The sequence below is a fragment of the Lactuca serriola genome, chromosome 1 (genome assembly GCF_051521515.1).
Source record: "Lactuca serriola cultivar US96UC23 chromosome 1, Lser_US96UC23_V15, whole genome shotgun sequence".
Taxonomy (NCBI): domain Eukaryota; kingdom Viridiplantae; phylum Streptophyta; class Magnoliopsida; order Asterales; family Asteraceae; genus Lactuca; species Lactuca serriola.
Genome location: NC_136408.1, coordinates 59836440 through 59908528, shown reverse-complemented (window position 1 = coordinate 59908528; position 72089 = coordinate 59836440). Strand labels below are relative to the sequence as shown.

The 72089-nt window shown below is 35.8% G+C and overlaps 4 protein-coding genes and 1 long non-coding RNA gene across 5 annotated transcripts; 3 read left to right on the top strand and 2 right to left on the bottom strand.

Moving 5' to 3' along the window:
• The first annotated feature begins 37118 nt into the window (after positions 1 to 37118).
• Positions 37119 to 39122, top strand: LOC145089457 (glucan endo-1,3-beta-glucosidase-like). The gene is made up of 2 exons (XM_079027897.1): positions 37119 to 37258; positions 37945 to 39122. Exons 1-2 carry the CDS (start codon positions 37204 to 37206, stop codon positions 38895 to 38897), a joined length of 1008 nt encoding a protein of 335 aa, XP_078884023.1. The 5' UTR covers positions 37119 to 37203; the 3' UTR covers positions 38898 to 39122.
• Positions 39123 to 42114: 2992 nt separating this feature from the next.
• On the top strand, positions 42115 to 43534 carry LOC145068778 (uncharacterized). The gene is made up of 3 exons (XR_013689123.1): positions 42115 to 42481; positions 42802 to 43235; positions 43314 to 43534. It is a non-coding gene; the product is annotated as an uncharacterized LOC145068778 (long non-coding RNA).
• A 491-nt stretch (positions 43535 to 44025) lies between these two features.
• On the bottom strand, positions 44026 to 44995 carry LOC145089451 (uncharacterized). The gene is made up of 2 exons (XM_079027890.1): positions 44772 to 44995; positions 44026 to 44704 (listed from the first exon to the last, which is right to left on the bottom strand). The coding sequence occupies exons 1-2, from the start codon at positions 44944 to 44946 to the stop codon at positions 44082 to 44084; spliced, it is 798 nt and encodes a 265-aa protein (XP_078884016.1). The 5' UTR covers positions 44947 to 44995; the 3' UTR covers positions 44026 to 44081.
• Positions 44996 to 45026: 31 nt separating this feature from the next.
• On the bottom strand, positions 45027 to 46639 carry LOC145089442 (uncharacterized). Its single transcript, XM_079027882.1, has 2 exons — positions 45340 to 46639; positions 45027 to 45251 (listed from the first exon to the last, which is right to left on the bottom strand). Exons 1-2 carry the CDS (start codon positions 46555 to 46557, stop codon positions 45048 to 45050), a joined length of 1422 nt encoding a protein of 473 aa, XP_078884008.1. The 5' UTR covers positions 46558 to 46639; the 3' UTR covers positions 45027 to 45047.
• A 22033-nt stretch (positions 46640 to 68672) lies between these two features.
• LOC145089437 (glucan endo-1,3-beta-glucosidase-like) lies at positions 68673 to 70594 on the top strand. The gene is made up of 2 exons (XM_079027876.1): positions 68673 to 68773; positions 69490 to 70594. Exons 1-2 carry the CDS (start codon positions 68716 to 68718, stop codon positions 70440 to 70442), a joined length of 1011 nt encoding a protein of 336 aa, XP_078884002.1. The 5' UTR covers positions 68673 to 68715; the 3' UTR covers positions 70443 to 70594.
• The last annotated feature ends 1495 nt before the right edge of the window (positions 70595 to 72089 follow it).

The following is a 72089-nucleotide window of genomic DNA, read 5'->3' as shown; positions in this document are numbered from 1 at the left end:
TCCTTCTAGCCTCCTCTTGATCCTTCAAGCTTTTCCTTCCTTCCTTGGATCACAAAGGCACCAAAATCACTCCAAAAGCCTTAGATGGCTTCAATATCGGCTAGGGTTTGCTATGGGGGGTCTTCTGGGAGAAAATGGGACTAAGGAGGCCGAGTTAAGGTGTTTAAATAGGGTGCAAACCCTCGGATTAGGGTTTTTGCCCAAACAGGGCCTACTCGCCGAGTCCGGGACTCGACTCGTCGAGTCCACAACTTAAACTTCGCACCTCATCCCGCTTCTACTCGGCGAGTTGGTCCTTCAATTCGCCGAGTCCAAGGCCAATATGCAAAAATATAAAAGATTTAATAAAAAGAACACACACCAAGAACCATGTGCTACAGAAAGAGAGAGAGAGAGAGAGAGAGAGAGAGAGAGAGAGAGAAAGAGAAAGAGAAAGAAAAAAAGAGAGAGAGAGAGAGAGAGAGAGAGAGAGACTTGTTTATTAATTTATTATATGATTAATAAATTAGTTAGTAATCAAAATAAAATATTTGTTAATATATTATGATAATAATATATTACCTAGAAATATTGCTATTTAATTAAGAATTAATCAAAAATTAATTGGAATTAATTTTGGGATTAATTAGCTGAATTAAAAGTAGGACTAATATTCAAAAGTTGAACATTGACCAGTTCTAGAACCTCCCATATAAGGGGGTGGATTTTAGAATGTCTTCTAGGTTTCCTTGGGCATTAAGGGTGCCTTGGATGCCTTACGGAGAAAGTTAAGGGATTAGGGTTATCTTGGAGATACCTACCTTTGTAAGTCCCAAAACTATGGATCTTATACGATATCAATCTTAATTGCTTAAAGAATGCGGAATGTTAATCAAGCAACGATTCAAGAACACACAAAACAACTTCAAATGCACACGGTATATTGATTAATCTTCTGGTACATATGAATGCTCTCATGAAATTCGAATATAATATGATTAACAACAGGAAAATGTAGATGGCTATCACCTGTATATATGACCTAAATACAAAGTTAGCCCAGCCCACGAAACCTACTCAGACCGAAATCAAGAAGGATTTTGGTCCACTTAACCGAAAACCCTACAAACCCATTTAAATAATATAAAACTAGCATAAACCACATAAATAAGTCCCAAAACTATGGATCTTATACAATATCAATCTTAATTGCTTAAAGAATGCGGAATGTTAATCAAGCAACGATTCAAGAACACATAAAATAAATTCAAATGCACACTATATATGATTAATCATCTGGTACATATGAATGCTCTCTTGACAGTCGAATACAATATGATCAACAATAGGAAAATGTAAATGGCTATCATCTATATATATGAACTAAATATAAAGCTTAATAAAAGCCCAAGCCCAGCCCACGAAACCTACTCAGACCAAAATCAAGAAGGATTTCGCTCCACTTAATCGAAAACACTACAAACCCATTTAGATAATAAAAAACTAGCATAAACCACATAAATATGTCCCAAAAATCTCCCCCTTGGTTTATTGCTAGTTTTCATCAATGTTTGCAATATGAACATCTGATCGTACCATTGTAGCAACCCATAGCTTCGTCTCAAAATTTTGGGCTATAAACATATTCTGTAACTTGGGTTGGTCTAGCGGTTGTAGATGGCGTTTGTATAAGCTCATAAATCAACACTCCCATTTAATATCTGCGTTTGTGCTTCCTTGACAATTTGGTGGAATCTGATTCTTATTTCTCACTCTCAAATGGTGGTTTTGTGGTTACAGGAACTGTTTGGGGAGGAATCTTCGCAGCTCGATGTAGTTCTTCTAGGTAAGCATCCATCTGGTTAGGTGTTGGTATGTTTGACTTCTTCAATAAATCACTTTCTCTTTCAGTCTTGGTCGGTGTAATCATCGCTTCATTGAATGGCTCCGTCATTTAATGAAATGAAGGAGTGTCTTCATCAAGGTCATCTGAAATATCTTCAGTCTTTGTAAACATTCCAAATTTTGACCGCTCCTTTGTTCCTTCAAATGAATTTCTTCATCCAACACGGGTACACCTTGAAAGGTAATCATGACTAAAAATGTCATTGTGGATCACATAATCATAAAGACCCTTCTCACCATAGTTGTTCAAGGATCCATCCTTAGCTCAGATGGAGACTATTGGGTTTTGTGTACTATAACACTCCTATGGTGCACATACAACCCTAATAGCTTTGGATCTAAGTTTTCTCTAGTTATACATGCAATAAAACTTCCAAATCATGAAGCCTACAAATCGCATACAATTTTGACTTATAAATCATAAAATCAAGTTAGAAGAATACCTCTTTATTGTAGCTTGTAGTTTTGGCCTTTCAAGAGCTTAGCACCTCAAGTGTGATGCCTCAAATGGTTCACAAACACCATGAACAAAGTAAGACTTTGAGAGAGAGTTTAGACACTCCAAAATTGGCTATATCTCTTTCTAGAAGACTTAAGGGGGCAATTTTAGGCTAAGGGATAACACATATATAGTGTAGGATTCCAAGGGTTATGTGTAAACCCTAATCCATACACATAGGCTTACGATCCATAACTTATGTGGACTAACTCTTCATGGACTCTTGCATAAACTTAGTCCATCATGGATCAAAAGCGCAAACCATATATATCACTAATTTACATAATTAGTCCCCATTAATTTAATTAGTCTCTTTTGATCACTAAATTAATTCCAAATTAATTTGTGATCACTACTAAACAAATATTATGATTTCTCAATTAATATATTATACTTATAATATATTAGTAAATCATAAATAGCATCTTTCTCAAATATCCATCCTATCAAATTGCTCTGGTGAAGGCAACCCAAATGGACCATGCTACTCGCGGGTCAAGAACATACCAATTATAGTTATGGGCTTAGACACCTAATCCAATAGTCTCCCACTTGGATAAGTCTAATAACTATAACTTCAAGTACGAATTCAAAAGCCAACTAGAATCGTAGCTCTCAAAAGCCGTTGTCAAACTATGACCTGGTCAATGATGCATCCATTACATAACGGATCATATATTCCTCTATTATAGATATCGTATGAACCGAGACATGGATTATAATCATTCTCTCTGTTCATATGTTGTTTCCTGATTTCTGATTTATGACGATCGACTAATTGAACAAATTAAATCAATCCAGGCTTGGCCAAGCGCTTAGGTTGTCATCACTAAATCATCGAGGGGCCCACATATATCGCTTTTATCCCTCTTAGGGTAAAAGGAACGAATAAACTTCGACTCATACGCTTTCTCTATTTACTCATCATATCACACACAACAATACATTTTATAACACCAAGTTATTGGTGTGTTTACATATCATCAATGTGCTACCGACTTATAACCTGCAACTTATATCTCTCTGTTTCAATAATATAAGATATTATTGTCTCACAATCACTCATGATAAAATCCATGAAGTGATTTAGATGAGCGTGGGTTTCGTCTAATACTCAAATCTTATTACAGGAGTACTCATGAATATTGCAGCAAACTTGTGATGTGTCTAACACTTTAGACAATCTATAGACGGATTCATGAAAGTCTTGCCTCAACACCTACTTCCAAAGTATGAATGACTGTGGATATTTGAATAATCTTATTATTCGGGAAGTCAAAACATGCGAAGTGAAACACAAGAGTAATCGAATCCAATATTGTCTCAAACTTTTAAATATAAGTAAAACACCATTTATTTAATCACCATATTGATTACACGTTATTCATTGTATAATGTTTCGATTAATCAACTTAATACTTGAATTATAACAATAGTCATCCCATGCTCCAAGCATGCATACTATGTTTACCTATGGTCCTTACTTTGTGAAATAGATTAATTGCACACATTTCCAATGACACTCATTTCACAACTCTAAATCTATATCATAAGTTTGAGAATACCAAGTCCTTGCCACTTACTGTAATCGGTTAGATTCTAAGCTTATATGCAGTGATCCTTTTGTAAGGACTATGTACACAAGTCACAGAGGCTTTGCCAATTACAAAACTTCCCATTGGAGATTGTTATAAGACAATTCCATAGATACGAAGTCTCATATTCAAAGCACATTCCTTTGAACATCCTTCTTGCATAAAAGTTACTAACTTACTCATAGATTCTTGATATCCAACTCCCATTATGGAAACTTTTCCATAATTGCCATATGACTATCCATTCTTAATAGAATCTTATCTATTCAGAATTATATCAATACGGTCCATTCATTATTATACTTCCAAGTATCCACAAGCAACCAATCCTTAGTAAACCTCATATTGTCCTTAACGGATGTTTAATAACTTTAGTTATATGCGGTTCTTGTCCTTTTTCCTTCTTAATGCCCTAGGCAATTGGAAAATTCAGAGCACGTAAATATTAGAGCATATGCAATCGATCCTATATCTGAAGCATATGGGACACGATTCATAATGTCTTACATAAATACATGATACTTGACCAATCTCTTGCTATAATATTTCCATATATGGAATTTCCTTATGTTGAATCATTTCAACATAGCATTCACATATGTTTGTGATTGAATTAAAATTTCAATCTAAGCTTTTAGATTCGAAATGAAGTATAAGTATCCTCTCCCTCACTATAGCGAAACAACTTTTCAAACTTTGCAAATTTGTAATCTTTGTTTCCTATAACTAGTATTTCTAACTTGCAACACTTCACATAATAATCATGCTCCCACTATTGTGATAATTATATTCTTACTAGCATAACACTTATGCTCCCACTAGCCTTAACATCTATCCAAAAATCAGTTGGAATTCTAGAAATCAATACTTATTGACTTTCTTACTAAATTTCAGATTTCTGATACGAGATGCTTCGATAAGCCTTTATCTAAGCTCATACACATTTTATTAGAAAGCTCATATGTGTGTTTAAACTATTCAAAACTTACAAAAGTAAGTTCTGAATGTTCAAACTTTTTTCCATTTCTCACAATTCAAACTATGAAGAGGGATGTCATAATCATAATCAAATTTGAGAATGAAAATATCACAATTGCTAATTCTTTAAAATCTACTTAGTGAAGGCGTTTCCTCACAACCATTTTCATGAATTAGAGAGAAACCTTATGAAACTTAGATTTTATGGTGTATGTGTTCCTATCCATGTGAATTTGTCATAACCATAATCATAAGACAATGTTAGTGACAAATCCAAACTCATATGGACTGAACTTGTTCAATCTTAATTTCTTGCCACATAGCAGCACAAGGACCTACCATTGCTTCCAAGTTGTTATGCAAACAATTGAATACTCATAGAACTCACATGCATAGTCAACTAACTAGAATGGGCAAAAAAATAAGAATATGTCAACACGATAGGTTACAAACCTCAAGTCATGTGCTAGTGATTAACAATAGGTTTACTCTTGATTAGTTCTCGAAACTTTCAAGATCCTTAAGACCCCCACTGGCCTATTGACATATAAGATTCTCTTTGTCAAGAAACATTACTTGACAAACAAATATTCAAGAGTTAGTGCGGTTTCTTATCAAGACAAACACTTCTGACAATCAGTCTTAGTTGATCTTTGTTTTATCCAAAACATCACAACTTACCAATTTTAAATGTACAAGAGTAGAAAACATTTTACTCTACATTTGATAAGTGTTATAAACTTCTCTTAAGATTATGTCACTCAAGGCACAATCTTGGAGTATGACTCTAAGATTTGATTTTGGAACGAAGTATGACTCTCCTTAATTGATTTAACCATTTCAACAATTCCCGATACCTCTTCTTAGCCATGCTAAAGTACTAAGGTGTCCTTAGAGTATCAATTATGATATGTTTTTCATAATCATCAAGATGATCATAAAACGCAATACTAAAGTACTCTCCTTTCCTTTCATATTGGAGAAACTTTTATCTTTCTTCCTAATTAATTATTATTATTCGATCTACTATACATTGAAACTTTTCCAATGATTCAGAATTATACTTAATCTTGTAAGCATAACCATATCTACTAAAATTTAGTAAATCATGACGAATAGTCTTATTGTTCTTAGTGGTGGACCTGACCAGTGCACAACTATGTGTACTAGATCCCCTAATCCTTCACTTGACTCACATATACATGTGTACAAGGAATTAATCTTAATTTCCCAAAGATGAAGGTTCTTATTCATCATACAAGACAAGTTGCATGATTCCAAGTTTCTATCCAATTAAAACTTGAGTGATCAGAATCTTTCCTTATTTGGTAATTATGACACTACCACAAACGAAAGAATCAAATCCTTTTTCAATATTGCTAACAATATATAAACACCAATTTTCACAAATGCCATTGCAAGGAAATATAAAACAATATAAAATTCAAAATTTTATTTATTTATAAAAATGCGGAAAAACTTTTCCTGACAATGCAATTACAAATGAAAATTATGTTTCCTAAGCAATCTATCACAACTCCTAACATCAGCTCAAAAATCCGATCATCGAACCACGCGATTGAAATCCATCTCTTCATGATCAAACTCAACATGCTTTTCCTTTAAGCTTCCTTTGATCCTACAAAACATCAACATGTATTAAGAATCTTCAAATAGGAACTTAATAGAGTTAGATAGTTGACTTACCTGAAGCAGAGTCATACATTTTGATTTTACCATCCTTGTGGTCCTTTAGGTAGATACGACAGCTTCGCAACCAATACCCCCCATCTTGGCAATAGAATCAAACAGATTCTTTTGAAATGGTACACAGGACAATCTCAGACTTAGCCTTTCCTTTCCCTTCCCCTTGGAAAGAGAAATCTTTTCTGGACTTCCAATGTTTCCAATGTCAATGTCCATGGAAGTTTGGGAAGTAGATCTTCCAATCAAATTTGCATTACCAGTGAGCCAAATCATTTCTGATTTAGCAGCAATTAGCAAATATGTAAGATCGATAAGGGACATGTCGCGGACTTTCTTATAGTAATCTTTAATAAACTCACCATATGACTTAGGAAGTGATTGAAGAACCCTGTCAACAGCCAACTTCCTCGAGACAACGACTCCTAACAATCCTAGTTTGTCAATATGCTGCTTCACGTCCAAGACAAGAGCACATATGGACTTTCCATCTTGGCTTTTGCTAGCCATTAGGGCTTAAGTGACCTTGAACTTTTCAAGTCTATGAACATGTAGCTTAGGGAGAATAGTTGGAGGTGGTGGAGGAAGTGAAGTATGATTTCCATTTCCACGATCCAACTGTAGGACATCATCTTCATAAGGAAAGCTTTTTTGAAAAGATTCGGGAAGACCATAGTTGTTAGAACTAGACATCTACAAGGGAGAAATTTAATTTAGTTGATTTAAGTCCTTAATATAACACCCAACATGAAATATTAAGGCTAGGACCCAACACGATATTCTACCATTCGGAAGAGGGATGTCGTAACCCAATTGTAAAATATTTGAAGGTAGGTAAATGACGATTTACCAATTTCCACCATGAAAAATGAAAATGACCTTTAGTTTTTAAATGAATTGAAATTCCTAGATCATTTGAGATTCATTGAACTTTTCAATGGCATGTTTAATCTCGATTATGCCCTTCAAGTTTGTGACTGGGATGCCGAGGATCACAAAAAGAGTGTGCATAATCATGCAAACTAGCTTGGTACTCTCGAAGTCATTTATCAGCTAATCATTGTGCCGGTTAACCACACACACTCCATTGATCTATGATAATCTCCAAGCTACCCATTTCCATCCTACATTAGTCCGAGATTCGTGTGTCGGTTAACCACACACGCTCCATTAACGACTAATAAGGTGCAATGTGCAATTTCATGGGCTACCATCAAATTCACATTTTTCCTAAGTAACTAAGATTGGAAATTCATAAAATGTTTAGTTACTTTAGGTTTCATTATACTTTTAATGAGGATTTAAATGTCCTGTCAAACTCGTTCGACTAACGACCCTCCACCAGTCAAGGAAGCGGTGGGTGAGAGTGAATACCCATTAAATCACCATTTTATAGGAAGTATCCTTATATCCTCGTTATAGATTGGCTTCGTGAATGAGGCCTACTAACGGTAAGACTGACTTGTCTTATACATATATAATTATTAAACTTTTAATATTATAATAGTATAAGGGTGTATTTTACACATTTAAAATACTTGATGGTTTAATTCTATTAATAAATTATACTTTTAATTTAATTTACTTTAAAACATGTGATTATGGATTTATTAATTCTTTTTTTATTAAACCATTTAATCAATTTAATAAAGTCCATAAGGTGTAATTGAACTATTCAAGGCGTCAAGGTTATAAAAATTCGAAATTAAAAACTATTTAATTAGTTTTTAAGTTATGAACCCAAGAGTTACACCTTTTAAAACTTTGCAAATTACTTAAGTTTTAGAATTCAATGTTTAATAATTGTGACTTTTCAACTTTCAAAACTTGAGGGCAAGTTTTGTAACTCTTGAAAACCTTTTGAGTTCCAAACTTGATGGCAAGTTTGTAACTCTTAAATAACTTTTATAATTCCAAATTTTAAAACCAAGTTTTGTAACTCTCCAAAAACATTCAGATCAAATTTTAAACTTAATAAAATAACCATTTTTATCATTTACCAATTTGATCATGATACAACTTTTGCATTCCATAACTTATGAGTTAATGCAATTTTATGAATGAGACTTTTCATGTTTCATAACTTGAGGACAAGTTATGAAACTCTTCAAGAAACATTTAGATCAAACTTTAAACTAATAAAAAAATCATATCATTTTATCTATTACTTAATTGATCTAATTAAACTCTTGTAGCAAAATGATTCAAATTTTACAAATAATTAGTTTTCACAAAATCAAGTAATTATCTTAAAATTTGGAAATCGTCGTCTAGTTGGATGGGGATAATCATTACCAAACCAACAAAATTAAATTTTATAAACCAAACATTTTGTGGTAATGATCATAATCCAAAACAGGCCAAAAACTCGAAAACTCTACCAATAGTTGATCCAACTCGTCGAGTCTGATAATGGATTCGTCGAGTTCACCACTGATGAACATGGACTCGTCGAGTCCAGCAGTAAGAAGGCAATTTTTCAGGTTTTTCAACTTTCAACAATTTGACAATGCATCTATATAACAAAAAACTACCCGTGGCTCTGATAGCACTGTTGGGTTTTGTATACTATAACACTCCTATGGTGCACATACAACCCTAATAGCTTTGGATTTAAGTTTCTATAGTTATACATGCAATAAAACTTTCAAAGCATGAAGCCTACAACTAGCATACAATTTTGACATATAAATCATAAAATCAAGTTAGAAGAATACATCTTTATTGTAGCTAGTAGTTTTGGCCTTTTAAGAACTTAACACCTCAAGTGTGATGCCTCAAATGGTTCACAAACACCATGAACAAAGGAAGACTTTGAGGGAGAGAGGCTAGACACTCCAAAATCGGCTATATCTCTTCTTAGAAGACTTGGGGGTTGATTTTAGGCTAAGGGATAACACATATATAGTGTAGGATTCCAAGGGTCATGTGTAAACCTTAATCCATACACATATGCTTATGATCCATAACTCATGTGGACTAACTCTTCATGAACTCTTGCATAAACTTAGTCCATCATGGATCAAAAGCGGAAACCATATATATCACAAATTTACATAATTAGTCCCCGTTAATTTAATTAGTCTCTTTTTATCACTAAATTAATTCCAAATTAATTATTAATCAACACTAATTAAATATTATGATTTCTCAATTAATATATTATACTTATAATATATTAGAAAATCATAAATATCCTCTTTCTCAAATATCCATCCTATCAGATTATTCTGGTGAAGGCAACCCAAATGGACCATGCAACTCTTGGGTCAAGTACATACCAATTATAGTTATGGGCTTAGATACCTAATCCAACAGAGACTACTTGTAGTATATGTGTGAACACGGAGGAACACACTGTAATTTGTTGAGTATCGAAGAACTACTCGTGGCTAGTTTTGATGTTAGCCCCTGCATATCCTAGATCAAAAATCTCAATACAAAATTTCAAGTTAACAAGTTAACTTGGCCTTGGCGAGACGTTCAACGATAATCATGCCTTGCGAGGTGCATCGCCCTAGTGCCAATACCGTTAATTCCTTACATGTGAACAATGTATCCGAGAATACATTTGAGTCTCCGCAGTTTTGCATGACAAAGATATTGTCAAGAACCTGTGTGGGATATTCAACGATATTCATTTCCCAGTTGGGTGAATCGCCCTGGTTTCGTAACAATTCTTAGGTAAAGATAACTGACAAGACCAATTTGACAATCTCTAAAGTTTAAGACTTTCAATTCCTTAAATACGACAGTTCTTAGAAAGATACTGCCTAACTAACATTTTGTATAGTTGCATGCCTACAATTTCTCCAATACGACGGTTCATGAAAAGATACTGCCTAACTGACTATCTATACGGTTTCATGCCTTAAATTCCTTGTGAAAGTAGAGTAAAGTGTAATGACCGTCAATTCCTTTCAACTCCTTGCTCATAAAATTCCGATACAATCTCCTTGAGTCTCTTCTTCGTATTTCAACAATTGAAGATGCATTCAGATGACTTGATAACAGCAAGCAGATGCAGCAATGAATTCATCCATAGCAATGTTTCAATTTTGGAACGAAGTTAACAAACTCAAAATTCAACACGCCGTTAAGTACAATCCCCTTTTGTGATCCTTTCTTTCTTCTTTTCCCAAAAAGGACACATTCCCTCACTTAAAGTTTTGAATGTTGTGCAGTTGAGAGATGTCTCCTATCGTGTGCATGGAACATCCACTATCAACCTACCAAAGTCTGATGATATTCCTCCATAACTACTCCAGCACAGTGTGCGGGATTAGTTGGTCTTTGGAACCTAGTCCATTTTGAAACTAGGTTGACCTTAATCATCTACACAAGGTACTATTTCCCATGATATATCCTATTTATCAGACACAAAAGATGTCACACCCCCAAACCAGAACGGCGGAAACGTTCGGGGGCGGAGGACGTCATATTCAGTATCATAACAGTTCATAGAAAGGAAAGTACACACCACCATAATATAAATATATTTGAAAAGTTTACATGATTGTATATGTTACATGTTTGCAAAAGAAATCAAATACAATATGGTGATCCAAAATATGTTACTAACGCCAGCGCGTTAGTCTTCAAAAGTAGTTGCTACCTGGTCTAGCGGTTCCCTAAGAATACAAGTTATTTCAAAGGAAAAGTGTCAACAATTAAGTTGGTGAGTTCATAAGTAGTGTTTTAAGAAAATGTACGCCATTTGAAAGTTCGTGTATGTTTTCCAGAAAACGCAGCATTTCAATTGTAAAGAGTTATGATTCGTTGTGTTGAAAATGAATGTATTAGATCCAGAAAATCCCATATTTTCCCTAATAGTTGAGATATGATTTGTTGTGTTTTCCAAGAAAAACCCTTATTTTCCTATAACAGTATGAAATGCATATGAATGTTCGTGATATAAGTTGCAACTAATTGTACCGAGAAAATCCCTTATTTTCCTATTAGTCGTTTGGTTTGTATACGGGAAAAACCCTTATTTTCCTGACATAACTGGCAGTCTCTAAGACCGAAAATCGCAAGCAACCGACGTGCTTGTAAGTTGTGTCATAGTTTTACATAGTAAAGCTATACGAAGATCGCACTTGTTAGATGAAGAATAGTTTTAATAGCTACTCATTCATAAAAGCATAATACCATAATAATTGTATATCCGATGAGTTTTATAACCATACTAAACATAATATGCCTGTAGCGACGTTCTTCAGGCGTCGTAGCGTTATGACAACTGTCACCCCAAAAGACGGACTATAGCTAACAGTCAGGGTGCGGGATCATGACTTCCCGTATAGATCTATACACATTTGACACGTTCTCCGAATGGGAGACTCTGGTTATAGACAGGACTTGTAGCGATACCTTTTATCAAAAAGGCAGTGTTTGAAGATGTACACGTCTCATGGATTATCAACTAAGTCTGTATTAAAGTAGTAGTTTTGTATGCAAAGTTTATCCTTTTTCACAATATTTGACAAAGCATAAGTCATAAGTTCTTTGGATGTATAAAACGGTTTAGTAAAGAATGTTACCCTTGATATGATGTATTTGTATGTAAACGTATAAATAAAACATATTTCTATTTATAAACATATTGTATCCCAAGAGGGTAAAGTTGTGTTGTGAGGTGTTTTGCATGATAATGACCTCATAAGACGGTTAAGACAACAATATGAAAAGTATATAAAAAGATCGATGTTTCACACGATTTTAGTCGTGTGTTTACTTGTATTCCCCCCCCCCCCTAAAAGAGTATAAAAAGCATTTAAAAACGCATTTAAAGTGTGCTTGCAGGGGTATGAACTCACCTGATAGTTTGAAGATAGCGAGATGGAAAACTGGACAGAGTTTCGTCTCGGGAAACGGATTTTCCTCGGGACTCTCGGGAATCTCGGGAGTAAAATCGACCCTCGGGACTTGAGCAAAAAGACCAGAGCTTCGGGTTTGAACGGGCACGGAAAACGAGGCAAATGTAACAGCCCGGAATTTCAAGTATTGTAATAATTATGATTTTTGGGGTGTTTTAAGAGGGGACTCGGCGAGTCGGAGCCTAGACTCGCCGAGTAGGATCGCAGACCGGGTTACGGGTTTGCGACTGGACTCGACGAGTCCAGATATGGACTCGGCGAGTCTGCGCTGTTTGGCGAAAACCCTAACCGTTCAGGTTTGGGACGTATAAGAGGCACTTGTAGGCCGTCATTGTCCGTCTTTAGTCGACTGAGAAGAACCCTAAATCGATTGGGTGCATCTGGAGCAAAGTTAAGAGCCATTGTTGATCTTGGAAGAGTTGTTGTGCAAGGAAGAGAAGGGCTTGGCTAAAGGAACAGCAAGGGAGTCACGTTCTGAGGATTTGGGGACACAGAGGGCACATTATTCAGGTAAGAATTCGAGTTATGCTCTGCTATGTTGATGTGTTTATGGAATTAGGGTTTGTGGAACCCTTTTGTGATTAGATTGAATGCTACCCTAGTCCCCCAAACGACTATAACCCTGTATTAGGACCTTAGAGGTCCAGAAGGTCCCATGCTTGTGTATTTCGGGACAATACTTATCTCAGGAAGCAGTTTGATCGACTGCATGGCATGGACTCGACGAGTCTGATGAACAAACTCGGCGAGTAGCTTGAAGAATAACTGGGACTCGTCGAGTTGTTCTTCAGACTCGGCGAGTTGAGTCGGGGTGGCCCCGCGATTCTTCCAGGAGGAACTCGTCGAGTAAAAAGGGGATACTCGACGTGTAGAAAGGGTGTCTTAAGGAATCGGTGAGTTAAGGGCGAGTGGACTCAGAGTCGTTGAACTCGGCGAGTCTTGGGGTGACTCGGCGAGTTAGATCGCGGGTTGAGTGAAGTTCTGAGTATGGGGACTCGGCGAGTCATAGGGTTGACTCGGCGAGTAGGGTCAGTCAGGGGTTGACTTTGACCTTGTCTTTGACCAAAGATTTACCAGTGGTTCCAGGAGTATTTTGGTAATTGTTGTTATTGTTTGAGTTCAGTGCATTGGTGACTGTCCAGAGGTGGAGATCGTATCAGTGATCGGAGCAGCTTGAGCTATCTGTTCAGTCGGCAGTTTCGAGGTGAGTTATCCTCACTATATCGCTAGGGTGTATGGCACCAAGGCCGACCCTTTTTACCAGATGGAAATCCGGGTAGTTGTCATTATATGTTACAGGCCGGAAGGCATTATTATGTGGACCGGAAGGTCATGGCCTGGAAAGGCGTATGTATGCATTTAGTATGTTGACTGATTCATAGGGTAATGTTATGATAGTGACCGGCTAGACCGGTATATTGTTAGAGTAATGCTATGATATGTGATCTGTTGACCAATTGTTGTCTATGAACAGCTATATGATTGTTTGTCATTTTATATATGCATTTTATGCTCATGGGCCGGAAGGCGATATGTTATGGGCCGGAAGGCAATATGTTATGGGCCGGAAGGCGATTATGTTGTGTGATGGACCGGAAGGTCGGCGTGGGTAGGACCGGAAGGTTTACCCAGCAGGGACGGAAGTCCCCTAAGACACATGGACCGGAAGGTCAGGGCCTGGAAAGGCGTATATGTGGTTGGTATTCTGGGGGTATCTCACTAAGCTTTCGGGCTTACAGTTGTGGTTTTATGTTTCAGGTTCTCAAGAGGCTGTGGCAAGGCAAAGGCGTGATCGTACCGTTCCTCGCGTTGGTGTTTTATGATATGAACCTGGGAAAAATACTCTGTTAAATAATGTATTGAAAACCTTTTTGTAACAACGTTATTAAAATGAGTGGTTTTGAAAAGTTTTAATTGTTTTGAAATTGTGGATGTTACAGCAAGATTGTGAGAGAGAGGAGAGAAATGAGCATTTTTCTCGGAAGCCCTCGCATCCTATTTATAGGAAGGCTGAACCGCCTCGGTACGCGGGGCGTACGCCCGTACGCAGCGCGTACGCGTACGTCATGCATGACCGAAGCCTCGACTGCCTCGGCTTCGGATGGGACGGGTTGCTGGGTACGCGGGTCGGATGGGACGGGTTGCTGGGGAGACGGGTCGGATGGGACGGCGGGTCGGACGGGACAGCGGGTCGGACGGGTCGGGTACTTCGGACGGGTCGGACGGGTCGGATGGCTCGGATAGGGCGACGTGGACGATCAGAGGCCAAGTCTCTCGGGTACGCGGGGCGTACAGGGGTACGCAGCGCGTACCCGGATGAGGACGCTGACTCCTCTTCAGATAAGGTCCGAAATTTTGATTTAAATAAATATATAATTTATTTAATAAACTTCAAAAATTCATATCTTCTTCATACGAACTCCGTTTTCGATGGTCTTTATATCCACGCGTAGGTGAGACTACGCTCTACAACTTTCGTTTAGACTCCGTCAGCAGATTCCGAAATTATTTATTTATTATTTATATTAAACTCATCGTGTTTAAGGAATTTCTTTGAAAATTCATAACTTCTTTATCTGATGTCGGTTTTTGCCAGACTTTTTACCGCTGAAATACCATTGTCGAGACCTTCGATTCTCGTTTAGGTCATTCCGGCCAAAAGTCGCTCGATCTCCGATTCGAGTTTTTAGCTGTCTACTGCTATATTCGGATCTTGGAAAAATCATAACTTCCTCATACGAAGTCAGATTTGGACGTTCTTTTTGTGTACGCTCACGGTTTAATGTTATCTATAACTTTCATTTAGATACCTAAGGCTAAATGCTATCATATTGAAACTTTGCGTTTTCCGTTTAATCGGTGTTGTCGGTTTTGTCGGAAATCTTAGAATGGTCATAACTTCTTCGTCATAACTCGGATTTTAGTGTTCTTTATATATTTGGAAACCATAAGACGATATCTACTACATAGTGTACTCCAATCAGAGCTTTTGAATAATTCATTTATCGATGATATTCCTATTACATTCCAAAGAGGTTACAAGACTCGATTTATAATGCCCGGAAATAACGGGTTGTTACAAAAGATGACAAAACATTAGACTCATTACATGATTTGGGAGTGTGAACCTTCGGTACCCATATGTAGTCGGGTTTAACCCATTTCTGTTTGATCGGATGGATGCGTTATCATTTGCTTTAGAACTTGAAACCGATCACCGAGATGGCTTCGAACTAAATGATCTTCATTTAACTGAACCATCTCTTGAATTTGGCTTCTTGTCCGACATTCCCTTCTTATCCTTGGGAGTTTGATTCTTGACCTTTTTTGTATTCCAGTCACCATTGCTCGATTGTGACCTCGAAGGATTTCTTTTGGAGGATCTCCCTCTTAGCACATTCTGCCAACCTTGTTTATTGTAAGGAACATATGCATGATGTGGGCAATTTCTGGAAATGTGACCTGGAGTCCCACAGTTAAAGCAAGTCTGTCTTTTCATATAAATCAAATTGTGACTTGGTCCTTGTCCAAATAAAGTTCATTTCGAAGAACTTCCACAAGCACAAGAACAAGAACATTTGTTAGATTGCTTGATAGGCTTTTGTGGCTTTGATTTTTCGATAGGGGGAGTGTCATCATCATAAGCTTTTGAAACTTTGTCAGCAGAACTAGAATTCGTTTCATTCTGCTCACTCCGATCTTGCATTGCTTCTTTCTCTGCATGTGAAGTAGAAGCATTAGAATCGTTCGCCTCATCACATGTTTTTGAATCCTTTTCAGCAGAACAATAATTATTTGTGTTCTGCTCATGCCCATCTTGCACTATAACCTGCTTTGCACTTGAGGTAAAAGTATCAGAATTGTTCACCTCAACACTTCTAGTGGGACCAGATTGTTCACCCTCAACTAAAATTGAAACAGAGGGCTGGACATATTGAGCAGGTGTCTCTATCTCATTAGTTTCAAGGGGCGGGTATAGTTATCATTGAAGGGAGGTGGAACACTGTGATACCCTATACCCTTATTCTGATTATCTTTGAATTTTAACTGTTTCTCTATCATTGTCTCAACCTTTTTACTTGACACATCAATCTTTTTAAAATTAAAGTCTGCATTTTCAAACTTATTTTTTAATGTGTTAAGCTCGGCAGTTAGACTGGAAATCTTTTGTTGAGCATAATCATAATGTTCACACTTTGTGTTGTATTCTTCTTGAAGTTTTCAAAAGTCCTTATTTTTGTCATTTAATTGTTCTTTTAAGGGTTTTTGGGTCTTTCTGATAGTATATCGTTCATATTTGAGGTCCTCTATTTCCCTAATTAATAACTCATGTTGATCACGATAATGTTTAATTTTAGCTTCACAGAACTGAGAGCGTGAAGTTTTACTTACCTTTTTTGTGGTAGACTCCATTTGAATAATACCGAATAAAAAAATTGGCCAAGAACACAAAATGTCAACTAAATTTGTTGCATGAGAACTCCAAGAATCAACAAAAACACGCTAACCGAAAGCTCAAAAGTTTGATCAAAAAGTTGACCGAGATTGGAATTGAAATCAATAAAAATTGGCCGAAAACAACAAAATCAAATTCTAAGCCGAAATCAAAATTTTAAATGGGTTAAAATCTCAATTGTTGACCCAAGTGTTGATTGTTTACAATTAAAACCGAAATCACAAAACTAAATTTGGATAAACTAAAATTGATAAATCAAAAAAAATAAAGAAAATAAATAAATCACAAATGAACAAAAATTTAGACGAAAACAAATCAATAAACTATTACTTATATATCGATTTTCAAAAAGTGAGGACCGACATTAATCAACTTTTTTTTATTGTAACCAAATTTGGCCGAAATCAAATTTTAAAAAATTTAACGAAAAATTTGTGATTTAAGAAATCAAATCTAAGTTATAGGACCAAAATCAGAAAATTTTGATTTTAAGGAAAATTTGTGATTTAAGAAATCAAATTTAATTCCTACAAATTCCTTAAAATCAATTTTTAAGGTTAACCGAAAAAAAAAAAAAAAAAAAAAAAAAAAAAAAAAAAAAAAATGTGATTTCGTTTATAGGATAGAAATCAATTAAAAATTATAATCAAATTCAAAGATGGAGGAATCAAAATTTGAATTAGGTAATTGACCGAAAACGCAAAACAAATCAAGTGGACTGAAAACAAAGGAGTTATTTGAAACTGAAACAAATCAAATTATTTAAAATATGTGATTCACTTGATAAGGTTTCAAATTTAATCCCCACGAATCAGAAGAATATGCCAAAGATTCACGATGAACACGAAGAACACCAAAGAACAGTTTCACAAGAACAAAAATTTTTATCAATTTAGCCAAAATTTTCGATTAAATCAATAATCCAAAATAAAAAAATAACGAGCCCAAGGTCCTTGAATCGATTGATACCCTTTAAAGCTCTGATACCAATTGTAAGTCCCAAAACTATGGATTTTATACGATATCAATCTTAATTGCTTAAAGAATGCGGAATGTTAATCAGGCAACGATTCAAGAATATACAAAACAACTTCAAATGCACACGATATATTGATTAATCATCTGGTACATATGAATGCTCTCTTGACAAGCGAATACAATATGATCAACAACAAGAAAATGTAAACGGTTATCACATATATATGACCTAAATACAAAGCTTAATAAAAGCCCAAGCCCAGCCCATGAAACCTAGTAAGACTGAAATCAAGAAGGATTTCAGTCCACTTAACCGAAAACACTACAAACCCATTTAAATAATATAAAACTAGCATAAACCACATAAATATGTCCCAACAACCTTATCTAATACTTTCCTATCACCTATATAAACCCTTCTTGGGTTTGGTTTTCGTCCATGCCTTCTAGAGAAGGGTTAGACCAAAATTTCCACCTCTCTCCTCTCTCTTTTCAAGTTCCTTGGTTACTAGGGTTTCAGTGTGAATCATTGGAGGCACGACAATTGTGGTGCTTACTTTCAAGAGTTTTTCAAGAAGGTTTTTGATTAGTTATTTACTACAATAACTAAAAGGTATGCAAACCCTAACTTATTTGTGTTTTTTTGAAATTACCTTGGGGATCATAGGTTTCTTGTTGCTCAATAGTATGTTACTTCAATAGTGTTATAACTTTGATCTTTAGGTTGCATGCACCCTTAAGTGTTAATGATTTATCCGCGTTAATACATGTAAAACCGATCATTCTTGATATCTGTACTAGATGCAATAATATGATATGTTTTTTCGTGATTAAATATTATATGTATTTTATCATACTTTTAATACAGTTGTAACATCCCGAATATTAAATAAATAAATAAGGGTTAATATGAGTAGAAACCTTAGATAATAATAATATGGCAAGGTGTTGGCCTCGAGGAGTTAATTGTCACGATTTAAGCAGTAGGGGTTAAAAGTGTAAAATTCCGGAGTGGTTTGTAAATATTTTCAAAGGCAGGGGCTGATTGGTAAGTTATTAGGACTTAATTGAATAGATTTTTGGGAAGGAAGGACTAGAGTGTAAATTTTGGATTCAATTTGTAATGATTTCTGAAGGCGGGGGTTATTATGTAAATTTTGTACTTAGTTTGAAGGAAATCGGGTAAGGAGGGGCTGAAAGTGATAAAATGAATGGAAGTTTGGAGGGATGCGACATCAGCTGATGATCAATATTCCCTCCTGTGCTCATGACTCAAACCCTAATCACTATTCTATTGAGCCGCCACCAATCAGGAGTCATCCTTCTACCGCCACTCTTCTTCTTTCCGGCGAAATCGTGATCGGCGAGACCTTCGCTAGCCGTCGGAGAAGCTGCTGCCAATAGCGTCGAGCAGCACAGTGAAGTCAACCACGAGTCGTCGCTGCCCTCCTCCGGTGAAGAGTGGATTGCTAAGCCCCGGCTGCACCTCTTTCTCTTTCGTTCCGTCTTCACGTCATCCCTCCGTCGGAGGCACCAGGTAACCTTCTCGACTCCTCCTTGGGTGCGCGATGTAGTCGTTGCCATTTCTGTCGGCTTCTGCCAGCGTTTCTGTTGACTTGAGCGACGTCAGCCACCAAGTAGGTGGCTAAAAGCTACCATTTCGGGTTGTGTAGCATGGCTGGAGTTCATGAGCATTTTGATCCAAGGTTTGGTGCACCACCATGGCAGCCAACCATGGTGGCTGCCGTTTCTATCATCTATCGCCGCCACCAGCCACCGTGGATGGTGGGTGAGGGTGTGTTAATGGGTTGATTTTGAGTGTAAGTGTTGGTTTCAGAAATTACGAGGATTGGATGAGTGATTGTACGGCTGGAAAACCCCCACCACCACTATGAGGTGGTGGCTGCCGCCCAGAGCCACCACCGACCACCACCGCTCGAGGTGGCAGTGTGCGGTGCCCGTTCTAATGAAACACTAATGGGCCTAAACACTTAATCTTGGACTGGGCTGCTTAGTATTGGGCTAAGAACCCTAATTAGTGTTTAAAAAATCCTAATTTTTGGGTTTGTTGGTTTGGGCCTATTGGGACTCGCGCTTGGACCAATGGACTGAAGTTATAACTCATGACGATTATGATGGCTTAGTGGAATCATGGACTTAATGGGTTAAGTCCTTAATGGGTTAAGTGAGAAACACTTAACCCTAATCATCATTTTATAAGGAAACCCTAATTTTTACTTGGGCCGTGTGTTGAGCCTTTCATTAGGCTTTGGTGATTAGGCCATTGATGAGCCATCCAAGAGCAGTCATGTGGACTAGAATATTTAGATGGGCTCTAGGGTAAGGCCCGTGTGAGGGTTTGGGCCGAATTTTGAAAATTGGACCATAGTTGGACCATTAGAGAACTTTTTGTGAACCCATTTGGTATTGGGCCTTGGTGGGCCTAATTGGCTTGAGTTAGTTATGGACCGGGTTGGTGGACCATATTTAGACCTAATATGTGAAGGTTGGTCTTAAATCCTAATGGGGTTAATTATGGGTTTTGACTCAGAGTTAGAGGCCGGAGTACAACAGCAATATTTATAGGATCTGTTCGACAACCGAGGTGAGTCTTCTCACTATAGTTTACCTTGAGTGGCAGTTATGTGTGACCGGAAGGTCTTATGTGCTTACATTGAGTATTATGTTATCCTGTTGTATGTGACATGCTATGCATTATGTCTTTGTGATTTATGCTATGCGGAGTTTGTAGACCGGACCGGAGGGTCCAATGATTCATGAGGCCGGAAGGCTCAAGCAGACTGGACCGGAAGGTCCAACGAGCTTAGGACCAGAGGGTCAGAGTTATGGGACTGGAGGGTCCCACTAAGACACATTGACCAGAGGTTAAACAGAGTTATACCCTCAAGTGGCTAATATGTGTTGTATGTGGTATTTTGGGGAACTCACTAAGCTTCGTGCTTGTTGTGTTATATGTTATGTGTTTCAGGTACTTCTCAGGATCACGGGAAGGCGACAGCTTGATTGTGCACACGAGATGGAGTTGTTTTCAAGGATCCTGGATTTTATTTAAATAATTATGAACACGTGTTTTTGATAATTGAAATATTGAGATTTTGTGATACGTGTTGCTGATATTTATGTGATTTTAAAAATAAAAAATTTGTATGAAAATTTACGGTGTTACAAGTTAGTATCAGAGCCTTGGTTTGAGGGATTTTGATGCACCTTCGGCTAGATCTGGACTCAAACTGAGGATTTGAGAAATTTTTTTAAGGAAATAATTTTTCTAAAACGAGTAAGAATTTTTAAAATAATACGAGTTGGAGCAGTGTGTACAATCAGCCAGAGCTCGAACGGTGATTTCCCAAAATACCATTACGTTTGTATTATAAGATATGCTATGAGATATTATGCATGCTAGAGGTAGGCTAGGTGTTTCATATGTTAGGACTAGAGTGGCCTAATTTGTGATGCCTTAGCCTAGGAGTTATTGTTATCTGTGATGTGCTTCGAGCATGTGTTGAGTAAGAGTATCCAGCCGGAATCCTCTAGAGAGGGTTTTGAGTAAAGGGGTAATCTAAGAGAGATACCTAGATGAGCATTTGAGGAGTCTACTGAGAGAGTATTCAGATGCATGCGTGGGGTAAAGTTGCTTGAGTTCGGTGGTATCCTTAGAGTATGAGGAGAGCAAGTGGGTAATGACCTAGAGTGGTTTACATGTTAGTAGAGATTATTCGATGCCCGAATACTGCTTGCTTCGTGCTTTGTGGAAATCTTGATGATGAGATCCAACTACTAAGTGAATATGACGATATTCAGGAGGTAGATGGCTGGCATCATAAGGAGTTCTTCAGCAGCTGATGGCGGGAAGTGTGAGAACCTAGGAAGAGCCTAGGAATGGGTGACCCTAGTCAGATGAGTACACTGACAGAGTTGGATATTTCGCAGAGGAGCGAACACGCATGACGGGGTTGGTGAGTGAGAAGGTCGAGCAACTACTTAGGGACTCGGGGATGGTCTGTGTGGAAAGTATGGGTAGATGTGGCAGGTAGTATGGGCCCGTACTACTGAAAGCAAAGGACCCATACTCGATACAGAGGACATTCCAGAGGTTCTAAGTAGCAGATCGAGAGGTGATTTCATGGTTCGAGTACCATGATTTGTAGCAGATCGAGAGGTGATTTCATGGTTCGAGTACCATGATTTGTAGCAGATCGAGATGTGATTTCATGGTTCGAGTACCATGATTTGTAGCAGTTCGAGAAGTGATTTCATGGTTCGAGTACTATGATTTGTAGCATATCGAGAGGTGATTTCATGGTTCAGGTACCATGATTCGTAGCAGATCGAGAGGTGATGTCATGGGTCGAGTACCATGATTCGTAGCGGATTGAGAAGAGATAACATGGCTCGGGTACCATGATTCATAGCAGATCGAGGGGTGGCCACATGGTTCGAGTACCATGACCAGTGGCGGTTAGTGTTACTGGTTCTACCAGTTATTCCGTGGTGATTGGTTAGATTGAGATCAGATGTGAAAGAGTATGGGGCCAGAAGGCCATGATGAACAAGTTTTAGTGGAGCATTCCTTGAGAGGGAAATCGAGTTAGCTTCGAGATATTTTTGTTAAGATGGCATATGAAGTCGCAAGGCTCAAGGATGAGCAGAGATGGCGATTATGGAGGATGGCGGCATGAGTTGAGCAATCAGCCGATAGTGAAGATGTCACCTTCTGTGACATGGATGGTATTATTTCCGTTCCCTGTGGGAAACATAAGAGGTGTTGAGAATTCGGTTTCCGAGCTTGGGGGTAGAACCCTGTAGGTTAGCATTGATGGGGCCCTTCCATCAGAGTATTAGGGCAGTATGTCTACCGAGAGGTAATGTTAGAGCATGAGCAGATGGTCAGCGGGGACTGAGATGGTTAAGGACAAGGATACACCCTATTTGATCATAGTAGGGCATGTATTAGTTGCAGACGATCAAGAAGAGGATATTGGGGCGGTGGCTCTTATTGTCTATGAGGAGTATTGAGTATGGTAATGAGGACTCCGCTCTTATTACAATCCACGTGATGGAACGTTGATTGAAGATTTGAGGATGAGGAGTATGATAGTTCATTATTTTAGGTTAAGAGTCAGAGTTACTATTGGACAGTTGATATGTCTGATAGTGGGATGATACGAGATTCTGAATGACTAGGAGTAGTCATGATGAGAAGTTTCTGAGGATTTCATCTGAGATTCGGGTAATTGGAGTTGCTCGATCTCCATCGGGGAGATCATTGAGCATTGCGTATCACCTCCCAAGAGTAGGTGCGATGTTACTGGTAAAAACAATCTGTGGGATAGATTGTTGGTGAACCAATTGGTGATGGTTCGAACCCAGAGTGGGGGAGGACCGGGTGCTTTTAGGGAGACCAGAGATCTGTTGAAGAGCGGATAGAGAACTGGATATAGTGACTTGTGGTGCGGATTCTTGAGACTAGGATAATTGATGGTCAAGGCGAAGTGCAGAGTGAAATAGTGCATGTGGTACGTGTTCAAGAAAGGATGAGTGTCTGCATGGCAGGTGGCCGTTGGGTAGAGACCTTGTAGTAGGTAAGAATTTCTCGAGGTGGTTAGTTCAATGAATGGATTGTTATATGCTCTTTGGAAAGGGTAAGAGATGATCGTGCAACCAGCTTCAGAGTTGGTATGAATATCCTTGCAGAGTTTTGAGCGACAGAGGAGGGAATTTAGGATTGTTGACATCGTGTTCTGAGTCATCGACGATTTCTCTGTGTTTCAAGTTGAGGATTGGGATTTTCAAAGTTATAAGATGTATGAGAGGAAGATCAGTTGTGAGATTCTGACAGAGTACATTGCGGTATCTGAGTATGATGTCGTGAGTAGGAGATCAGTGATGGTGTGCCGAGACATCCGGGTATGATGACTAAAAATTTCAGTTTATTTCGAGTCTTGAGTTATGAGATGTCGATTGGTGTATCAAGTGTCTATGGTTCCGGTGGGGGCCCTTTAGCTAATTGACATCCAATGGATTTATTCGAGAATGTGAATTGCAGCGAGAAAAAGAGGTTTTGTCACGATGGTGGTCGTCCAAAGTAGTGATGCTTAACCTGGATGGGTGTGTGTGTACCTACCTATGATGGGCCGCAGAGCATGAGTTAATGATCGCAGTGTGGTGTCAACCTGAGGATGAGATTGTGAAGTGGTAAGAGTAAGTGTGGTAAGACTGCGGGGAGCCATAGTACTCACTATTCAGTGAGGGGTGTGGTGTTGCTATGGGAGCCGTAGTACTCACTATTCAGTAAGGGGTGTGGTGATGTTAGGGGGAGCCGTAGTACTCACTATTCAGTGAGGGGTGTGGTGATGCTACGGGGAGCCGTAGTACTCGCTATTCAGTGAGAGGTTGTAGTGATGCTACGGGGAGCCGTAGTACTCACTGTTCAGTAAGAGGTTGTTGTGATACTACGGGGAGCCGTAGTACCCACTAGTTAGCGAGAGAATGTTGTGATGAAGTGCTCTCTGATTAGAGCTTGACACAGAAGAGTTCTAGGCTTGGGTAGCTCTAATAATTGAGTCTTTGGGAACCTGGTGGCCGGGCCAGGGGCGAGACTGTGGTCTCCATAATGGTTGGGATCCATTATATCTCGGATTGAGTAAAGGTTGTGGCACATTAGAGGGAATCGGAGAAGTAATGTACGCGTAGATTCGTGAATCACAGGTTGTGAGTTGAGTATCAGATTGGATTTGAGTGGTTCCAATTCTGCAGTTAAATTAGACTCTCGAGCTTGAGTTTGACCTATCTGTGTAAAGCATAGATGAGTTGATATTTCAGATTCCTGATGGTTTTCATTTGAAGTGGTTTTGGGTTGCATCTGATGTTCTAGACCTGGGAGGGTCGTTTCGATTGGTTCGAGAAGGATCACAACATCCGTAGAGTTAGTGAATGGTAGGCGACAGAGGTCGTAAATGATGTGTGACTGCAGATCGGTTGTAGCATTGTTTGATGTAGAGTGAACTTCGTGGTGTGTACAATGTGGTTGGTTGAGATAGCTCAGTTGGATTGAACGGCTGGGGTTCCACTTGGACTTGTGACCATGCCGTTCAAGAGGTCGGGCGTGTAAGGGATGTTAAGGAATGATTTCGAGGACGAAATCTAACTTAAGTGGGGGAGAGTTGTAACATCACGAATATTAAATAAATAAATAAATAAGGGTTAATATGAGTAGAAACCCTAAGATAATAATAATATGGCAATGTGTTGGCCTCGAGGAGTTAATTGTCACGATTTAAGCAGTTGGGGGTTAAAAGTGTAAAATTCCGGAGTGGTTTGTAAATATTTTCAAAGGCAGGGGCTGATTGGTAAGTTATTGGGACTTAATTTAATAGATTTTTGGGAAGGAAGGACTAGAGTGTAAATTTTGGATTCAATTTGAAATGATTTATGAAGGCGGGGGTTATTATGTAAATTTTGTACTTAGTTTGAAGGAAATCGGGTAAGGAGGGGCTGAAAGTGATAAAATGAATGGAAGTTTGGAGGGATGCGAGATCAGCTGATGATCAATATTCCCTCCTGTGCTCATGACTCAAACCTTAATCACTATTCTATTGAGCCGCCACCGATCAGGAGTCATCCTTCTACCGCCACTCTTCTTCTTTCCGGCGAAATCGTGATCGGCGAGACCTTCGCTGGCCGTCAAAGAAGCTGCTGCCAGTAGCGTCGAGCAGCACAACGAAGTCAACCACGAGTCGCCGCTGCCCTCCTCCGGTGAAGAGTGGATTTCTAAGCCCCAACTGTACCTCTCTCTCTCTCTCTCTTTCGTTTTGTCTTCACGTCATCCCTCCGTCGGAGGCACCAGGTAACCTTCTCGACTCATCCTTGGGTGCGCGATGTAGTCGTTGCCATTTCTGCCAGCTTCTGCCAGCGTTTCTGTTGACTTGAGCGACGTCAGCCACCAAGTAGGTGGCTGAATGCTACCAGTTTGGGTTGTGTTGCATGGCTGGAGTTCATGAGCATTTTGATCCAAGGTTTGGCGCACCACCATGGCAGCCGACCATGGTGGCTGCCGTTTCTATCATCTATCGCCGCCACCAGCCACCGTGGATGGTGGGTAAGGGTGTGTTAATGGGTTGATTTTGATTGTAAGTGTTGGTTTCAGAAATTACGAGGATTGGATGAGTGATTGTATGGCTGGAAAACCCCCACCACCACCGTGAGGTGGTGGCTGCCGCCGTGAGCCACCACCAACCACCACAGCTCGAGGTGGCAGTGTGCGGTGCCCGTTCTAATGAAACACTAATGGGCCTAAACACTTAATCTTGGACTGGGCTGCTTCATATTGGGCTAAGAACCCTAATTAGTGTTTAAAAAATCCTAATTTTTGGGTTTGTTGGTTTGGGCCTATTGGGACCCGCGCTTGGATAAATGGACTGAAGTTATAACTCATGACGATTTTATTGTATGATGGCTTAGTGGAATCATGGACTTAATGGGTTAAGTCCTTAATGGGTTAAGTGAGAAACACTTAACCCTAATCATCATTTTATGAGGAAACCCTAATTTTTACTTGGTCCGTGTGGTGAGCCTTTCGTTGGGCTTTGGTGATTAGGCCATTGATGAGCCATCCAAGAGCAGTCACGTGGACTAGAATATTTAGATGGGCTCTAGGGTAAGGCCCGTGTGAGGGTTTGGGCCCAATTTTGAAAATTGGGCCATAGTTGGGCCATTAAAGGACTTTGTGTGAACCCATTTGGTATTAGGCCTTGGTGGGCCCAATAGGCGTGAGTTAGTTATGGACCGGGTTGGTGGACCATATTTAGACCTAATATGTGAAGGTTGGTCTTAAATCCTAATGGGGTTAATTATGGGTTTTGACTCAGAGTTAGAGGCCGGAGTACAACAACAATATTTATAGGATCTGTTCGCTAACCGAGGTGAGTCTTCTCACTATAGTTTACCTTGAGTGGTAGTTATGTGTGACCGGAAGGTCTTATGTGCTTACATTGAGTATTATGTTATCCTGTTGTATGTGACATGCTATGCATTATGTCTTTGTGATTTATGCTATGCGGAGTTTATAGACCGGACCGGAGGGTCCAACGATTTATGAGGCCGGAAGGCTCAAGCAGATAGGACCGGAAGGTCCAACGAGCTTAGGACCAGAGGGTCCACATAGTTATGGGACTGGAGGGTCCCACTGAGACACATTGACCAGAGGGTCAACAGAGTTATAGCCTCGAGTGGCTAATATGTGTTGTATGTGGTATTTTGGGGAACTCACTAAGCTTCGTGCTTACTGTGTTATATGTTATGTGTTTCAGGTACTTCTCAGGATAACGGGAAGGCGACAGCTTGATTGTACACACGAGATGGAGTTGTGTTTGAGGATCCTGGATTTTATTTAAATAATTATGAACACATGTTTTTGATAATTGAAATATTGAGATTTTGTGATATGTTTTAAATATTAATTAGTGATGACATCCTAGGTTTTAAATATTAATTAAAAACGTTTTTTTCAAAAATTCTTTGATATTGACATTATATCACATTAATCATATTTTGGCACAAATTCCCCACAAATAAAAGAATACTTTGTTTTTAAATAAACATAGAGAAAATATATTTTTCAGACCATGAAATTAAGGATGTCACGTTACAGAAGGATTAGCACACATAATAAAGTAGTCCAAGAACATTACTTAACCTTTAAAAATCATCTAAGATGGTTGTTGGGTTAAATGGGGATCATATCGTAAATACAAACTAAGGTTTACCCATGTGGGTTGGGTGAAGTTTATGCATGAACCATGCATGGTTTTCCCTTTCGAGGGGCATGAAACATGCTTGTGAAGGATCGGTTTGCTTTGCTCCACTCCCATCTACCTTGCTTTGTACTTAACGAGTGTCGCATTGTTGTAAGCCCTTATAAGGTGTCATTCATGGTTAAATATTGATCGATGCACCTTATGCTCCCTGCAACACAACCCTAACAAGATCAATTTAGTTGCTAAAACTATGAGCATATACTAATAATCCTTCACTTGTTCAAAACATAAAAATTCTAGGGTAATGTTGAAGATAATGATAGCTTACACGTACTCCATAACCCATGTCTATTGGCTGTTGTGCCTTGCATAGTCGTTCAATAAACAGAACTTTATGGTGAACCTCATCATGGTCTATCATGTTTCAATATGTCGGTGCAATGTTTTGTGCCAAACATAAGACATGTATTGCCTCAATCTTCTAAACTCGATGAATCTTTTCACAGTCAAGAACAAAACGGTTTTAAGACACTTGTGATCACTAACTACACTTGATCATGTCCATCATTATGTATTCATATTCAATCAACAAGAGAACCTAGAAACATCTATCCTAAATGAGAGACATATCCCTTTTACCTGGTACACTTGCACCCGTTCGCACCTAATCATATCCCTTATGGTCTTGGCACCTAATCATATCCCTTCAGGATGATGTTAGAATGCATCAACGTGAATCATTTTTCATGTGTAGATAATAAAGATCTTAAGTCTAAGAAAATGCTAAGTGAATATGAATATCAATTTTTGATAAATATCCATGAAATGATTTTGACAAGTCTAATCCAACATTTTCTTATTTTTCTAAGAAAAAGTATGTGAAAGTCACAAAACCATTTCCTATATCCAAACTAGGGATGGCTAAAAAAAACTCCATATCTGATGGGGAACCCGAAACCCGCACCTGTTTTAACTGGAGAATCCCCGAGTTGACCGGAGATGGGGAATCCCCAAATAAAAAAGTAGGGATGGGGATACCCCTAATCCCTGACCTTGGACCCGCCACCGATATATATATATATATATATATATATATATATATATATATATATATATATATATATATATATATATATATTAATATATAAAAATAATACAAAACATATATTTACATTACAATTTACAATACATAAAATTTAATCCAAGTAACATAACTCGTTACCATTAGTTGGTTGAAATTATAATTTTTCTTTTTCTTTTATATAATTTAAACTCATGTATAATTTTTTCTATCTGGTTTATCTATTTTTCCTCAAATATCACAATAATATTTGTTTACTTTATTTTTCATGTATTTATTTAAATTTGGTAGAAAACTAGTTTATATTTTTTATGCAATCTATAAATATTTTTATATTTTAGTACATTCTTTAAACTTATGCTGGTAAAATTAAAATTTAGAGCTTTTCTTTATGTAAAAAATTTTATATTAAAGGAGTAAAAAAAATCTTCGATTTCCCGCTGGAGATCCCCAGTCCCCAGTGGGAGGTGGAGATAGGGGTTTATTTATATCCCCCGGGGATAGGGATGGGGATGGGGATTAGGTTCCCCTGTATTCTCCGCACCTGTTGTCATCTCTAATCCAAATCGTGGACAACTTTGTAACTATATTGTAACTCTTTGATATAAAATACCTACAAGAATAAACCTAGTTTTTCTCATATAGTTTAAACATATAAAGACAAATATTATACGTATTTTTATATTATTAAAAATAATTTCATAACATTATCAGCAATTTATGCCGTTCTATATGGGTCAAAATTAATATATAAAATTCTTGGAGGAAAGACATTTCAACGAGTACTAATTTGAAGAATGAGACGACCAAAAGACTCATCTTGTGGAAATTTCGTGTTATCTGTTTGTCGGGTAAGAGTATATTGGTGCTATTAAATATAATAAGTTTTAAGCTAAATTTAAAGTGTATATATATATATATATATATATATATATATATATATATATATATATATATATATATATATATACTATCTTATAAAAGAAATCTCACTATTTCTAAAAATAGATTGAATATAATAATATTATTTTTTTAAGACGTTCAAATCATTAAGCTAATAGTACAAGTAGTCATCAATAAAATAATATTAAATTTAAACCTGTGTTTTCAATCCTTATATTTCTCAACAAATTCTATCTCATTCTCTGAATTTCGGATAATTCAAAATTTGAAACCATCAGAAAATACATGTTGATTCAAATATCCCTTCTGCAGATGGCTCTTTCTTAAGAGGTTTTTATTTTAATCCTTATTTGTAATTGATTTCATCATTTTAAACTTTTTGTATTTTTATCTTATAAATATATTGGGTGAAGGCTTTATTATATCAGGTTTGTTCCTAAAAAGGTTTTTACTATGTTTCTTTAATGTGTTGGCTTTGCAGGTTCAAAGAACTCAACCAAGAGGGCCAGTTAAAGCATTGTATTATCATTAGTTTGTATATTTTGGCATCTTACTTTTGCAATAAAGAACGGTTAAACACAAGATTTGACATGATTAAGGTAGTTTGTATATTTTTCATCTTGTTTAGTCTAAAAATGAAACTTTTTTCATCATTGGTCCTTATACTATCAAGTTTCATCACATGTACTTCCTGATTACGGTGATTATTGTCCTTATTATAAGGTTCTATATAGATTTTGTTCAATATTTTAAGGTTTCGAAAACCTAAATCAATATGAATCATTGAATTACATACCATCGTTGAAAATGTTTTAATTTGTGACCAAACTTGATTTAAAATCACAATGAACAAGTTGACACCTGAATATTTTGGCCTTCTCAAAGGCCTATTTATCGACTTTTGAATCACAACACCTGATATTCTAAAGGTTTATTTTTATAAACTATTATTAATATATTTTAATATTTTACTTAGTAGGACATTAAATTAATAAAGGAATTAAGGAAAAAAAAAAAAAAAAAAAAAAAAAGAGGACGATAAACAGTACAAGTGGTTTGGTATGTATAAATGGAAATAATAACCATTTAGGGGGTGTTTGGTAAAAAAGCTTATTGCTTATTAGTTTATTAGCTTATAAGGTAATAAGTAAGTGTAAAGTAACTTATGAAAAAATGACGTATTAGAGGTTCCCAACCGGAATAAGTTATTTTAATCCAAACACTTTTTTAACTTATAGTGATGTGGAACCTAATAAGTTGTTTTAAAAAAGCTTAGCCAAACACCCCCTTAATATGGTACGGTAATGCTCTTGAAAAATAGATGTCATTTAATATTCATTTCTCGAAGTGAACGTAAAATGGTTTTAACTCTAAAGAGATCAAATTATTTGCCGCCCGCCGCTTTGCGCGGGTAGACGGCTAGTATATATATATATATATATATATATATATATATATATATATATATATATATATATATATATATATAGTCTTAGATTAATGTGAGACGCAATATTAGTCATTTATTTGGTAGATAAAACAAAAAAAACATTTTTAAAATGCAAAATAACTGAAAATTTTCGAAAAAAAAAATTCAAATACTATTTTCGGAATTTATATTTTCCAAAAAAATAATAAAAAAATATAAAAAAATACATTTTTTTTACATATTCTAGTATAATAAATAGAATATTCTACATATCTGAGAAAAATCTAGTATAATATTCTAACATTCTAAAAATCACATTATAATATTTACAATTCTATTAGAATATTTCATGTATTTTTAAAAAAAAAAACGGTAATTTTTTTTTTTATTTTTTATTTTTTTAGGTAATTAAAGTTCCGAAAATAATAATTTTAAAGAAAAGAATTTTTGGATTTTTCTTTTATTTTGCATTTTAAAATTATTTTTAGATTTGGTCTCACTGTCTCACAAAATTAGCATGGTCTCAAATTAACCTGAACATATATGTATATATATATATATAAATATATATATATATATATATATATATATATATATATATATAGGTTTTTTTGCCATATGTTATACTCTCATTCAAATTGTCAAATGTCATTTTGTAGTTATTTTAAATTAATTTTTTTCAACATATTATTTTATGCGTTTTTCTATTTTATTAAACTAAATGTAAGACCTATGTATTACATGAGTTAATTAAAAAAATTTAATATAAAAATCTAAATATTTAAGAACATAGGATTTATAAGAAAATAAGAAAAATAATGAATTATTAAAATTGATTTTTTTTATCTTTTAAATTTAAATAAATAAACAAAATAAACTAATGAACTTAAGGGAGGGCCCAACGGTATCCGGTGTTGCCCTCCCTCCTTGAGGTTTAGGGTTCAAGTCTTGTTGTGGACATATGTGTATTTAAGGAGTAGTTTAAAACTAGTTTAGATTTGTCGTTTAAAAAAAAATAACAATAATTTGCGAAAACATGGAAAACCTATGAGATTGTGTAACCTCAACCTTATATTTTAGACAATAATCCATTGAAACTTTGAATTGCATGATGATAATCGATGATACCTGAGAAATTGTTTCACTTTAGCAAAACATGTTTTTTGACATTTTTATTATGAAAAATTGAATTTCAAAGTGGTTTAGGACTTGAAAAAAAAATGATTGTTAAAACCACATTTAAATCTATATAAATTTAATTTATAAAGTACACGTGTTTGATTTTTATAAGATAAAATTTGTTTTCGGATTTTTGCAAAAAATTTATGCTTTTGCATAAACCCACTTGTATATATATATATATATATATATATATATATATATATATATATATATATATATATATATACATAGAGAGAGAGAGAGAGAGACATAGATTCAATTGAGAAAATAAAAAAATGTAGAGAGAATGGGGGAATCATTCTCAGCCACTCATTTATTTTTGTTGCAAAAGCCTTCGTTGCACCAACGGAAATAGATAAGGAATACACATGTGTTTCCAACAAAACATGTTTCCTTAAACTATACTAATCATTACCTTAATATATATAAAAACATAGTTTTTTTTTTGTTTTTTTAAATTTTTAAGAAACTATTTTTATCGAAAAATGATTTAAATATACCAAAATTCATGATTTTTTATTCTCTACAAATAGACATCTATATTGATATAATTTTAAAATAAAATAATTTTTTTTATATTTTCAGCTATCGTTATTCATAAGTGAATAATATAATTAATTTTTTTTATAGTTTAATTATCATTTATACTACGTATTCATATATGAGTAACAAATTAACTGTAAGAAAATTTTGATAAATATTTTATTTATATATAAATATAAAATATGATGACAACTAATACAAATTTTAATCATATATAAATATAATATATAACGAAAGATGATGTAAAAATATATTTTAAGTAAGAAAACTTTATTACGTGTCATATTCATATATGAATGACACTTAAACTATAAAAAAAAAAAAAAAAAAGTTAAACATACGTATATTCACTTATGAATAACGAGAGCTGAAACTCTAAAAAACTAAATTTTTTATTTTATCTTAAAACTATATCAATATGGATGTCCATTTGTAGAGAATAAAAAATTATGAATTTTGATATATTAAAAATAATTTTTCAATAAAAATGGCTTTCTAATAATAAAAATAAAAATATGTTTTTATGTATATTAAGGTAATGATTAGCATAATTTAAGGAAACATGTTTGGTTGGAAAACCCATGTTTATCTGTTATCCATTTCCGACGGTATGCCTAAGTGTTTTGCGGCAAAATAAATGTGTCGCTGAAAATGATTCCCCAATTATGAATCTTTTTTTTTCTCAATTGAACCCTGATATCTCTGTGTGTGTGTGTGTGTGTGTATATATATATATATATATATATATATATATATATATATATAAAAGGTTAGGTTCAAGTAAGACGACCTAATTTTGTGAGACCGTGAAACGCAATTCTAGCCACTCATTTATTAGATAAAACAAAAACATTTTTAAAATGTAAAATAATTGAAAATTTTCGAAAATTTTTTTCTAATATTATTTTCGGAAAATATATTTTCCAAAAAAAATAAAAAAAAATACCAAATAAATAAAAAATAAATACAAAAAATTACATTTTTTTTACATATTTTAGTAGAATATTTAGAATATTCTATATATCTGGCAAATCTAATAGAATATTCTAAACATTCTAAAAATCATATTAGAATATGTAAAGTGTAATATTCTATTAGAATATTTCACGAATTTTTCAAAAAAAACGGTAATTTTTTTTTATTAATTTTTATTTTTATTAGTTAAATAAAGTTCCAAAAATAATAATTAAAAAAAGAATTTTTGGATTTTTCCTTTTATTTTGCATTTTAAAATTATTTTTAGATTTGGTCTCACGGTCTCACAAAATTAGCATGGTCTCAAATGAACATGAACACACACACACACACACACACACACACACACACACACACACACACACACACACATATATATATATATATATATATATATATATATATATATATATATATATATATATATATATATATAACGACCCAAAAATCACAACTAAAAATTTCTTTAAAACATTACTAAAATCATATTTATAAAACTGTAACATAAGTCATAACATAATTTCTCGAGTATTAATTCAAAACATAATATCATTATCAGAGTTAAACATTCCCAGGCTAACTGACTATGGTGTGTGCACTGCAATCTCCCCGAGCTCCTCTTTTGAAAACTGAGTACCTGAAACCAAAACTGAAAACCGTAAGCACGAAGCTTAGTGAGCTCCCCCAATCTACCACATACCATGCAATAACATATAAAGCACATACTGGGCCTTGCCCACTGCATCGGACCGAGGTCCGGACTAACTGGGGCCTTGCCCCCTGCATCGGACCGAAGTCCGGAAACTGACCGAGACCTTGTCCCCTGCATTGGACCGAAGTCCAGACTAACTGGGACCTTGTCCCCTGCATCGGACCGAAGTCCGGGCTAACTGGGGCCTTGCCCCCTGCATCGGACCGAAGTCCGGACTAACTGGGACCTTGTCCCCTGCATCGGACCGAAGTCCGGGCTAACTGGGGCCTTGCCCCCTGCATCGGACCGAAGTCCGGACTAACTGAACAGAACATAACATAAACATATCAACTAGCATGAATACACATATACTGCATACTACATTGGGCCGTAGCCCGGAACACACAACACATAATTCTTGTTTGAGCCATGAAGGCATCAAACATACTAACTACTACATCAGATCAAAATCCGGAAACTACTACTAGCTAAACGGGTCGGCATTGTGGCCTTAGACCCGTTCCTACTGGAAGGAAACTCACCTGAGACTGTTGAACTGATGCTGCTAATCCTTTTGACTGCTACTTGACCTCTGACTCCGAACTGCTGCTCCACTAGCTCCTCGAGCTACCAATGACAATATAATACTTAGTCCAACTGACCTCCAAAGGTCAACTAGGTCAACTCTAGTCAAGGTCAAAATCCTGGTCAAAGTCAACTTTCCAGGTCAACCCTACTCGCCGAGTCCACCTAATAACTCGCCGAGTTCAAATGCTCAGGGTCTTTCTATTCGCGACTCGACTCGCCGAGTCAGTCCATGACTCGCCGAGTCAACTATTCCCGAGTCCTGACCCGTCCAACTCGCTGAGTCTCCACCCGACTCACTGATTCGAGTTTCAACTCGAAGGGTTTGGGGTTTCGCGACCTGACTCGCCGAGTCCAAAAATAGACTCGCCGAGTCCAAGGCAATCTTCAACCAACTCGTCGAGTTGTTCTTCCAACTCGCCGAGTTCATGCCTAACTTCATCCGACTCGACGAGCTGTTCATCCCACTCGTCGAGTTCCTCCTCATCTTCAAGCTACTCGCCGAGTCCACTCGAAGGACTCGCCGAGTCCCATCAGATCTACATAAATGCAGAGGACTTTAGAGTCATGCATGGACTCCAAACTGTAGATCCACTCTTCTAAAGCCTATTCCCTACGTAAAGTGGCAAACTTTACGTGTAGCTAACGAGATCTAGGCTCAAATCACTATAAACTAGGGTTTGAGACAAAGGGGCTCAACAATCAACCCATAGACTGATGCTTTATGATTCTCCAGGCCAAGATACACATAGATCTGAAGTAGCAACTTCAGATCTGGGCTTCTAACTCGGAATAGCTCATAAACTTGTCCTAAAAGTCCCAAATCCCAAGATAAAGGTTGATCTATATGCAAAAGAGGGAAGGTAGCGACTCATTACCTTCAAATGCTCTGGAAGACCTCTCAAACTCTGGATCTACTGCCAATTCTTGAATCCCCAATGAGTGCCTTCTTCCTTCTTCCTTCAAATCACCCAAATTGGCAAGAAAACTTGATTGAGCAACAATGGAGGCTTAGGGTATCTGGTTCTGGACTATAGGGCCGCAAATGAGCCCTATGAAAGAGATTAAGATGCTTAAATAGGGTACCAAGTCCCGAAATTAGGGTTTCCCAACCCAGACCTGACTCACCGAGTCCACTTGCCGACTCGCCGAGTCGGTCACTTGCTTTACACCCGGATCCCGCTCCGACTCGCCGAGTTCCTCCCTGGACTCGACGAGTCAACCCTCTTTAACTTAGGGTTTTTCCTTTCCTTTCTTGACCTTTCTGAGTTCGGGTGTTACAATATATATATATATATATATATATATATATATATATATATATATATATATATATATATGTATATATATATATATATATATATATGTATATATATATATATATATATATATATATATATATATATATAGAGAGAGAGAGAGAGAGAGAGAGAAAGAAAGTTAGGTTCAAATGTTTTCATTATCTATTGTGTGCATGTATGATTAATTTTGGACCAATCATTTTAGTTATTTTAAGAAAGTAATTAATACATATTAAATGCTGAAGATGTAATTAATATTCATTATATCTTCAACATGTAATATGCATTAATTACTTTCTTAAAATAACTAAAATGATTAGTCCAGAATCAATCATACATGCAAACAATAGATAGTGAAAACAAAATAACTTAACCTTTTATATATATATATATATATATATATATATATATATATATATATATATATATATATATATATATATATATATATATATATATATATATATAACAAGCTACATAATATGTTAAACGTAATGATAAACATAATGGAATGGTAAAAATTTGTAGTTTGTTATACGAAATTAAAAATATACATATTACATTAACTGACAAGTTATTGAAAATATTTGGCATTTGCTAACAATCAACTTATACTATTTTAACATAAAATCTCGTTGACCTTTATGCCTCGTGTTTTAACCATATTATTCACCCATTCGTCCAATTTTCCAAAGCGACTTGTGGCTTTTGTCCATTATATATATGGATGATTGGATACCACGAAAAATATCAAAACCGAAGCCATGGCAACAATGCTCATAATACTCGGCTTACTTATGAGTCTTCTCGTATCCATAGGTTTTTTTTTCGTCACATTCACGAATATGATTTACATTTTTCATATATATTTTATATATTCTGGTATATTATCTGTATTGTTTTCAAATAAATGTTATCTAGTTTTCTATGATTTTCAAAAATATCCATATATCCAAAATTTCGGATGGGTATTTGCACTATTCAAAGAATTCCTTTTCTTTAACAACGGATCAATCAAATGTTGAAACGTGATATTCGAATATGAGTCAGCTTTTCATTTGGTAGTGTTAATTTTCGAATGATCACGTACACTATGTGAATTTAATGGAAGCTGGATATTCTAAATAAGTGTTTTTAAATTTTAATTTTGTAATTTGTTAATAAATATTTATTTTGCAGAAATTCAGATAAAAGAATGTGATAATAAGAATATACAGTACATATTTCTAATGTGTATATTTTTATTTGTATGCAGTAATAGTGTTAAATAAACAAGTTATTAATACAATCTAGTTGTCTAAAACCAGTATGAATATTTAATGGTCTAAAACCAGTATGCAGTCTAACTGTATACTAGGCAAAATATTACTATAAATTTCGGTATCTAAAATTAAACTGTAGGCATCTAAAATTAACTGTGTGTTGAAGATGCTCTAACTGTATAGTAGTTTATGTGTGATACAAAAAGATGAACCATGCATATTCTAATGATTTTAGTTTTACAGATGCGCAGGTCGGCGTGTGTTATGGCAGAGTCGGTGACGGTTTGCCGTTACAACAAGACGTCGTGAACCTCTACCGGCGCAACGGCATAACCAGAATGCGAATTTATGGTCCAGATCAAGCCACTCTTCAAGCCCTAAAAGGAACCAATATCGAACTCATGATCGGCGTTCCTAATGATGCTCTGCAATCCCTCAATGATCAAGGTGTCGCAAATACATGGGTCAGAAACAACATCCAGAATTACCCCGATGTCAACTTCAAATACATCGCCGTCGGAAATGAAGTCGATCCAAACAACGGGGATAGTCGATTCGTTAATTTCGTACTTCCAGCAATGCGAAATGTTCAAAACGCCATTAACGCCGCTGGCCTGCGGAACCAGATCAAGGTGTCGACGGCAACCTACACCGGTCTGTTAGGCGTCTCCTATCCACCAAGCAATGGCGCCTTTCGTAACAATGTACAAGGGTTTATGGAACCGATAATCAGATTTCTTGCCGGAAACAACTCTCCAATGCTTGCCAACATCTACCCCTACTTTGCCAACCCTATTTCCAATCTCCCGTATGCGTTGTTTACGGCGCCGGGAACAGTTGTGACAGATCCTAATAATGGTCTACAATACTCTAACATTTTTGACGCCATGTTAGATGCTCACTATGCAGCTCAAGCGCGTCTTGGTGGGGGGAATGTGCAGATTGTTGTGTCGGAGAGTGGTTGGCCGTCGGCAGGCGGGAATGCAGCGACAGTAGAGAACGCTGGAACTTACTACAGGAACTTGATTAGGCATGTCAGAGGAACAACGGGGACACCGGCGAAGCCTGGAAGGTCTATAGAGACGTATTTGTTTGCAATGTTCGATGAAAACAGGAAACCTGGTGAAGAGTCGGAAAAACATTTTGGGATTTTCTCCCCTGATCAACGACCTAAATATCAATTGAGCTTCAATTAAGGAAAAGTAAAAAACGCCATTTCTGAAGCTATGAAGAATATTCCATATATAAAATAAAGTGGTTTTCCACTGCTTAATAAAGTGATGATGAAGTAAAGATGCTTAATTATCTTTGATGTTGTTTTTGGTATCGTTTTGATAGGGAGTTTAAATATATGTATTGAATAGGGGACCAACTTTGTTGTACTTGTATCCAATATCTAAATAAAAACTTTGTTAAATATATATATTCAGCTAGAACTAAAACCTTAAACCCTCTCATGTACCTCATAACCAATTTGGCAAACAAAAACAGTTTGTCTAACCACCTATTGCGACATTCCCGTTTGTTTTGTTGGATTATAGGAAATGATGATATCTTTGACGATTGTTGGGCATAAATTTTTTCATATTGCGTCACATCCCTCTCTTAGCCATCCCGATCGAAGACCTTAGGATTTAAATCGGGTCATCTATAAGGAGGTGTTTACCAAACATGCATGAAGCATATTTATGATTTTTCATCTCTTTATCGATTAGGCAATCATGTATGATGTATCGACAACATATTAGCAAAATATAATGATTTAATATATGGTCTTTTCAAAACATGTAACTTTATTATATGAAATTGGGTTAACCATTAGTATAGAAGAGGTTTAATGATGCAGTTAAAATTATTAGTTGATTCAGTTATCAAACCATACCAATAAATACATCATAGAAACTAACATTATTTGTTGATGTGGTACACAAACCGAATAAGAAAATATTGTAAACCGTCCTATAAAATAAAATAGTTTTTTTCCATGTTTTGACCAACAAGTATAATTGGACACAACCATTTTGCAACAAATGAAACTCTATTTCTTCAGTACAATTAAACGTTTTAAAGTTTTTACAAACGTTACAAGGACAACAAATCAATCCACTTCCATTATTCATGTTATTTGTTTTGGCAACGCTAATAAAAGTTCGAACACCCTATATATAAAATTCAAAAAAACGTGAAGTTTTGTACATCCAATAATCACAATTCATATGAAAATACAAATAAACAAACAAAGAATGTAAATATATAGATTTTAAACAAACAAGTTATGTAAATTTTAACATGTTAATAATCAACAAAAATCAATTTAAAAATAACAATAAACACTCATTTAATAAATAAATAAATATGTAGAATAAAATCAAAAGTACATTAAAATTAAAATTACCTTTAGTGAAGACATCCAAATAACTAATAAGGATATTTTGAGATTTTATGCATTTATGTTGAAGAGAAACTCCATCAAGAAGAAGTATGTTTTTGTTTATAGAAACCCTAAACGGATATAGCTAGGTTTTAGTTGATACGCTCTTAGAAATAGCACCAAAAAATCGAAATTTAATGATGCGTTTTATAAAATAGAGCATCAAAAAATTGTAATTTAATGATGTCATAACAACACGTCGCACCAAAAAATCATTTCTAATATTAATTCTTTGTGAACCGCACTAACAAATGTACTAGGAGTTCACTTTCCGTGTTTTTTTTTTTTTTTTGTAATGAGGTTCTATTGTTTTTTTAATGTTACAACCATTTCCTAATGCGGTTTTTCCAATAAGAAACCGCCTTAAAAAAATAATGTTTCACACTATAAAATACCTAATATATTAGTGATCAACCCGTACATTTATTAAATACTTTCATCAAGGCCGGTCCTGTGGATTAAAATTATCCTCAAATGTTCGTGAAGAGCCAGAAAAAATGTTCTTATCACTGTTATAAGTTTTTTAAACATTATATATATATATATATATATATATATATATATATATATATATATATATATATATATATATATATATATATATTAAAATTGCGACCCAAAAATAATTAGAGCCATCCTAAATGAAGGCCGTAAGATTTGAAATTGGGTCCTCTATATGGAGTTTGCATGAAGCATATTTATCGATTTTCATATTTTTATAGATAGGACAATGCATAGACAAGATATTAGCAAAATATACTGTTTTAATATATCAGCTCTTCAAAATGGGTAATTTTTAATGTTTAAATGGGTTACTTTTACACTTATTAAAAACTCTAATACTTAGTGGTACTATCGATTATGCGAAGAGTTGGCCTCTTCGCAGTGATAAGTGGTGGTGATAGGTAATCAGAATCTTGTTGCAGGAAATGAAAAGGGTGGGGAGGGGGAGTATATTTGTTTTACTTTTTGTTTTTTTATAAAATTTTAAACTAATAAAAGAATATATAAATGGAAAAAAATTATTAAAGGTAAAATAATTATTTTATGTAAATAAGGACTAACGACTAAGCGTGCAAAAAAAAGTGTTAATTTTTAAAAATGATTATTAAACCTGCATTTTGACACATGCACGAGTACAAATGTACAAATGACGTAATTTATCTAAATTTTTAATTAATTGGAACATATAGATAGAGATGATTTGATCATCTCAAATTCCGACTTCGAATCATTATCAACGATTTTGATTTTAAAAGTATATATGTTCATAACACTATTAGCGAAATGTTCGAGATAGGTTGAAATAAATACATCATTCGACTAAAAGACTTTTCTATGCGAAAGTTTATTTAAAGATAATACAAATTATCATTGAGTTAATTTTAGTCTCTTAAGATGAACATAAAATACTTTAATCATTAATAAGATACCACATAGATAAATATATACGCATGTATCTATATATCATACAATTATACTATTCGCTAAATACATATATTATCGAATACACAGTTTAACCGGGTCTTTCCCGAATTCGAAGGAAGATATGTATTCAAATTCAAATGGATTATTCCAGTGAATCTTTATCCAAATCCGACCCGCAACTAACCAATTCGTTTCAGATTACTTGTCCTTGTGTATTAATTCCAGGAATCCGAATGTGCTAAAACTCTGGTGAAACACGTAAGAACAAATTATTTTGACACAAATTGTGGGCTTTTCTTTCTGCCCCTCAGTTACAATTTACAAACACAACAACATGAGTCGGACTCTCGGTAGTCTCCAAAGACATGGGCTCAGCGGAATGCAGCTACGTTAAATATAAGATACTAGTCTTATGTCATTTATTTTAAGAAGATGATCCAACCAACCATGATGCAGTAAGACAAGCTTAGTACAACCCCCATAGCGGCATAGTACGAGTCTATTTTGGCAACTGTAAACCTCATATTTAATTTCTTTATTGGTTAGTCAATATTGGTATTATACAGAAGGTCCTCTCAACAATTGAAACCGTTCTTTTCAGTCACATACTGCATATCTTCAATTTTGTTGTTGATTAATAGTGTTGCATATCTTCAATTATTTTTTGATTAATAGTGTCGCTTACAAATTTTACAACAAGCCGAATAAGCTCTTCGCATTATATCTACAGGTCAAAATAAAAGGGCACCTGCTGCCTCTGTCTCTTCGCTCCTGATTTATCAAACACAGCCAGTGCTAACTTTATCATCGGAGTGTACACTTGCGTTCCGACCCGAGAATACGACTAACCGATTCGTTTCAGAAGATACTGGAGCCAAGATGAGAGCTATGTTGTAGCCTCATACTACACCGTGGATCCAGGTACTCATCGATCAATCATTTTATCCATTTATATAATGTACATAATATTATTTTCTGACTAAACTTATGGGATTCAAAAGTCCGACTTCATTTCATAAATGCATTTTAAAGTTTTAATTTTACTCTTTTATATATATATATATATATATATATATATATATATATATATATATATATATATATATATATATATATATATATATATATATATATATATATATATATATATATATAGGAAAAGTGAATATACCCTTAAGGGTATATACGCTTAGGTATCCAAACACATCATGATACATCGTTTTGTTTGATATATTTATTAGGGTAAATTACACCGTTGGTCCCTCGTGCACATGCCAGAAAGCATGTTTAGTCCCTATTTCCAAAATTTAACTCGTGCAGTCCCTCGTTGTTATTTATCTTGCATGGTTAGTCCCTATGCACGTTAACTGTTAACTCCTTCCGTTTAAGCTACCCACGTGCCTTGCACGCAGGGGCATTTTCGTCTTTTTAGGGTTTGTGTCCATATTTAATGCCGTTACACCTTAAATCTTATAAAGAACACTGCAACCCTCTTTTCCTCTGTATCCTCTCGTTCGTCTCTTCCCCTCGTTCGTCTCTTCCCCTCGTTCGATCGATTTCTTCCAAATACATAACAATGATCGATATTAAATGCAATTGTGGAGCCACTGCAGTGATTCGCACATCTTATAGCAAAAGAAACCCTGGGAAACTCTATTATGCTTGTACAGTAAAGGTAAGGTTAATGATTTCAATTTCGTTCTTCGTCTTCTCTAATTTTGCCCTAATTCTTCATCTACTTTAATTGGTTCAGGGACCATTGTGCAAGTTCATAGGATGGGTGAATGATTATGATCAGGACTGTGAGTGTATGGCGTTTAGGATGAAACTTGAAGAACAAAATCGCAAATTGAAGCTTTACCTAGTTATTAGCTGGGTTTTTTTTGTTTCAGTCCTTATATATAAAGTGTAGGTTAAGTAATGAAGTTGTTAGTATTTTGGTATGTGTATATTGTAATGGAGACTCTTTGTAATGTTATTTGTATTAACAAAAAAATTTCAATTTTAGTTGCAATATATTGTGTAATCATAATGTGGTGTTATCAGTTGGTGTTCAAATTTAATGAAAATGTGGTATTTGCAACATATGCAATATACCATTCAATACTAGCATCCAATATAACAATTAAAAAGGACAAAAACTCTAAAATATCCAAGATAACCATTGACCATTAACATAAAGGGACATCCAAAATAACAACATAGTCTTATGGCATACAAATAGTTATCCTACACAGCAACAAAGTATCAAAATACAACACATAACAACAACAAAGTAATATGGCAATAAATGCCTAACAAAAACATAGTTATCCTTCATGATCATGATACCAAACTACAAATTCTCAAAGCATGGGGCTTTTTCCTTTGTTCCCAACTCCATTTTGTACACCACCACTGCTACCTGCTGCACCTTCTCCTGTTGTATTCCCTGCTGCACCTTCTCCTGTTCCATTCTCAGTCTGTGATTGTCCCTTGCAGGTCCTTCCATTATGGCCCACATTTCCACATTTTGTGCATGTTACAGATTTCCATTTTGTGGACACTCCATCATCTTCTGTTGCAGATCTTCTTCTCTTTTTTTTGGTCTGCCAATAGGGACACGATACTTTGGTGGTATCAACTTGGTAGGACATGTGCTTTTTTCCCACAATAACCTCCCATTAATAGGTTCAACTTTGAAGACATACATTTCTTTCCATGTCTTGAGCCAATAAGTTGGGTGTACCCATGTCTCAGGTATTCCAACATTTTCATTGTTGAGCCTCATATCCCATATAGCTGCTATACTATGTTTGCAGGGTATGCCTGTCAGTTCCCACCTATTACATGAACAAGTTTGTTGGTCCATATTAACCACATACTGATTAGTACCTTCACTTGTAACCTGGTACTTCCCATTGCCACAGAACACTGCCCTACACTGTGCTGCCCTTTCTTTAATTTTTTCAAGGGTCTTAGTGGCTGTAGGAGTTAATGGGCCATTAGCTTTATCAATTTCTTTTTGAACCATGACAATTTTCCTCATGATATACTCCCTAATAAACTCCAAGCAACTGATAATTGGCTTATCACGACCCTTCACTATCTTGCTATTCAAACTCTCACACATATTATTCAACACAGCATCACAATGTGCCCTCCCTAATAAAACACAACTGTATTAGATTATATTTAAAAATTATACACTTATAAACATAATATTATATACCTGAGAAGTGGGATCTGGACCAGTGCTTAGGTGGAATAGAATTAAGCCAGTCATATGCTTCACTGTTAAGTTTCTTTAGTTCTTCCATGGCACTGTTGAATTGTGGTATGGTGGTACATGTTGCACATTTCCAAAGACAATCCTTGAATTCCTTGCCCCTCCATTTACGTTTCATGTTCTCATGAAGATGCCTTAGGCAATATCTATGCTCTGCTGCTGGGAAAAGTTTCTTAAGTGCAGGCAATAACCCCTAAATCATCAAAAGAGTGAAGTTGCTTATTGAATTGTAAAACATGCATGTGAAAATGAATGGAGAAATTTATTTACCTTCTGTCTATCTGATATGAAAGTGAAGTTGGAGTTTGCATACAAACCAAGATCATCTCCTAAGTTAGTTAAAAACCAGGTCCATGAATTAAAGTTCTCTGCTTCAACAACTGCATATGCCAAAGGGTATGTGCAATTGTTCCCATCTAAACCCTGAATTATCATGTCAAACACAGTAATAAGCAAACAATTAACTATGGTCAAACATTAATCAAATACTAAAATATGATTATGCACATACCACTGCTGTCAGGATCATACCATGGTATGGACCCTTCATGAATGCACCATCAAGCCCTAGTAAATCTCTTTTCCCTGCTGCAAATCCACTTTTCAGTGGACCAAGACAAATGTATACTCGTTCAAATACCCTGGTCTCAGATGCATAACATGGTTCACTTTGCACTTGAAGTTTGACTGTGGTGTTTGGATTTCTACTCTGCACCTCCTGTAAGTAGTCTCTTAGACATGAGTACTGAGCAGCAAAATCTCCCCTAATTGATTCCAGGGCTTTCGTTTTCGCCCTATGAACTTTCATGTCTGACAATCCAAGTTGGTATTTCTTCTCAAGCATCTCACGTAATGCTCTAAGTGGTATTTCTGGGTTTGCCTCCACTGTGTCAACAATCTGTTCAGAGAGAAACTTGTAGTTACATGCCCTAATTTTCCTTGTTTGAAGGCACGTATGTTGCTTTTCATAGGTCTTAACAGTCCAGTTAATGTCTTTTTTCCACTTACTCACTAGTAGGACCCATGGGCATTTATGAATAGAACCATCTTTCACTTTCTTTTTCTTTTGACTTGGTCCCACTTTGTCATTACTTTTGTTGGTCCCATCTGTTTCTAATATCCCAAGGTTTGGTATTGTCCCTTTGCAAACCACTCTAATCCTATTTTTGTCATTCTTGACGAAGTCTAACTCCCTTCTACTCTGTATGGAATGAAGATAAATTTGTTGTTTAACTTCCTTGGCTGTGCTAAAAGTCTGGTGGATGTAAAATGGATCTTTGACAGCAGCTGCTTCATTCTTATGTGCTCTTCGTAAATCTCTTATCTTCTTCCTTTTTTTACTAGCTTCACCCTCATCTGATGAAGATGCAGATACAAATTCTTCAGTGTTTATAACCTCTAATTCTTCATCACCTTCTACTGCTTCATCTCGATCATCAGGAAAACTTCCAACCCACTCCACCTCTTTGTCAATGTTGAGGTGAAAGTTCTTCATATCAACCTCTGGATCATCTAACAAATTATCTTCATCAACTATGTAATCGCTATCTTGACTGTATTCACTATCTTCAGTGTCATCACTATCATGACTGTCTTTACTAGCTTGACTGTCTTCACCTGCTTTTTCACTATTTGGTTCATCTTGTTCCATAGGAGTCCCACCAAAAGGTTCACACCATTCAAATGTATCACCCAAACCATCAACATTAGGACATGTGCTTCCTATCATTGGTTCAGTCAAAGGGCTATCAATTCTTGGTATATAGGCAGGGGTTGACTCAACTGTTTCACTCAATGTAACAAGGGGTTGTTCCAAGGTTGTTACTTGTACTAGGGGGTTCGTCCATAGTTTCTACATTCTCAAAAACAGGGGCTTCTTCACTAGGACAATCCCCTGAATTTGACCATGTCAATAACAAGCTTTTACGACAAAGGGACTCAGGAATTTCGTGTATCTTTATCTTTGCAGGGTTTGGGGACATTTGATACGTATGGAGCTTGGTTTCCCAAAACTCTGTATACACTTCTATCACCTTGTGTTCATACACGTATGACCTAAAGTGGTTTATATCTTCGTCACAACCCAAAGCATAAAACCCAAAATCTAAATCCCAGGTTGGTCGTTTGAAATGATAATAAATACTTTTACCTGGTTCCACACAATCAAGCAATTCCATTATCTCGTCCATATCATGCACCGAGAACAAGTCACTATCAATGCCATCAATATATTTCATCTTCCCCTTTATGTATTTGCGGCCTGGAAACTTCGTAAAAACTCCACCATAGTTCAATCGTATCGAGAACATACTTGGATTGTCAGCTGCGAACCCAAAAAAAAATTACGTTTTAGGAACGTATAATGGATGATCAACTGAAAATGTAGAAAATTTTACCGTATGATCTTTGGAGGTCGTATTCCTCCCATTCTTGCCTAATCCTCCAGTTCACCATCGTAGAAAACTAGGGTTTTCTCGTGCAATGCTAAGGGTCGACGGAGGATGAAATCAGAAATGATCGGTTATCGAAGTCGCGCCATACTGGTTCATGTATAAAAACCCTGAAAAGACGAAAATGCCCCTGCGTGCAAGGCACGTGGGTAGCTTAAACGGAAGGAGTTAACAGTTAACGTGCATAGGGACTAACCATGCAAGATAAATAACAACGAGGGACTGCACGAGTTAAATTTTGGAAATAGGGACTAAACATGCTTTCTGGCATGTGCACGAGGGACCAACGGTGTAATTTACCCTATTTATTATAATGTTCTTAAACTTCAACCATTAATTTGATTTACTTTCAAAATTTTCGAAATTTCACTATTATCTTTCTCTTATATCACCTCTATTTAACGAACATCTACTAGGCTATATATATTGTAGTTGAAAATGCAAATTATGTAAGGGGAAGATAAATATGTAATTTATAATAATCATGAAAATAAATCAATTTAAAAGTTAAATTATAAGAACATTAGACGATTATAATGTATTATATGATACAAAACAACGTAGTATAGTGAGTATGGTACGTAAGCTTATATACCCTTAAGGGTATATTCACTTTTCCCATATATATATATATATATATATATATATATATATATATATATATATATATATATATATATATATATATATATATATATATATAAAGTAAATCCCAAGGGAAATAGAGAAATCAGCATTCGTGAACTACAAGAATTCAAGCCAATTTCGAATTTTTGTGTTAACAAAACAAATTATGTTTACCTGTGGACAGCGATGTGGGTGGCGATAGGAGATGGAGAAGCACCGATGTCGGTTATGGAGCAGTACCGATGGTGGTCATGAACTATCGCAGTAAGTGGATGAAGCATCGTTGGTCGACTGGTCATACGATGATCGATGAAGCATGATGAAGCCGGGATGGATCGACGATGGAGAGGAGGAGCGTCGATAGAAGGTTCGCCGCCACAGATGGAGCAGCGATGGCGAAAGCTTGCCTCGCCTGAGATGGAGCAGCATCGACGGTGGAAGGAGGCAAGGGAACGGAGATGGATTTGAAGCAAGGAACGACGGTGAATAGTGCGTTCGCGAGAAGACGATAGATAGATGATGAGTTAGGTTAGGTTAGTGTCGGGTGGAAGATTGAGGAAGACACGTTTATTTATTTAGGTTAAAAGTCAATACTATGATTATAGGGATTATTTTTGAAAGTTACTAAACAAATTACTAAATTACCCTTATTTATTTATTTAATTATTTAATTTTGATTGGTCCACATTTAAGCATACAATAACACAATAACTACTTTAAATAACTGAACCTAGCTTTCTCTCTCTCTCTCTCTCTCTCTCTCTATATATATATATATATATATATATATATATATATATATATATATATATATATATATATAGGGTGGGGTTCAATAGAGAATCATAATTAACCAAGAAACCAATTGTGAACGTCAGAAATCATAACGATCAACGGCCAAGGAAATAGATGTACACTTTTACATTGGACGCACACACCAGATTATACCAAAAAAATCCACCTTTGACAAAAAAACCACCACTTTTTTTTGTTTAAAAATTTTTTTAGGCCATGTTTTTTATCGAAAAAAAAACGAATATACCGTTGTTCACGATTTTTCGTCCTTTTCCCATAGAGATCCATGATGATATATAAAAAACGAACTTTTTTTTCGAAAAAAACTCACTTCATTTTCTTTGATGTAAAAAGTTAAGGTCTATTTTTTTATTGAAAAAAATTTAATAAATATATCAAAATTCATATTTTTTGTACTTTTTAAACATAGATTCATATTCATGTTTAAAAAAAATGATATTTAAGTTCAGATTCACATTGTGAACATGTTTAGATTCATATTGTAAACCTGTTCAGATTCACATTGTGAATCTCCTCGGATTCACAGTGTGCATAATAATAAGTCAGATTCACAGTGTGAATCTGAACTGATCGGAGCTTTTTCACATTGTGAATGTTAAAATTTGAAATATTTACAGTTTAGATTCACAGTGTGAATCTACACTGATCGAAGTTTTTTTGTGAACCTTCTCAGATTCACAATGTGCATAATAGTAATTCAGATTCACAATGTGTATTTGAACTGTTCGAGATTTTTCATATTGTGAATGTTAAAAATTGAAATATTTATAGTTTAGATTCACAATGTGAATTTACATTGTTCGAGTTTTTTTTAATCGGTGTTGATATTTATTAATAGAGTACAAAAAATTAATATTGTTGGCATAATTAGTTTTTTTTTTTTTTTGATAAAAATAAACTTAAATATTGAAAAAACTAAGAAAATTAAGTGGGTAATTTATAAAAAAAAAAAAGTTGTTTTTTTATATATCATCATGGATCTCTATGGAAAGAGGACGAAAAATCGTGAACAACGGTATATTCGGTTATTTTTTTCGATAAAAAATTTGGCCTAAAAAAATTAAAAATGAAAAAAAAAAGTGGGTTTTGTTATAATGCGGTAGATGTGCGTCCATTATAAAAGTTTACAACCCTTCCTTTTGCTTAGCATTCTAAGTTTAAGTCTAGAAATCATACAAATTTCTAGTTCGCTTAAACTTAATGGTTTGATACCAACTGTGTCATCCCCAATTTCACGGTCAGAAAAGACTGATTTCTTTATGCTTATTTAAAAATCATATTATCCTTTTTGAGGATTAAAATTGCAGAATTTGTTTCCAGAAAACATGATAATGATATTATCAAATCATTTCTGATGAAATGTATTTTATTTATATTAAAACATTGAGATTTCATTGTCAATACAGAAACGTAAGCATAACGAAATATTACAAGCCTTAAAATAATTAAACAAGTGGCATAATACTCCTTGAATCTCTCAGCAGAATGTATTTTTAATATCACCACCTGTGATACAATAAACTGAGTGGGTCGGGTTGGCAAACTTGGTGAGTAGATAGAGTTTTCAACTCACAATATTATAATCAATATGTTTAATCATCAACCAATTAACCCAATGTCCCATCCCCATTATCTTCTTTATTTTTAAGTATCTACCCTAAGGATCATCTATGTTGATAGTACTAGTTCATGGATCCATCCATGGTACTTGTCAGTATATATTCTTCTATATTTATTCTTAAGGATTTGTCATAAGGAATAGGCACAAAGTCCATTGCGCTGTCAGGGTTTATCTAATAGACACTAAGTCCATAGTTGTCAGTGTTTATCTATGATGTGTATATAAATGCACGGGTTTTAGTCCTACTTTTGAGATGAAATTTAAACACACAAAGGCAGTAAACCTGTCTATTAGTGATATAGTTGAATAAGTAAGGTATCGAACACAGGGAACGGAAAATTAAACTAATATCTAGAATTAACTAAGCAAATAGATTAAGTAAAATGTTTTCTCTAGTTTTTCAAGACTAGAAACTTTGACAAACTATCTAACACGCAATTTAAACAACTAACAGCTAAAACAAGTAAAAACCAACTAAATTCAGTAATCAAAAGGGGTTTCTGTTTAAGTTCGATTCATTTACTCATATGGTTAGTTTTATGTCAATGCAATGGATTAATTGTTATTGCTTACCGACTAAGGTGATTAGATTCACATTCGCTATTACCAATCCTTAGAAAATAAATTAATTTAAGTAGTGATCAAGTAATTAAACTAATAAATTCCCTAGTTTAATTATTCGGATAAAATAAGACTTGTAATTAGTTAATCAAATTAATAATTCAATTAACCTCTTTTTGATGGTTTATCACACAAAAGCTCACACATTAATTTACTCATTCTCTAGTTAATCCTAGTTTCACATTCATTATTCCTAGGCATATAACAATGTTTTCACATAAATCATATAAGGTAAGCAATTAAGAGATGTTCATGCAGCCTAATTACTTGACAATTAACAGAAAATAGTTATGGTTAATGCATAAGGGTCTTTAACAAGCTTAATTTAACAAAGTTCACCAAATAAAAATCAATTCAAACATAAATTAATCCATAAGAGCAAACTTATCTACCCTAAACAGAAACTAACGAAATTAGTTCATAATTACAGCAAATAAATACCTAAACACGAATTCAATCAAACCAAACATAGTTCTAATCAAGAATAAAGTGGAAAAGTAAACTTATGTTGCCTTAATCTTCTTAGAATTGAGGATTAGGTTTCTTCACGATTTCCAAGGCTCCAGATGTATTCTTAGTCACAAGGTAACTCCACCAGGATTCTCTAACCAACCTCAATTCGGGAATGTGACTTCTATTTATAATTTTCGGAAAACAGGGGCTACTCGTCGAGTAGAGAACCGACTAGCCGAGTCCCCCTTATGGAATCCGTATACGGCAAGGACTTTACGTATTGCTTCGCGAACCTTCATGGGTACTCGTCGAGTAGACGTCCTTACTCGCCGAGTGGCTTCAGAATTTGACTCTTTTCTTCTCTCTTTAGTTCCCGAGCTTCCGATCGCCTCTCCTGCTTCCTTTTTGCTTCTGAGCATATCTTTTGGACTGAAAATACAATTTAAACACTATTAAGTACCTTTTGTCCATAATTTGCAAATAATTAGCTAATAAATAATAAAAATCTATACTAAATATATAGCTAAATATGCACATATTAGTATATTAGGCACTAAGTCCATAGTTGACAGTGTTTATCTATTAGGCACTATGTTCATAGCTTCCAGGCTTTATCTTCTTTATTGACGGTATTATTTTAGGGAGTCCACTTACAGTACATTTCAATCGGTTTTTAGAGTATATTTGATGAACACATGGTTCACAAACACCTACAGGTTGCGAGCATGTTAGCATTCCACTAGTCTGTCTAGAATAGTTTGTGGTTGTCATCTCTGCTAAATGACATCATCTTTAAAGTCAAGGCCTCTCATTATCTATTTCATCTTTCATCTATATCAGCTTTCATCTACCCATCTTTACCAAATATATTTATTGGTATAAAAATACATATAAATTTTAAATCAAGTAAAACATGTATAAATCTTTCATCTAGCATATATATCAGGAACACAGATAATAGGAACATGTAGCATGTAATTATCTTAAATTCATCATATCTATGTGTAAGATTGAAGTAAATATGCACTCACTTATTAAAGTGACGACTCGAAATTCGGATATCGCTTCGCTTCTAGCAACTGTCTTTTACTTTGACGTAACCTAGTATTATTATCACTAAGTCTTAGTCTAATATTTATCGTGACTAATTATTAGTCTAGATCCATCATTGATTCAAATTCTACTGATCTATAGCTTATAAGGGTCAACCAGGTAGGATCATATCGGAGGTAGGGTCCGTTTGGTATACAAAGTATACTGTTTGGAAATCTCACTTTAAACACCTCACTAAATCCAGCCTAGACATCATCCATGTAAGTAGATAAATCAATATAATGACTTGGAATCATTGATAAATCTTTTTATATGTTCATAATAATTATAATGAATTTAAACATAAGTTATACTTAAAGCACGGTAAGCATAACTCAACTTACAAGTGGTTTAGTGAGAAACCAGACTCTGCCCGGACAGAACTTCTAAACCAAAAGCTCTATTTCTCAAGGCTTTCTGGCACTCTGCAGCTTCGCTACTAACACTTAGGAAATGCTAGAGAAAGGAATTGAGGCCATTGGGGTAGGGGGCTTGGGAGAGAATAGAATGGAGATGTGTAAGGAAAAGAGTGAAATTCGCTTCTATTTATAGGTTGAAATATGCCCAGTATGTTGGGTGTACACAACATTATGTTGGACGTAATGGGTTAAACAGGGTTATGTTGGGCATACATAAGAATTATGTTGGGCGTAATTGCCACATGCCATCTTCTAGTGACAAGCCGTGGGAAGGAAGTGAGTGCACCAAATCACGATACGTGTCACACCGAGGTTAATCCAAAAATTAATTATCTTGTAAAATTCATAACTTCGTATACGAGCTCCATTTTTAGATGTTTTTATATCCACACATAGCTATCGACAAGATATACAACTTTAGTTTAGACTCAGTCGGCTAATTTTGACTTTATTTTTAAAGTTATATTTTAACAGTCCTAGACAGTTGAAGTCTGTTAAAAATCCATAACTTTGTCATCCGACGTCCGTTTTCGACTGTCTATATATCGTTCATCTCTTATTAACGAAATCTTCAATTCTCATTTAGATTGTGTTAGCTAATAATTGATCAATCTAAAATTCGATTTCCGAGTTGTACACTGCTACGCTGAATCTTAGAAAAATCATAACTTCCTCAAATGAAGTCATATTTGGACATTCTCTATATGCACGCTCTCGGTTTAATGACTTCTATGAATTTTATTTTATATTACTAAGGCTAAAAAGTACTTTATCAAAAATTTACTTTTTACGATACGCATATATGTTCCGGTTTATTCGTGAAACTTCAATAGGTCATAACTTCTTCGTTATAAGTTAGATTTCAGTGTTCTTTATATGTATGGAATCCTTGTGACATATATCATAACTTTGTTTGAGATTATTTATCCTAAATAATATTCTATCAAAAAATAATTTTTAACGTTTTTTATCTCTAAATTGGCTAACCCGAATCTATGGGCGTTACATCATACTAATGTGAACTCATTATTTCATGAATATGTTAACTTGCATGCTGCAAAGGTTAAATAATCTCATAGTGATTTATTTGACCCTATTGTGCAGCTCTTGTCTGAGTCCAACCGTTGTAGGGTTGAGTATTTTACTCGAAGGATTATCTAAGCTTTGTTGCACATGATTGTATTCATGAAGTATTTAGATGGAATTAGTGGGAGTCTTTAGGAACTGATGGTAGGGTGAGGACAAGGAACCAAGAAGAGCCTAAGAGGTGTCTTAGTAGGTATGGATGCGCTGTTCAGCAAGTATTTAGAGTACCTGATTGAGAGGGTGACTAGAGGATTCAGGATAATTCTTGAGGAAAGTATGGATAGGTGTAGAAGTTAGTATTGGGTCCGTACTACCGGAAGCACAGAATCCATACATGAATCAAGGATGATCACAGTAATCTAGGAAGCATGTAGGATTAGGACTCTTTGAGTGTGTTCTGATTATTGTTTGGTTGCTTTTGAGAATGGTGATGAGCACTCGTGGAGGAGGTTTGGGTTCTGATTCAAGCTCATGTGTTGGCGTTGAACCGATTGATGAGTGGATGCAGGAGTTCATCTTGTCGGAGATCACCCACGGTATTTTGGAACAAACTATTATGATCTTTAGTACAATCAAGGAGGGGATCATGGAGATTATGCAAGAGCGTCTGATCGCATATCGCACTAAGGTTATGGAGTTGTTGGATGAGCGACTCAAGGCTTTTCGGGCCGAGATTGCGGCATTATAGTTGGGAGCACGGACTCCCTCATTTCGAGAGTTCACGACTTGTAGAGCTCTAGAGTTCCTTGGGTCGAAGGACCCCATTGCTAGCCACCGATGGATCGTTGACATATAGAATGCTCAGTGGGCAAGTTTCTGCCCTGAGGGGGCAAAATTGGGATTTGCATCTTGTCTTTTAAGGGACCAAGCCCATGATTGGTAAAAGGAGATCGGTAGTGCATTGGGATCTGTAGCCGTTGTGGCCATGTCTTCGAAGGATATTGCACCAAAAATTAAGGTGCAGCAGCTGGTAAGGGAAGTTTCAAGACCTTCTTCAGACTACTAAGAATGTGGCAGATATCACTGCCAAGTTTTGGGAGAGGGCTTGTTGGTTCTGCAGTATATGGTGGACGAGGAGATGAAGAAGGTGAGGTATCATGATATGCTGAGAGATAACATCAAGGAGTTTATGAGCTTGTCAAGGTGCAAGACCCTTAATGATATGATTGCTAGAGCCCGAGAGCAGGAGATTAAATTGGAGCACCTTATGAAGAGGAATTCAGAGCAGATTTAGATTGCAGTGGGCCAAGCGAAGAGGCCCAGGACTCAGGATTCATGTCTATGAAGCCATAAGGTTTGTGGCCATTGTGCCAAGTGTGGGAGGACCCATGAGCGAGACTTACAGAAGACAAGGAGTGGATGTTTTAATTATGGTCAGATGGGTCATTTCAGTAGGGATTTCCCTTAAGGATCCATTTCGATGTGGTTTCATTCCAATCAGGTGGGACACAAAAAGACCGATCGTCTAAGGTTATTGAGTGGAGCAGCAAGGGCACTTGCTCCAGCTACTTTGAGGATCACTGATGGTCGTGAGGGCAGATCGGAAGCCTCATCAGTGAGGAGCCGAGCATTGCAGCCTTAATTGGGAGAGGCTAGAGTTTCATCAGGTGCTATCATGGGTATGTTATCTTTTGTTTTCCCATGCCTTATTATTTTTATATATGTGCTTTTGAATCATGTGCTTGTATGTGTAAGGCATTATCTTCGGCTTAGTTTCTATGTAATTACCTGGTTAACATTATCAAAGGTCGTTATATGTCAATCGGCATGTCGAGAGTTATGAATGGGGCATGTCTTTTTGAGCTAGATTTATATTATCGAGCACCTTGTTGTGGGCATCGATGGAAGCAGTTTAAGGGTACCACTTAGAAGATCGGTATTTAGATTAGCGTGTTAGTTCAACATCGGGGTAGAGGGATTTATAGAACAAGTATGTTGGCTTTTGGAAATTCAAGATAGATTTGGGTTGCAGTCGATTGATTAGGATTTAAGTGCAAGAGGCTTGATGTCGGATCATTGCTCTCAGGACGTGAGGGTGGTCCTTACATCAGAAGCTTGAGGCAAAGATCTCTTGGAAATTGGTTGTGCCCCTATTCGAATAACATAGTCAAAGTTCAGAAGTGCTTGCGTCACTCAGTATGGATGGAAGTGGTTTATTGATGGACTCTCGGGTGTGATCGTTACCATTACTAGGAAAGGAGAAGTGACGAGTGGGTAATGATGATGGTCGTGTGGGCTAGAATTGGCAAGGGAATTTTGAATTGTAATGGTTGAAGATGTTTAGAATGCATAAATCCTTCGATAAGTGGGATGTTGGGATGGTGATCCATCAGCTTCGGTATAGGGGTTTGTATTTGTTGTCTTTACTAAGGTTGGCAGGGTGTAGTTAAGTCCAAGTGGAGGAGAACCGTTTGGATTTCGGGGATATAATCAAGTGCGGAACCAGGAAGAGTTCCATATCTTATTCGAGATGGAAGCTAGTTCATGTGGCAATCTGGATAGAGGTTGCACAAGGTTGGGGGTTTAGAAACTCTCAACGATAGGGTGACACATTCGTAGTGATTCATAGTAGATATGTGGTTTGATCCAGGTTGAGGGTTGTGTTAGAGCATCTCTAAATGTTCTTATCTGGTGAGGGCATTTGGGTTTGAAGCATGAACCGAACACCTAATTGGGATGCAGTCAATGTAGTTCGACCCATGTTTGATTGTGGGTTGGTATGGTAGATGGAGAGCAAGACCATGAGTTGGCTCATGGATAATATGGGAGTGTTGTAAGACTACAGGGTAACCGTAGCATACACAAGGATGAGAGGTTGACAGGGAAGTGTTATAAGTTTGCTATGTAGTCACGACAATCACCAGAATGAGATAGGTCATTATAGGAGTGGTCATTGGGCAAATAAAGGATCAGATCATGCGTTGGTTGAGATGGACAGTATTGTAAGAGGATTTATCTTGTTTTGGTATGAGGATCATTGGATCCAAGGCAAGGTTAGGCCTGTGTAGCACTCGTTCGGGTGAGACTCGTGGGTGAGGCCCATTCAATTGTGCAGGCTAGGTGAGACCCGTAGGCGAGGCCCATAGGGTTATGATATAGTGGGTGAGACCTGGTGGAAATTGGCTTGAGCAAGGTACTAGACCACATCTATAGTGGGATGACTCTGTGTTTATTGGTTGTTATCAGTGTGATGGTTAGGCTACGGTATCCCTTATCAGTTAGATTCTTAGTCGGAGCCTTGTGGTGGGACCAAGTGTGAGATTGTTAGTCTCTGCGATTGATTAAGGAGTTTATATCTCAATTCAGTAGGAGGTCATCATGGAATTAGAAGATTTTGGACAGAAGCAAGTACGAGTCTTTGAATTTTGGAATATGAGTCATGTTCTTGGTTGGCACAAAGGGTTAGGAGTAACCTTTTCTTTTATGAAAGATCTTTTCAATAACAAGGTAAGGTAAAGGATTCTACCTGCTAAGGGTATCGGTTGGACAATTTAGGATCAGTTCAGATTGCAGAGAGAGGATCTATTGATTGTGTTTTGGAATGGTTCTGCTTGTGAGGAGGTCAGGTAAATTTTTGGGGGTTTCGAACTTATAACAGTGAAATGTCGGTTTTTCCGCATTGAATAAATTAGTGGATCAATAATTCGTTCTACATCAAGATGTATGAGTGTTGATATGATTGGGTTTCGATGGTAGCAATGGAAGGTCGCTATGAGTATGAGCCAACTTTTCATCAAAGCAAGGTTCAAGAGGAATTAGACGGACCGTCTGATCTCCTAGAAGGTAGTAAGGGAGAGTTGTAACACCCTATTTCAAGTCGTTTGTGACATCCCCATTTTCACGGCCAGAAAAGACCGATTTTGTTTATGCTTTATAAAAATCAGAGTATCTCTTTTAAGAAAAATGTTGCGGAATTTGTTCCCAGAAAAACAAAATAAACACGTTATCAAAGCATTTCCGAGGAAATGTATTTTTATTCATTTTAAAACATTTAGGATGTCATTGTCGATACAGAAACATAAGAATAAACAGAACTTACGTTCGTTATCACTAGTGATTTATATCTCCTTAATCTCTCAGTGTAATGTGACTTCATATCAACACCTGTGATATAAATAAACTGAGTGGGTCAGGTTAGGAAACCTAGTGAATACATAGGGATTTCAATCCCACAACGTTATATCATATATATAATTTAGAACTCACACAATATACAATTTCACCATATATGTACAAGCAACTCTTATCCCACCCCGTCGATCCTCACAACGAGACTATCCATACTCTCAAACCTAAGATTATCCGTTTTACCTAATCCATACTCCTGGATCAGAAATGAACGACTTTACCTAATCCATACTCTCAGATTAACGACGAATGGTTATGCCTAACCCATACTCTCGGACTAGGGAAGAATGACTAATCCATACTCTCGGATTAATGACGAATGATTGTGCCTAATCCATACTCTCGGACTAGGGACGGATGACTGATCCATGCTCTCGGATTAATGGCGAATAACTATGCCTAATCCATACTCTCGGGCTAGGGACAAATGACTATGTCTAATCCATGCTCACGGATCGATGACATATTCAAAAGTTCTATTCTCGGAGTATAACTCACTTGTACTCGTAAGAAAATACTACCCAATATTCCTCATAATTAATTTAGGTTTACTTTTTATCCTAAATCATCATATATAATCAGGTATGTTCTTTAACACGTATTTCAGGCAAAATCAATTAACCCGCACATAAACATATAATTAATACTTCAATCAATACTTGTATTAAAATCATGTTCATGAAAGGGACTATGCACTCACTTGAAAGGTGGTGACTCAGCACTCGGACAACGCTTCGATACTCTCAAAACAATTTTCCTGCGATAAAACCTAGTATCAATGACACTGGGGTTTAGTCTAACGATAAAAGCGACAAATAAATAGTCTGACTATTATTACTATTATGTAAGCGTTAAACGATACTTATATAACTCATAATAATAGCCCAAATAATTATTTTAAGGTCCTAATAAAGTTACTATAATTAATTAGAAGTTATATTAAAAATTGTGTAAGCGTAGCTCACTTACAGCGGATTTTAATGAAAATCGGGCTTTGCTTGGAGCAGCGTTTCGAAACCGAAAGACAATTTTTCTTGGGACTCCGGGAGCCTCGAGGCTTCCTTCGGGTGTTAGTGGGGTTTCCTAGGGTTTTGGGGGGTTAAAATGGGTTAGAGAGAGAAAGATTGTAGAGAGCGTGAATTTTTGGTGTGAAAAACCGGATGCCCTCGCACTCCTTTTATAGGTGCGAGGCTTCGCACTACGCGGGGCATTCAGCAGGTTACGCGGGGCGTAACTTCGGATAAGGTCAACATGTGGCAAGCTCCGGATGGTGCGACGTGGCTTAAGCTGGACCGAGGGAAGGCTTACGTACGCGGCACATTCCGAGCTCGGACGCTAGGCGTAGCGAGGGGCGACGCGTCCTTCATCCGAAGCAAGGCGTGATCAGCAAGCAACGGCTAGGATCTTGCCACGTCATCAGTCGAGCAACTGGCTTCGCAAATTCGAGTCTAAACTTGGAAAATTCGTAACTTTTGCGTACGAGCTCCATTATCGACGTTCTTTATATCCACGCGAAGGAGGGAACGTACTCTACAACTTTCGATCAGACTCCGTCGGCTAATTTTGACTTTATTTTAAAAGTTATACTATTTAACAGATCGGGACACGATTTGTCCATTAAAAATTCATAACTTCTTCATCCGACGTCCGTTTTCGTCTGTCTTTTTATCGTTACGCTACAATTAACGAGATCTTCGATTCTCGCTTACGTTGTGTCGGCTAAAAACCGTTCGATCTAATATTCGGATTTCGGGTTGTACACTGCTAAACCGAAACTTCAAAAAATCATAACTTCCTCATACGAAGTCAGATTTGGGCGTTCTTTTTACGAACGCTCTCGGTTTAACGAATTCTACGACTTTTGTTTAGATCTCTAAGGCTGAATATTGCTTCATCGTAAATTCACTATTTACACTTCCCGGTGTCGTGCCAGTTCCGTCGCGAAACTTCGACGGGTCATAACTTCTTCGTTATAACTCGGATTTCGGCGTTCTTTATATGTACGAAAACCTCATGACATATTCTACAACTTGGTTAAGATTATTTATTCTAAATAATCTTTTTTCAAAAAGTCGTTTTCGACACTTATTGCCTCTAAATTGTCTAGCCCGGATCTGCAGGCGTTACAATTATCTCCCCCTTAGGATGATTACGTCCCGGAATCATCAACGAAACAGGTCAGTATAATGACTCCATACGTCACCTCTTCATCCTAGGTAATAATCGTAACTTCTATGTTTCTTCGAACGAGTATCTAACTCTAAGACTTCCTGACTGCAGGCGGTGCTTGATCTTGCACCTGCTCCCTATCTCACGTTAGACTCCAAATTATGACCTTTAAGTCATAATCTCGATCCTTACTAGGGACTCCTTCTTATTCTTAACAACTTAAGATAAGTTGTTTGATTTCCACAATAGACCGATGGATCATATTCCAATGACTTCTCATCGTGTGTCGCAACGCTTAGACTCAGGTCTCTTAGAGTCAAATTCTGGAATGGAATACACTTTCCTTCATGTTCTAATGTGATATAATCACATTCTAGCATGTAGTATTTCTAGTTACAAGCTTCTTACTTTAACGACGATTCGCAATAATCCTATTGGTTGCTTCGATTATCTTTTATTTCAATCTTCCGACTTAAGTCAGATGTTACATCAAAATTTGTTCTCTACACCACGTAGCATATGCATCTTAGTCGGACTCGATTTGATATGACCACTAGGTTCGGAATAACAATCATCTTCTTAGTCATTTCTGAAACAATGGTAACGACATACTTGAATAAAACAGTATCATTTACTAGCTTCTTGGTAACCTTGTGACTTTCCCTAATCCAAGTGCGAGTCATGTGCTTCCGGTAGTATAGGCCTCTACTACCATTCACACCTACTCATACTCGTCTCAAGTATTGTCTCGCAATTTTTCCAAGTCACCATAAAATAAAATCACACAACAGCTTAACACATTGGATAGCAAAATGAAGGTTTTTATATTATTCCTTGAAACGATTACATAGGTGTTCAAGTTCAACCTAGACTATGCCTCTAATAGGCTACACCATAACAGACTATCTACATGGTTTCTTCATAACTTGATCTTCATATATCCATCCTCACTCATGATTTCTTGCATCGTCTGTTGCTTCGTCTAGGATCATATGGAATGCTCTTGCCTTCGGTTTTGGCGGCACATTTGGTTTTGCTGCTTCTTCTGTCCTTGGGCAATCTTGCTTGAAGTGTCCCTCTTCACCACACTTAAAGCAGACTTCTCTCTTGGTTGTGCATTCGTTGGCATAATGACCAGTCTTCCCGCATTTAAAGCAGGTCATCTCTTTAGAGCATTTCCCAATGTGCTTCTTTCTGTACTTGTCACACCATTGTGTTCCTTCTTCGAACTTCTTTGAACCAGTCTTCAAGAATTTTCTCTTTTCGTCGGACCTTGAGGATCCTTCAAACTTTCTCTTCTCGCCAACCTCCATCGTGTTGGCGGCTCTTCCCTTGATCATATCTTCAACATACTTGGCAGCCCAGATAGCTGCCTCCAGAGTAGGTGCCTGACGTACTGGCACCGCATACTCCCATGGAAGTCCCTTTGCGTACTTGTCAATTTTTGTCAGCTCGTCTGGGACAAGGCACAAAGCAAACTCCATCTTGTCCGTGAAGTTGTTGGTGTATTCATCGATGGTCATGCTTCTTTTCTTCAAGGTTAGGAATTGGTTCTCCAGCTCAAGAAGGTTGTGGGCTAAACAGTACTTATGTTTGAATTGCACCAAAAGCTCTGCCCAAGTCAATTGCAGGGGCTCATTGGGGCTTAGAGTCTTCCCCAGGGTGTTCCACCAGCGAACAGCGCCTCCTCTGAATTGACGTACTACAAACGTGGTTTGTAGCTTGCTTGTGCAACCACATGTCATGAAGGCTAATTCCATATCTGAGATCCAATCTATGACTCCGATCGGATCTTCCTTCCCAGTGAAAGTCAATGGCTTGCAAGTTAGAAAATCTTTGTACTTGCATCCATTCCTCTCGACTCCGTCATCTTGATTGTTCCTCCTAATCATCGGTGGATCAGCCTGACCAATGGTCCTGCTGTCGTTCCCTTCCTCAGACTGTTTGTCATTCAACTCAGACTGTTCAATAGGCATCGTAAGTTCCTCTCGAGTTTGTTGAAGTAAACTCCTTGTTTCCTCCATTTGACGGTCCAACATCATCTGGATCAACGCTTGAACTCCAGCCATCAGTTTGGCTCAGGAGCGGCTACTACAACAGGTATTTGTGTTGGATTAGTGTCTAAGTCCATAACTATTTTGGTATGTACTTGACCCGATGGTGCATGGTCCTTTTGGGTTGCCTTCACCAAAGCAACTTGATAGGATGAATTATGGAGAGAAAGGATTAAATATGATTTATTAATATATTATGGGAATAATATATTAAAGGAGAAATCATATTGTTTAATTAATATTAGTCAATAATTAATTCGTAATTAGTTTTGTGACTAAAAGAGATTAATTAAACTTAAGCGACTGGAATTTTAATTATAAGATAATTGCAATTTGGGCCATGGATTGTCTTAAATCAAGAGGTGGACGAATTCTTATGGGAAGCCCATAAGGAGATCGTCCAAGGGCTTGATTAAAGGAGTCTATGGGTTGCTTAGGGCTTAAGCAACCAAATTAGGGTTTCCTTGTTAGATAACCATAATAGCCTCACTATATATAGAACCCTTAAGGCTCAAAAACGTGGGGAACTTCTTTTCTAGGGTTTCACACGAGTTTTGGCAGCCTCTAACCTTTCTCCTCTTCATCCTCTTGCTTATGGTGTTTGTGAGCCATTAGAGGAGTGACACTTGTGACTCTAAGCCTTCCAAAGTCAATACAAGGAGATTTGGGATTGTTATTGCTACATAACAATCAAGGTAACATTATAAACCTATTCTAATATCTAATATGATTACTTGTATGCTAGAATTAGGGTTTATAGTCTTGGATAACATGTATGTACAATAGAGAAACCTAGATCCAAGCATTAGGGTTTGTATGAGCACATAGGATGTTCTTATGTCCAAAATCCATCAATTTGCTCAATCACTAGTGATTGATTACTATTTCCATTCACATTCCCAACTCCACTGCGGGTTCTTTCCATTTTGATCTATTCACCAATTGAAACGTTCGGTGTGTAGCGATGAGAATTTAGATAAGAAATATTTTATTTATGATCTACTTGTAAATCTCCTTATCACTTCGAAAAGTTACATGCCAGTTCTAATACCGTAATTAAACGTTTAGAAATCTGAACACATAAAGTTTCCAGATCCGGTCGGCAACAGACCATAGATCCGACCAAACATTTAGCATCATAACTCATTTAGCACATAAAAGCATGTTAGACATTTTCCCTAAATAAGCTAGTGCTTGTGTCTATTCAGGTGTATTATCTAAGACACTCCTCACAATCATTGCTTAGAATTCTAAGTTTAAGTCTAGAAATAAATCCATATTCCTAGTTCGCTTAAACTAATGCTCTGATACCAACTGTGACATCCCCATTTTCATGGCCAGAAAAGACCGATTTTGTTTATGCTTTATAAAAATCAGAGTGTCTCTTTTAAGAAAAATGTTGCGGAATTTGTTCCCAGAAAAACATAATAAATACGTTATCAAAGCATTTCCGAGGAAATGTATTTTTATTCATTTTAAAACATTTAGGATGTCATCGTCGATACAGAAACATAAGAATAAACAGAACTTACGTTCGTTATCACTAGTGATTTATATCTCCTTAATCTCTCAGTGTAATGTGACTTCATATCAACACCTGTGATATAAATAAACTGAGTGGGTCAGGTTGGGAAACCTGGTGAATACATAGGGATTTCAATCCCACAATGTTATATCATATATATAATTTAGAACTCACACAATATACAATTTCACCATATATGTACAAGCAACTCTTATCCCACCCCGTCGATCCTCACAACGAGACTATCCATACTCTCAAACCTAAGATTATCCGTTTTACCTAATCCGTACTCCTGGATCAGAAATGAACGACTTTACCTAATCCATACTCTCAGATTAACGACGAATGGTTATGCCTAGTCCATACTCTCGGACTAGGGAAGAATGACTAATCCATACTCTCGGATTAATGACGAATGATTGTGCCTAATCCATACTCTCGGACTAGGGACGGATGACTGATCCATGCTCTCGGATTAATGGCGAATGACTATGCCTAATCCATACTCTCGGACTAGGGACGAATGACTATGTCTAATCCATGCTCACGGATCGATGACATATTCAAAAGTTCTATTCTCTGAGTATAACTCACTTGTACTCGTAAGAATATACTACCCAATATTCCTCATAATTAATTTAGGTTTACTCTTTATCCTAAATCATCATATATAATCAGGTATGTTCTTTAACACGTATTTCAGGCAACATCAATTAACCCGTACATAAACATATAATTAATACTTTAATCAATACTTGAATTAAAATCATGTTCATGAAAGGGACTATGCACTCACTTGAAAGGTGGTGACTCAGCACTCGGACAGCGCTTCGATACTCTCAAAACAATTTTCCTGCGATAAAACCTAGTATCAATGACACTGGGGTTTAGTCTAACGATAACCGCGACAAATTAATAGTCTGACTATTATTACTATTATATAAGTGTTAAACGATACTTATATAACTCATAATAATAGCTCAAATAATTATTTTAAGATCCTAATAATGTTACTATAATTAATTAGAAGCTATATTAAAAATTGCGTAAGCGTAGCTCACTTACAGCGGATTTTAAAGAAAACCGGGCTTTGCTTGGAGCAGCGTTTCGAAACCGAAAGACAATTTTTCTCGGGACTCCGGGAGCCTCGGGGCTTCCTTCGGGTGTCTTCCAAGGGGACTTTGAGTTTGGATGTTTTGGTCTTAAGCATTAAGTCCTAAAATGATAAATTGTCACCAAGGGGGTACGTTGGGCGTACATATGTGTACGCTCAGCGTAATGCATGTCTTCCTGATTTCATATTGTGGAAAGTTGTACCTTAAGCATCAATGAGCAGTACGTAGGGTGTACGAATGTGGTACGTGGGTTATACTAAAAGGGTTCTCGTTTTGGGCCTTTTGGGCCTTGGGTCTTTTGGAAGTTGGGCCATGAGTTATTGGGTCAAATACGGGAAGCGTAAAATGGTCTTTTACCCATGGTAATGATAGAGAATGAATTAGACCTTGGATTATGGGGAATTATCTCAATTTTTGACTACGAATAATTTGGTTGTGTTTAGCATGAGGAACCTGGTAGCAGCAGCGCGTATGTTTCGGTTATTGCGGTTTGAGGAGAGCCTCCTCCTAGTGTTTGGCAGCTCGAAGGCACCAATGTCGACCCATGGATTATTGTTATTTGTATACTAATTGTCTGTATGACTCTTACATGTGTTGTATGTGTTGTATGTATCTCGAGTGGGGCCCGATGTGTGTATTGGATGGGGCCCATCGCATGTTACTGACAGATCTATACTGGCGTAGGGATATCAACGGAACCAAATGGGAGCGGAAATAGTTGCCTCCTCCCCCGCCCTCGAAATCAATTGTTGCCCCCGCCCCCGGATCCCCCATTTATATAGCCCTCGGTCCCGCCCCCGGTTACCTCCATCGCCCTCGGTCCCGCCCCCGTTCCACCGGCTCCCTCGGTTTATAGGCTTAAAATTCGATTTTTTTTGCTAAAAAACTATTTTGTTTTAGGCTAAAGAAAACTATTTTTAATAACTTTAAAAGCTTAAAAACCTAATCTTTTAGAAACTAAAAAATAAAAAATCCAACATTACAATAGGACAATTCCAACAATCTTACAAATATAAAATACGACAAATCCAACATTACAAATATAAAATACTTACATGTCCAAAAATATATGATCAATTCGCTATATCTTCAACATCCATTAATTGGAAACGGGAAAATGAAACCTACACTAAACCTAAAATTAGAACATCTCTTTTGTATATGTATTTTATATTAAATATATACTTTTTACATAAATATACAACCGGGGCCCGCGTGGGAGTACGAGACGGAAATACCGACTCCGACCCCGGTCCCGAAAATAAACGGGGTTTAATTCTGCCCCCGCCCCCGCTCCTGCTCTCGATTTTTTTAAAAATTTAGTCTCGTACGGTATCGGGGTTCCACAGGGGTTTTTGACATCCCTGTACCAGGGGGCCCGATGAATATCGGGCGAGGCCCAATGCTGGGAAGGGCCTGATGGATGTATGTATGTATGGTATGTGGTATTTTGGGGAACTCATTATATTTTGTGCGTACAGTTTATGATTATGGTTTCAGGTACTTTCGGTTCGAAAGGGAAAGATCCGCTTGATCGCAGCGTATCCACCTATGTTTCCGCATTTTATGATTTTGGGATTGTACTCTGATAACTATTTATACTTTGATATGCTTTTGAATAGTTGAAAAGGATAAATGGTGTTTAAGGTTGAATTAAAAATGAAATTTTATACCTTATAATTTTTATGATTTTACATTGAAGGTTACAAATCCATATTTGTACAAAAGGCTACAATCATGTGTATGGAATTGATTATGTTGATTGTTTTTCTTCGGTAGCAAAGGTTGTCACAATAAGGATTTTACTTGCTATATCTACATCAAAAGGTTGGTTTTTACACCAACTAGACATCAATAATGCATTTCTGAATGGTTTTCTTGAAGAAGAGGTGTACTTACTTCCTCCACAAGGTTATGACAAGGAAAAAAAAAGGAAGAAGTATGCAAATTAAAAAAATCGCTATATGGATTAGAGCAAGCTAGTATACAATGACAAATTGAATTTTAAAACAAATTATTGAATTTTGGATCTCAACAATCTCCACATAATTATTGCTTGTTTACAAAAGGAGAAGAAAAGGTTTTTGTATCTCATGTAGTGTATACACAGGCCCTAATGAAGCATTTATTACTAAATTCAAAAATTATCTAAATCAGACCTTTACTATCAAAGATCATGGAGATGCAAGTTATTTTATTGGCATTGAATTACTGAAAACTAAGAAAGGTTTTTATGTTAATCAAAGGAAATATGTTTTAGACATATGGTCAGAAGCAGGGTTAACCGACATTTAATCCAGTCATTAAGAACATGTAACTATGTTCAGCAGGAGGGAAAATACTATAAAAACTAGAGAATTATAGAAAAGTAGTTGGAAAGCTTCTTTATCTTATTTTACAAGGCCTAATATAAACTATGATGTGCAACAATTTAGCCAATATTTGCATACTCGAACTCAAACACATTGGAAGGCTGCAATACAAGTGTTGAAGAAGTTAAAAGATTGTCCATCAAAAGGTTTATTCTTTGAGAAAAAAATCATAAAATTTAGAAATCACAGCCTATAGTGATTATGATTGGGCTACTTGTAAAGACACTAGAAGATCATTGACTCGATATTGTATATTCATCAGATCATCATTAATATCATGGAGGAATATTAAAAATACGTTTCATGCCGTTCAATATGGGTCGAAATTAATACATAGAATTCTTGGCCAAAAGACTTTTCAATGAGTATTAATTAACTTGAAGAATAAGACCACTTAAAGACTCATCTTGTGGAAAATTCTTGTTACTTATTTGTCAGGTAAGGTTACATTGTCTTATTAACTAAAATAAGTTTTAATTATTATAGATCTAAATGTAAAATAGTTACAATATATATTTATCATTCTATCAAATTATCCAATAAACTTTGACATAGAAAAAACTTTTATCAAATTATGTAACAAGCTGCATAAACTTGATAAAGAAATGGTAAAAGTATTATAGTTTGTTATTGTTAAGAAAATATAACCCAAAAATTGTACGAAATAACAAAACCTTAAAATTGTTGATAGGGGATTGTGTTTAACACAGTTTTCTTAAAACAAATTCGCATTATTGTTTTCCAAGATACAACAGCAAAAAACAATTCTTCTAGATTGTTCGGACCCTCGCTTGGCATGGATTATAAGTGTAAGAGAGGAAGAGTGGGTATTTCGTTTCATTCGGTGTATCTAATCAGTCATAAAACGAAACCGTAATTGTCACAATTAATCAAGAAATTAAAACTGAAATTTATGATTAATAGCTCTTAATTCGTTTTTGTAATTGTTAACCCGCAGGACACGTACATAAAAGTTCAACAGAGGAGAACAAGAATATATAATCAATAGGTCGGTTTGATTTTATTTAAAATCCAAAATTTGTGCTCAAAAATGGAAAAAAAATCCATTTTTGAAAATTAATAAAATTAATTTTCCAACTGCTATATTATATAAAAAAAATATATACAGATTACATTAACCAATAAATTATGAAAATATTTGGCATTTGTTAACAATCAACTCACTATTTTACCATGAAATTATCACTTTGACCTTTAGACATCGTGTTTTAACCATGATCTACATTCCACCCATTTGTCTTATTTTCCAAAGTGCCTTGTGGATTTTGTCCATTATATATATGGTTGGATATCAACTAAAGATATCAAAACCGAAGCCATGACAACAATGCTCACAGTACTACTCGGCTTACTTTTAAGTCGTCTCGTATCCATAGGTTTTTATCTTTCTTTTCGTTACATTCACCGATATGATTTACATTTTTCATATATGTTTTATATAGTATGGTATGTTATTTGTATCGTTTCCGAATAAATGTTATTCTAATTTTTTATGACGTTCAAAATATCCACATGATATTCAAATTTTAGATAGAATTTCCAAAAGTAATTGCTCCGATTTTGTATATTGGATATTTAGAGTATTCGAACATTCTTTTTCGTTAACGACATGGATCACCCGAATATATATGGTATCCGAAATGAGTCAATCAAAAATAGTGTTTAATTCTCGAATTATTTTGTACACTATGACAATTCGATGGTAGTTGAATATTCTAATATGTGTTTTAAAAGTTTAATTTTGAAATTTGTTAATAATTTTTTTATTTTGCGGAACTTCAGATAAATGAATTTGATACTAAAAGTATACATATTTCTAATGTGTATATTTTTATTTGTATGCATTCATAGTGTCAAATAAATAAGTTCGTGCAAATTGTTAATCTAGTTGTCTAAAACCAGTATGCAATTTAATTGTATACACGACAAAATATTATAAATTTCAGTATTTAATATTCACATCTAAATTTCTAAATATCCAATTTTGAATAGGAATACGTGTCTATATCTGAATACAAACGTACCCATAATAACTTGTGTTGTGTGTGTTACGAGAAAGAAGAACCATATTCTAATGATTTTATTTTTACAGATGCGCAGGTCGGCGTGTGTTACGGTAGAGATGGTGACGGTTTGCCGTCACAACAAGACGTTGTAAACCTCTACCGGCGCAACGGCATAACCAGAATGCGAATTTATGATCCAGATCAAGCTACTCTTCGAGCCCTAAAAGGAACCAATATCGAACTCATCATCGGCGTTCCTAATGATGCTCTGCAATCCCTCAACGATCAAGGCGCTGCAAACACATGGGTAAGAAACAACATCCAAAATTACCCTGATGTCAGGTTCAGATACATCGCCGTCGGAAACGAAGTCGATCCAAACAACGGGAATAGTCGATACGTTAATTTCGTGCTTCCGGCGATGCGAAATGTTCAGAACGCCATTAACGCCGCCGGCCTGCGGAACCAGATTAAGGTGTCGACGGCAACCTACACTGGTCTGTTAGGCGTCTCGTATCCACCAAGCAATGGCGCCTTTCGTAACAATGTACGGGGGTTTATTGAGCCGATAATCAGATTTCTAGCCGGAAACAACTCGCCAATGCTTGCCAACATCTACCCCTACTTTGCCAACCCTAATTCCAATCTCCCTTATACGTTGTTTTCGGCGCCGGGAACAGTTGTGACTGATCCAAATAATGGTCTACGATACTCTAACATTTTTGACGCCATGTTAGATGCTCACTATGCAGCTCAAGCGCGTCTTGGTGGGGGGAATGTGCAGATTGTTGTGTCGGAGAGTGGTTGGCCGTCGGCAGGCGGCAATGCGGCGACAGTAGGGAACGCTGGAACTTACTATAGGAACTTGATTAGGCATGTCAGAGGAACAACGGGAACACCGGCGAAGCCTGGAAGGTCTATAGAGACGTATCTTTTTGCAATGTTCGATGAAAACAGGAAACCTGGTGAAGAGTCGGAAAAACATTTTGGGATTTTCTCCCCTGATCAGCGACCTAAATATCAATTGAGCTTCAGTTAAGGAAAACTAAAAACGCCATTTCTGAAGCTATGAAGAATATTACATACATAAAATAAAGTGGTTTTCCACTGCTTAATAAAGTGATGATGAAGTAAAGATGGTTGGTTATTTTGATATCATCTACCCTAATAAATGAAAATGACTTTGCCACATGTCCTCTTCTCATTCATTTGGACACATGGCATTTTCTAGAAATTTTAAATTTATCTATTTTCCACTTGTCATTTTATTGTATTTTTGATTTTATTAAATTAAAATCCACATTTAATATATAAGGTAATATATATGTAAGGTATTTATTAGAAATGGTTTATATATGTAATGTATCTAATGCATTAAAGTCTCATTAATTTTAATAATTCAAAAAATTTCTTATTTTTCTTATAAATTTAAAGTTTTCAAATTGTTAAAATTTTATATTTAATTTTTTTTAAATAAACCCATGTAATACATGGGTCTCACACCTAGTCTTTAATAAAATAAGGTTTTTTTTGCCACATGTCATCTTCTCATTCATTTTGACACTTGTCATTTTGTGAAAATTTTTGAAATTTTATTTTCTACTTGTCATTTTTTAGGGATTTTTATTTTCTTAAAAACAAAATTCCATAAAATTGTAATGAGTTCTATAAGGAAATAAAATCATCTTATTAATTTGGTAATAAATTATCATAAATAATTCAAACAATTTAGTTTCTTTTGCAGATTTATTACATTATGTTATGTAAAGTATTACATTATAAAATATTTCATATTTATATATTTATATTAAAATTAATTTATAATAAACCCGTGTAATACACAAGTCTTGCACCTAGTTGTTTTGATAAGGGAGTTTAAATCTTTGATATTGTACTTGTATCAAATATCTAAATAAAAACTTTGTTTTATATATATATATATATATATATATATATATATATATATATATATATATATATATATATATATATATATATATATATATATATATATATATGTGTGTATATATATATATCATACATACTTATAAAGCTAGAATTTTTTCTTGAACCTCATGCATTTGAAACCCCATTCTTTTTTCCTTTCACCACATTCATTTGAAACTCCAATGACTTTTCAACTTCTTTATAATAATAATTTTAATTTGGTAATTAGGTTAAATAAATATCAAATCTAAAGTGTATTCATATATAAACTAAATTTCAATATTAAAATAATATCTTTAATTCTACTTATAAAATTATGTTTTTTAACTTTTAATATATTATACTTAATTTATTAGTTTTAATATATTGTTGGATGTAAACATTATCATTTTAAAGGTATAATTTTTGAACAATTTGTATAAAATACTTAAATTATTAATTAAAATATAACATTATAGGCTCAACTTAAATATAAATTTTATTTAACTTAAACAACCCAAAGATTATTTTATAAATAGTTAAAAGTGATAAATTGTAGTGTCTTTCTAATAATGATTGTAAGTTGGTTAATAAGGCTAAATAAATATCAAACCTAAAGTGTAATCATAAATAGACTAAATTTCCATTTTAAAATAATATATTTACTTCTATTTATAAAGTTATGTTTTTAAATTTTAACATATTATAATTAATTTGTTAGATTTAAAATGTTATTGCATGTAAACCATTATCAGTTTAA

Bases quoted from the DNA above. Each gene is read 5' to 3' on its own strand.
- LOC145089457 (XM_079027897.1), top strand. From the start codon at position 37,204: ATGGCAACAATGCTCATAATACTCGGCTTACTTATGAGTCTTCTCGTA. The intron at 37,259-37,944 runs GTTTTTTTTTCG...TTAGTTTTACAG, and splicing joins GAGTCTTCTCGTATCCATAG to ATGCGCAGGTCGGCGTGTGT.
- LOC145089451 (XM_079027890.1), bottom strand. From the start codon at position 44,946: ATGAAACGTAAATGGAGGGGCAAGGAATTCAAGGATTGTCTTTGGAAA. The intron at 44,705-44,771 runs GTATATAATATT...GTGTTTTATTAG, and splicing joins GTCCAGATCCCACTTCTCAG to GGAGGGCACATTGTGATGCT.
- LOC145089442 (XM_079027882.1), bottom strand. From the start codon at position 46,557: ATGATAGGAAGCACATGTCCTAATGTTGATGGTTTGGGTGATACATTT. The intron at 45,252-45,339 runs GTATGTGCATAA...ATGATAATTCAG, and splicing joins GTATGATCCTGACAGCAGTG to GGTTTAGATGGGAACAATTG.
- LOC145089437 (XM_079027876.1), top strand. From the start codon at position 68,716: ATGACAACAATGCTCACAGTACTACTCGGCTTACTTTTAAGTCGTCTC. The intron at 68,774-69,489 runs GTTTTTATCTTT...TTATTTTTACAG, and splicing joins AAGTCGTCTCGTATCCATAG to ATGCGCAGGTCGGCGTGTGT.